At 36.4% G+C, this 52,835-nt stretch overlaps 1 protein-coding gene across 6 annotated transcripts; it reads left to right on the forward strand.

The window, feature by feature from the left end:
- Positions 1 to 10,227: 10,227 nt before the first annotated feature.
- On the forward strand, positions 10,228 to 20,507 carry LOC113310246 (folylpolyglutamate synthase-like). Of its 6 annotated transcripts, none has more exons than XM_026558852.1 (17): positions 10,235 to 10,501; positions 11,958 to 12,134; positions 12,991 to 13,202; positions 14,273 to 14,338; positions 15,042 to 15,151; positions 15,819 to 15,879; positions 16,646 to 16,729; positions 17,211 to 17,267; positions 17,407 to 17,467; positions 17,751 to 17,797; positions 17,950 to 18,027; positions 18,200 to 18,358; positions 18,519 to 18,803; positions 18,911 to 18,989; positions 19,149 to 19,301; positions 19,868 to 20,073; positions 20,209 to 20,507. In XM_026558852.1, the coding sequence occupies exons 2-17, from the start codon at positions 11,984 to 11,986 to the stop codon at positions 20,266 to 20,268; spliced, it is 1,869 nt and encodes a 622-aa protein (XP_026414637.1). In that variant the 5' UTR covers positions 10,235 to 10,501; positions 11,958 to 11,983; the 3' UTR covers positions 20,269 to 20,507. The 6 variants fall into 6 exon arrangements, 5 of the variants coding, with proteins under 5 accessions (XP_026414637.1, XP_026414635.1, XP_026414639.1 ...); XM_026558850.1 differs by having other exon boundaries at positions 10,236 to 10,501; positions 11,969 to 12,134; XM_026558851.1 differs by lacking the exon at positions 10,235 to 10,501 and adding an exon at positions 10,976 to 11,576 and having other exon boundaries at positions 11,969 to 12,134.
- The last annotated feature ends 32,328 nt before the right edge of the window (positions 20,508 to 52,835 follow it).

Below are 52,835 nucleotides of genomic sequence, written 5' to 3' on the forward strand. Positions count from 1 at the left end.
TGAGAGGTTTCGGAAATTTTGTACAAGCATTTATTGGAATTAGGAAAACCGAATTTTGCTATTCATTACATATTTTGAGAATATTTTCGGTTTTGGAAATTCCTTGGTGTCCAAACATACTTGGTCTATAAATACCTAAGTTTGCATTTCTAGCAAACTATCCTAAGAGCCAGGCAAACTTCAATTCTTGTTGATTCTTGTGGAGCCGTCTATTCAGAGAGGAAAGTATCCTAATTAGGTGAAATCTCTTACGAACGCTCCTTTAAAGACTTCTGTGGGATCAAGAAGCTCTACGAGTACCGTTAGTGGGAAACTAAATAATTGCAATGTTGTTAGTTTTCGATTGATTTGAGTGACTAACGGTTGTTGAAACTTTGATTGCACCTAGTTTGTTTATTCTTGAGAATCTTCTCTTCTGATATAAGATTCACTCAAACTAGATCGAAGTATTGACATGATCTTTAGAACTGTTTGTAGATCTAAAGACATCTTGTGATAATCCATTGTTAACAGACTCCGTTCTGTGTGTGATTGATCACAAGAGATTCAAGTGGTGTTGTGCAGGTGTTTATTGAAGATTAAAGAAGATTTGAAGACGATGAAGATTTCTTATTAGTTCTCATATCTTTGGGTGTGCACAAACCTTAATCGGCTGGGATCCAACTAGAATCAGATTTATTCGATTGATTAGTTGCGTTAGATCGACATTCTCAATATATCTCTTTGAGATTTATTTTGATTGAGTGTGAATCTAAACTTAACTGCTTTTGTAGTTATTTGATAGATTGATCTAACCAGGCAAAGGAGTTTATTAGATTAAACGGCCTTTGCATATGACTTGAGATATCTTTATCTTGAAAGAATCAATAGAGTTGTTACCAAATAGATTTGTTGTTCCTTTACTGTTTGGAATACGATCCAAAGGAATCGTACTAGTGCGTGACCTTCGAAGTCGGAAGCGCATGGATACCGAGGAAACTAAGTGAACTAGGGGTAGTTGCTTGGTCTCAACTGTACAAGGTTGGTTTAGATTTTGTATAGCGGCTTAATTCTGAGAGTTTTCAGTTATAGACTAAGTCCCGGGGTTTTTCTGCACTTACAGTTTTCCTCATTAACAAAATCTTGTTGTGAGATTTACTTTTGTTTTCCGCAATTATATTTGTTTATATAATTTAAAGTAAATTGCACTTTACGTTAACTCCGATATACTTGATAGTGATCCTATAGAGTTTGGTTAAGTCCGAATCTATTATCAAGTATCACACTTTAGTCGTATTGTCTCGATCTTGTATCCATAGACAATCACACAAAGTGTGAATACCGATTTGTTGTATTGTCTCGACTCTGTCCATAGACGATCACTTTCGGTAAGAGGGCTTATAGGTTGTAAACTAAAAGATTGTGGTGTATTCGGGTACCCTCGTCTTTTCCGTTTTTATTATTATTATCATTACTACTTTTTAATTTTGTTTTAGAGATCAGAGTCTGTCTCCTCCCTTTTCAAAAAAAAACTAACTTAACCAACATGTATTTCTCTTAGTTGGAGAGATCAACTTTTCAAGGGAACCACATTCTATTTTTGGAAGTGTTTTCTTGAAACCAGAGAATTTTTGATTTCTCCCAAGAAATTATTTCTTGACGGAGAAAAGGAATATGCTCAATGACTTTTACTTCTTATGGATCTGATCATCCAAAGAGTTTCGATCATAAAGACATGTGATAAGAAATAACAAGACTTGTAAACCTTACTTTTTAACCTTCTTGAACTTAGGTTTTCAAATGGTCTCTAGCTAGATAGTTTTTGACTCAAAAAAGAGGATATTTTTGAGCTTTTAATAAGGAATCATATAAACCAAAATGCTCTTAAGATCAACTCTCATGAGATTAGCGAAGATTCCTGAAAAGGAATATATATATATAAACAAGTAAATACCTTATTGAGGCTAAAACACAACTTATAACTTCCATTGAATAGTGATATTAAGATCTTGAGACTTCCTTAGAAGATTTCATAGTACTTTTCAGCCAGGGAGTCTTGAAGACTCAACTGTGTCCGAGATCGACTCCAAGACTCAACAGAGAAAAAAAAAAAGAAAATTCTTCAAGATTTGCGGTAATAGGTAGAACAAATATTCAAAATGTAGCTGCATAGAATCTGAGAACGACACCCAAAGAGATCTAAAAGCTATAAAACCTTAGAATATCAAGGATACAACAAATAAAGATAAACACAAATATTTAACGTGGTTCTTCAACGAGAAAGACCTACATCTATTGGAATAACTCTTATATTATGATGTAGATTACAACTCTTACCCTTTCACTCAAATCTCAAGCTTTACTCACTCTTATGTCCTTGTGATACTCTCTCCGAAAGGCATGCTCTCATTAAGACTCACACAAAGCGTTTCCATCTTTTTATATTTGCTGGGGTATTTATATACAAAATGGTTTAAAGAACATGTTCCAATATTTCTCAAACTATTATACCTCGTTGCTCATATTTATCGTTTGGACAACTCATTTTTGATGACTCCTTATTCACCTAGGATCTCTTGATGGTGAGCGATATGGTCTTCGTGTTATCCGAGGTTCTGACATTCCGTCCTTTCTTCCACATCTGTGTTTCATTTTGCATATAACTTCATTAAACACTCTAACTATGTTTTGAATTTGACTATCAGATTACTTTGGTTAGTTTCCACATGTCCGGATGAGGTTTCCATGGTTGATTGGTTCAGATACAATCAAATTTTATATTATATTTTGTGTTTCTCACCTTATATTCATTTATTGAGATGCATCCACGTGGTGGTCAAATGATATTTTGTATCCACACCTCAGAACACCCCAAACATCGGATAATAAAAAATACAAACTGATGCAGAAACATGAATCAAATATCATACCATATTTATGGGGCTTAAACACAATCAATCTTTTCATCCAGGCATTGAGACAAATGGTTAATTTTGAAAAATCAGGAGTCTTTTTCAGTGAGAAAGTCCATCCAAACATCAGAGAATAATGTCAAAACTCCTGAAGATAAAACACATCAACCTAGAAGACTCCTACCTGGGGGCTTCCCTGTTCATAGACAAAGCTAAGATGAAAACCTTTGAATTCATTCTTGAGAAAACTGAGCATAAATCCAAGGGATGGAAAAGTAAAGTTCTTCCACAAACTACTAAAATGATCTTGATTAAAGTTGTTCTGACTATTACCTCACCATTCCATATGAGATGTTTCAATCTACCTAAAACAATTTTTAGCAAGATATATGCTATACAAAAAGACTTCCGGTGGGGCATTGAACCAAATGCTAAGGTATATTATCTCAAGGCATGGCCAAACCTGTGTAGACCCATGTTTAAAGGTGGACTAGGATTTAGAGATGCGCATAAATTCAGTCTAGCTATGGTAACTGATATAACTTGGAGATTGTTAAAAGAACCCAATTCTCTTTGGGCAAAAACCCTTAGTCCTGAGTACTTCAAAAACAAATCCCCTCTTATAGCTAAACCCCGGATAAATGTTCCTGGATCTGGAAGTGCTTTTGTAAAAGACTACAACTGGTAGAACAAAACAATATATGGGAGGTAGGAGATGTCAATAGTATAAATATATGAGAGGATAATTGGATGCCAGATCTAGCAAACACCTTGACAAATTTTAAAAACTCAACTAATAATTCTCTATCTTCGGTAGCAGATCTGATAGATCCTCCTAGTAAGAAATTGAACAAAACACTGATTTTATACTCTTTCCCCAACAACATAGCTAATTTTTTTTGTAGGATCAATCTTTTTCTTTTTTTTATATATAGATCTAAAAATCTTCAAAAGGATAATTTGAGGTGGAAACTAATTAAAACATGAGACTTTACATTTAAATCTATGTATAACAAACTGAATGAGAATGGAATAGGCTCATTTAGCCTAAGTTTAGATGACAATTTCTGAAAATCTTTGTGGAACTTAGAAGTATCCCCAAGAATCGAACTTTTTTCTTATGGAAATGCTTGCAGAATGCTCTGTCTACCGATTCGAAACTGAAAGGCATAATTAGGGACATTAACCCAAACCGCACCTTTTGTGGTGAACATGAGGAACCTATTAAACATCTTTTATTGCATTGTCCTTTGCCAAAACAGTTTGGGAACTAGGACCAAATCCTGTACAAGTAAACTTCCCAGCCTCAACCAAAGTAGACATTTCTAAGGATTGGTTCTTGGCCCCAAATTCAGTAATATCCTTAGAATTAGTTGCTACGAAAATGTGGTTTATTTGGAAAACGAGATGTAAAAGCTGTGCAGGAAAAAACCCAGTCTCCATTACAACTAGCAAAAGAAATCCGACGACATGTAGACTTTTGGACAAGAAAAAAAAATCTACCAATAACAAGACTAGAAAGAAGAATCAAGATTCGAATCCCTGGTCACCTCCTAATATAAATACTCTAAAAATCAATGTAGATGCATCATGGATATTTGACTCTCTGCCTTCAAGTTTTGCTTTAATCTTAAGAGGTGATACATGTTCTTTCAAATGAGGAAGAGCAGGACCATCATCATGTTCAAATCCACAAGAACCAGAAGCAATAAGACTGTTGCAGGCAGCAATATGGGCAGACACTTTAGCTAAAGAAGCAAAGTAGTTGTATCAATTCTTTAGGTTTTTATTTTGTTCCAAGAACTAAAAACCAAGTAGCAGACACTTTAGCTAAAGAAGCAAAACATTTTCTTAGAATTGTTGATTGGAATGTCAGCCCACATTCTTTTATTAAGCTAAAACTCGTAGTAGAGAAATCAAATATCATGGGCAGGAATACAAACACCCGATATTAGATGACTCTACTCTAGATTTAATTTGGGCTACGACCTCTCTTTAGTCTTTTAATGAAATCTTGTTTACAAGAAAAAAATAAAAATGGTTTTGCAGTGTGCCTTAAACAACGGGTTTATTCATAAAGCATGTTATAGGGGCTCCAAACATTTGGTTTTGAGGGCTCCTATGAATTCTAATGTCCTAAATGTTGATGAGGGGGGACTTATATTTTATAACAAAAACTCAAAAATACCCTTTAACAACTTACCTAATTACCTAATCTAATTCTAGTTAAAATAAAACACTAAATATAAACAAAAAAACACGTCGGTTGGTATTCTTCCTCTTTTCTTCTTCTCCTCTTCTACCAATTTTTTGTTCTTCAATTAGGTTGATCCACAAAATAGAATAAATGATTATCTTAGCTAATAATGATTTCAATTGGGTAAGAATTGAAAAACTCACCCTTCTTTTTTGTCTTTGATTGCATGAATAAGTTAGATTTGATTAAACTCGGGTTTTAAAAATTAGTTACAGAGTTTAATACGGTTGGGAAACCAAACCACAATGATTTTTTACGGTTGGGAAAACATAAACTCCCAACTGTATTTATGGTTTACAGTTAGGAAATCCTACGGTTGGGAGAACATGAACTCCCACCCGTAAGTTTAATTTTCAGCAAAAAAAAAATCTTTCTTTTTTTATCTTTGATTTTCTATCACTAACTATAAATCAAATTATTAGTCTAATCAAATCACTAACTTTAGTTTAGTTAATCAATCATGTATTAATTAATTGACGGTATTCTATCCAGTAGCAAAATTAGTAAGATAAGAGGTTTTATTGATTGCTATCTGATTACTCGATTTTGGTCCTCTCATGAGCCCTTAAAACCAAAATTTTAAAACCCCTGTAATAATAGGCTTCTTATTCAATAAAGCGGGAAGCTTAAGAACCTCGTTTTTGTTTCCTTACCAAAAAAAAAAAAAACGTGCACTGTCGATCTTGTCTTTCAAGTTTTCTTACCACCTAAAAGGAAACGAAGACTAAAAGCAAAGCCAACTAGATACAAGAAATGTTTTTCAAGTTTTCTTACCCCGTGCAGTCGATCACTCTCAACCATTAAACAATTTGCTGGATGCGATCAAAAACTAATTGCTGGATGCGATCAAAAACATGTTTTGCATAAAAAAATAAGCTTGAGATAGAAATCAAGAGGGGAAAAGTCATAAACGCGTAGCAGATAGAGCCCAGAGAGTTTGGAAGTTTGTATGCTGGAGCCATATGGCATTTACTAATTAATTAACAAAATGAATTTTTAAAAGTTAATCAAGTACAAGTCGTTAATAATGCGTTTTAATACTGATAATGTGGAATAACGTTTGCTTTGTTGGATAAACTTCAACATTAAGCCTAAGATAATCTCTAACAAGTTGGTTAGGATAAGATTAGGAAATTGATGTAATCCTAAGGGAATTAGAAGTCATCTAATTCTAAGAAAAGGAAAGACATGTAATAAGGTAATAGGAATAGGAAAAGGAATTCATAGTTCTATATATATATGAACACCAAAGTTGTGGTTGATCATATGAGCAAGATTAGAGCTTGTGTTTAGTTTTGAGAGATTTTCTAAACATCAATAAAGAGAGTTGTCTTTATATAAGCTAAGTTTCATCTTGCAGTTGCCATCAATTGGTATCAGAGCTGGTTTCTGAGCCATGGAAAACGAAACCACCATTGTGGGTGTAAAACAGTTCACGCCACCATCAATACAAGTTCCAATCCTCAACGCCACAAACTACACAGTATGGGCCATGAGAATGAAGGTACTGATGAAAATCTACAAAGTTTGGGAAACAATTGATCCTGGTACATTGGACCCAGACAAAAACAATGTTGCCATTGAATTACTCTTTCAAGCAATACCAGAATGTCTTGTTCTACAAGTTGGTGAACAGGAAACTTCAAAGAAAATTTGGGATGCAATAAAGGCACGTAATCTCGGAGCTGATCGAGTTAAAGAAGCCCTTCTGCAAACCTTAATGTCTGAATTTGAAAGAGTGAAGATGAAAGACACTGATACTATTGATAGCTTTGCAGGAAAGCTATCAGAGATAACCTCAAAAGCTGCGTCACTTGGACAATCCATTGATGAAGATAAACTGGTAAAGAAGTTTCTCAATAGTTTACCAAGATCCAAGTATATTCATATCATAGCTTCTCTCGAACAAGTCTTAGATTTAAAGAAGACTAGCTATGAAGATATAATTGGAAGATTGAAAGCATATGAAGAGGGAATCCTTGATGAAGAAAACAATAGAGAAACTCAAGGAAAACTCTTGTACACAAACTCTTACCAACAAAACTTTGCGACAAGAGGAAGAGGTCGTGGAAGAGGTGGTAGAGTAAACAGAGGCCGGGGAAGGGGAGGAAGGTTTAACTCACAAGATAGAACAACAAGTCAGAATGATCAAAACCAAGGGAAAGAAAAGAAGGATAAATCAAACATTATTTGTTACAGATGTGATAAACCAGGACACTTCTCCTCTGTATGCCCTGAAAGAATACAAAAGATGGAAGAAGCAAACAAGAATGAAACAAGGGAAGCAGATACAACTCTTTTCATGCACGAAGTTGTATTCTTAAACGAAGGGAAACTAATACCAAAGAACTACGAATCAAAGGATGGAGAAGAAGGAATCTGGTATTTAGATAATGGAGCCAGCAATCACATGACTGGTAAGAGACACATAAACTTTAGAACTTTAAAGGAAATGTCTCAGAACAAGATGGTTCGAGGGCTACCACAACAAAACGGAGCGGTGGAGAGGAGAAACATGACTCTAATGGAGATGACAAAAAGTTCTTTAAAGGCTATGCAGGTACCTAATTATCTATGGGGAGAAGCTGTACGACACTCCACATACCTAATAAACAGGATACCTACGAAAGCTCTGAAAGACATGACTCCATATGAAAGTTTGCGAAAGAGAAAACCAAACATAGATCATTTAAGAGTGTTTGGTTGCAAAGCATACACAAAAGTTGATTCTGCAACTCTTAAGAAACTGGATGATCGATCTCAGACTCTTGCGAATCTAGGAATTGAGCCTGGATCCAAAGCTTACAGATTATTCAATCCAACAAGGAAAAGAGTGATAGTGAGTCGAGATGTGGTATTCGATGAAAAAGCAAACTGGAACTGGAAAGAAACTAATGATGGACCAAGTAGGGATCCAGGAATGTTTCACATGAGATGGGGTCAAGTAATTGATGAAGGCGAAGGACCCATAATCATCAATACCAATGGAAACAATGATGTTAATCAAGAAGAAGAAGAGAATAATGAAACCACTGAGAATAACGAAGAAGTAGTAGAAGAAGAAGAGATCGATAAAATAACTCAACCCATTCCACTGCGAAAATCAACAAGACAGATACAAAAGCCACAGTATCTGGAGGATTATGTTCTTCAAGCTGCAGAAGAATGTGAGATTATGCGACTTTCTGTTAATGAAGAACCAAGGAATTTTCAGGAAGCAAAGGTCTCGACTAAATGGACACAAGCATGTAGAGAAGAAATTATTTCAATCAACAGAAACAAGACTTGGTTTCTAGTTGATAAGCCAGATGGGATTCAGATTAAACAAGAAGCTTATGCAAGGAGAATTCTGAAAGAAGCAGGACTTGAAACTTGTAATCCAACTAAGATACCAATGGAGTTTGGACTTAAAGTTTCAAAGGCACAAGAAGAAGCAGAGATTGATTCAACGAGTTATAGAAGAAATGTTGGATGCCTAAGATACTTATTACACACAAGACCAGATTTGGCTTTCTCTGTGGGAGTAGCAAGCCGTTATATGCAGAGTCCACACAAGTCACATGGTGATGTAATAAAGCAGATATTGAGATATCTAAGAGGAACAATCAGCTGTGGATTGAAGTATGGTCGAGGAGGATCAAAAGGAATTGTTGGGTATAGCGACAACAATCATAATATTGACCAAGATGATGGAAAATGTACAACTGGTCATATATTTTATCTAGGTGAAGCACCTATTACATGGTGTTCACAAAAGCAAGACACTGTAGCCCTCTCATCCTGTGAAGCTGAGTTTATGGCCGCAACAGAAGCAGCTAAACAATCAATATGGCTTCAAGAACTGTTGGGTGAAATCAAAGGAAGAGAACCTGAAAAAGTTCTCATCAAGATTGATAATAAGTCTGCAATTGCACTCACTAAAAATCCAGTGTTTCATGGGAAGACGAAACACATTCACAAAAGGTATCATTTCATACGAGAATGTATCGAGAAGGAGATCATCAACGTTGAACACATACCAGGAACTGAGCAGAAAGCAGATATATTGACAAAGGCATTAGCTCGGATAAAGTTTGAAGAAATGAGACAACTGATTGGAGTACAAGATATGTCACGGGTAAGGTTGAAGCTTAACGGGGAGAACGTTGGATAAACTTCAACATTAAGCCTAAGATAATCTCTAACAAGTTGGTTAGGATAAGATTAGGAAATTGATGTAATCCTAAGGGAATTAAAAGTCATCTAGTTCTAAGAAAAGGAAAGACATGTAATAAGGTAATATGACTAGGAAAAGGAATTCATATTTCTATATATATATGAACACCAAAGTTGTAGTTGATCATATGAGCAAGATTAGAGCTTGTGTTTAGTTTTGAGAGATTTTTTAAACATCAATAAAGGGAGTTGTCTTTATATAAGCTAAGTTTCATCTTGCAGTTGCCATCATGATTTCCGTAGTGCAAGTTGCGAGGCTCGGGCAGGCCGGCGTAAAACCTATGTTCGACTCTTAGGAGATATTCTCTAGTCGACCTGGTACTGGTACTTGCTACTGGAAAAGACTTTGGATTTGGATTTGAATGAGGAATAATGTGTCCACTAAACAAATCCAGATCCAACCAGGAATGCAATTCCTAATATACCTACCTCCATCACTACGGGCCTCCCACACACATTACAAAGCAGCACACCAGTACATATATACTCCTTCCGTTTTAAAAACATAGGAAGGAAATATACTAGGCTGTAAATATTAGTAGTCGGAAAATGTATAATCCTTCCGTTTCAAATTACACATGAAACAAGCTTATCTTCCTAAAACGGGGGAGGTAACGCAAATATTCTAAGCTGCACGGTTAATAAGGAATGACATCTTCAGTTAATGGAACGAGGAGTAGCTTAGAAATGGGGTGACCAAACTTTAATCCCGTTATTATTATAAAAAACGGGATATATTTGTCCCCGTTTTATTCGAGTAGATTTATTAATATTATCATCACGTGCTTCGCACGACTAGGAAGATAAACAAAATATATCCACAGACTCCACAGTCCACACAGACACACTCTCTCTCACACACACACACCAGACTCTCTCTCACACACACACCAGAAGAGTTGAGTTGGCGCGCACGTTAGCTTTTGCTTTACATAGATGCCTAGATCGGTATTCTCCTATATTTTTTTTCGGATTTTCAAGGTTCTCTCAGTTGGCGCACAAAGTCCCCACAAACCACACAGAAAGAGATACTAAAACAGAAAACACCCTTGCCCCTTGAGAGGACGAAAATGGTGGCGGGTCAGCTTTAAGAGGTGGTGCTGGTGGCGGTGGTGTGGAGAGCAATCGCTTTTAAGAGGTGAAAAATCACTATTAAAACAAACCCACTCTCTTATTTCAACTTGAGTGTTTTCGAGTTACTTTCTGCTTTACTACTTCTTTTATGTTTTGTTTGTTTAGCTAAATATTCAATTGTTAAGCATTGGGTATTGCTTGTTTTGCTTTCAGATTAATTCATAAATTTTTGGTATTGGTTGGATACATGAATTGGATTGTGGTACATGATAATGGAACTTTTGTTGAAGCAACTTAATTTGCACATGAACTCTAATCTCCAGAATTTTTGGAGCATTAAGTTGTTTTTTTTTTTGTTGTTGTTGTTTATTGGAATCCATCTCGTACACTTGAGAGAAATTTATTTAGGATCTGGATTCGCAAGTTTGCATAAATGCGACTAAGCTCATATTGGTCAGGTGCTACAGTATCTGCTGAGTATGTCCCCGAATCTGGATAAAGTTAAATGCTTTAAGTAGAGATTTACCATTAAACTTGAAGAAGAAACAAAGATGTACGTGATGTGTTTAACTAAATGTGTTAATGAAATAACATACCATCGTAACCTTTTCATTATAAAGACCTATTAGTTAAACACTTGAACTAAATCCTGGCTTTGGTTTCAGATCTTTCATAAATACTGCAGATTTCATGTTACGATGGATGAGTTTGAGTGATACCTATTCATCATATGCCCATTTAGAGAACTCCGGCATACACGTACAATATCTCTCTCTGATCTGTCGAGATGATCTGTTGTTTCTAAAACTTCCAGTTCTAGTGCAGAAACTCAACGGTGTAGTGAAATAGACTAGACAAACCATGTCAATTCCGAAATCGCTTTTTCTTGTTTTTGATTTATTTTTGTTTCAGAACCATTGAATATTCAAGAGATTCTGTGCTCAGCACTCCTGACAGGAATTGTATTCGGGATTATCATCCTTTGATTTATATCCTGTGGGTTTCCAATCTACCCGGATCTATAAAAGAAAAAAAATGGTTATTATGCTCAGCACTCCTCACAGGAATGAAGAGGTTCTGTATTGCCATTTTGAAGATGAAAATGCATCCACACAGCATCTACTAGAGATCTATATCTAGTAAGTCTTAGGCGTATACCACTTTGTTACATTGCCAAGAAACACATACTTTTCGAAGAAACATGAAGAACCGTAGATTGGCTGCAATTCGTATGAAAGAGTATGATATACGATATGATTATACCCAAGCAGGCAATTCAGAAGTTTATCTGTAGGATGGGCTGTCTGGCCTGTCAGTTTTCTCCACATTTGAAGAAATCATGGAACTGTGGAAACCCTTTTGCTTTTGCATGTAAAAGTCTATGTTCTTAAAATCTGAAAACATCATTTGTTCATTATTGTCTGAGTAGGTCTTTACTGCATGCTTGCTGTTTTTCTTCTTCTTTTTTCTCTCAAGAATTGTTAGTACTTGTTTAACCATGTTCTAAATTGAATAAAAAGTAATTTTGCAGGCTTGATTTTTCCTAATGCTTGTCAATGCAAATACTTCTTTGAGGCATGTGAGCGGTGCTATTCCTTCGTTCTTTAAGAAAAACCGACACCAGTTCTGCTTCCAAAAGTATCAGAAAGTTTCTTGTTTGCCTGCTCACCTGGACTTGCATGAGCACGTTGAGCGGAGTAATTTCACACTCTTTATTTTAGTTATTAATATGCCAGATTCTATCTACTTGATGAGTAAATGAAACTTGATTATGGTTTCTATCATAGTTGTATATCTACTGTAATATTCGGAAATAAACATTAGCAATCAGGACTCATGTATTTCGAGCACAACTGATAGCAGTACAGCATAATTGATTTACTATGAAAAGGGGGGATATGGTATGATCTAAAGAGTAAAGATCATATGTTGGAGGAATTACCTTTGCGCCCTCCCTACTTTCTATTTAGGGGCACATTTTCTTACATTTTCAAGGACCTTGAAGCTTTTGTGGCCCAAAATATTGCCTGATTAATAGGACTTCTGCATTGGGAATTAAGAACTTTTGACCTAGAGGCTGTATCTCCATTGAAACCTTTGCCAGAACTATTTTTCAGGTTTTTTATTTTAAGTATAAGGGTAGAGTTGGAGACATTGCATTATCGGCAAAATGTGTTCTTTCTCATTAGAGGTTTGGAATTTATATATGTCTACGGCGAATAAAAACTTAGTGAAGATAAAACATAGAAGAAGAAAAAGCTGATATGAGGAGTTGGGGCTCAAAGGAATTTGGTAGATACCTATCTTATGATATAGTGGTGTCTCCACGAATTTCACACGTATTAATGTATTATAACTGATCCTTCTAAGATTCATCATTCTGGATCTTACTGATGCATCTAGCTAGCTTTAATCATTCAGTTTCATATTTGATGCCTTGGGTCTTAAATACAATTATACAGAATAATTCAAAATTTAGAACTTCTGATTGTAATTCCGTCCATTGCAGACCAGTTGTCTCTTCTTGAACTTCTTTGTGGCGTAATATTGCAGGTTTGGGATTGAAAAGGTCGCCACTTCGTTTGATCGAGGAAATGGGAAGTGGTGGGGTTCTTCGAGCAAACTCAAATGAGTTACCTCTTTCTTCTTCATATGAGTCTGCTATGGAAGCACTTTCCTCTCTCATTACTCGTCAGAAACGCGGAGAGAAATCAAACATTAATGGTAAATATGAAAAAATGGAGAGGATGCAAATGTATTTAAAGGTAATTGCTGTTTCAAGTATTCCATTTCCTGAATTTGCTTATAGATATATATTTTACCGTTGGGTTGGAATCTGCTTACACATGGAATGGGAATGCTTAGACCTACATTGACCCCCTTACATAGACCTACATTCTAAAACCACGAGGCTTTGATTACAGTAGCCCAATCATTTTCAGCTTGCAAGTTGAAGCTTTCTGGGTCCTGCATTTCACCTTTAAGTTAAATTAATTTTTGGTAGTATTGAAGGCCTCAAAATTGCCTGTGTTTGGTTGATATACTTAGGGCGAGACAACTATTCTTGAAATAGTTCTTCCAGCAAGAAGTCTCCAAGACTCTATGATTTTTCTCCACATAGATAAAGGAAAACAGTTAACTATTTCTCATGGATATCAGAAGAAAAGCTTGGTAGAATCTTTTAAAAGAATCAGTTTTTAGTATTTAACTACAAAATTACCTTTCAAAAATCATACACAAAACAATAGTCTGGGAAAATAGAGAAACTGTAAATATAGCCAAACTTATATTTGACCCCTCTTCTGTTTCCTACAAGATCCTAGTTTATAGCTAAATTGTTGGGGAGGATATTCTTAACTCAAAAGAAGCTATGAAATAAAAAGACAATTTTACCCTCTCCAAGCTACAAAAGTTGTGCACTTCTGCTGTTAGCTAGCCAATGTTAAATTTTGATAGAAATAGATGTGTATAGTTGAATTATCCGCCCTTGCTCAAGTGTGTTATTCCGTACAGTAGTATTTTCTCTCAGTTACTTGAAAGGTTAAACATTTGAATGCCCATTTCCATCTTAATTCATTTTTATAGTACTGTACCACTGCTTGTTTGAACAATTCGTTAGTATCAATCAGGTCTGAACATATGCATCTTCTATGCCTCTGAGATAACATCCCCTTGTTTTTGTTACATACATTGGTGCTTAGTATAGGTGTACTTTTATCCTGCAGATGCATAACCCACACATTTCAATTTTTGATTCTTATGATCCATTAGCTTGTTATATTGCTAATTTAATTAGAGAAAACATGCTTGCAAAGTGACACTCTTGTGCCTACAGATATTGGGTTTGGAGGATCAGATAGCTGGTCTCAAAATTATCCATGTTGCTGGAACAAAAGGAAAGGTATTTTCAATGTACTGAAGCTTTTTTTTTTTTTTTTTAAATATCGGAACGCTAAGAAAGTTCCAGTCCCAGTGAAAAACTGAAAACTATCAAACATTTTGCATTTCAGTTCTATCTCTCACTCGTTATGTCTGTAACTGATGAAACGTTTGATTATCATTTTCATTATCCTTAGCAAAATCAGGCCAGCACCTCCAACATAAAACCCGTGTATCAAAATTTTAAGCAATAATGATGCCTCAAAAGACTGCATTAGTAAGAAACATTACCACCTGAAGTCTTTATCGAGAATGGTACAAAATTATCATATTCTTGATTCCAAAACATAAGAAAATAATGAATTTATAAGGGTAGGAGAACCATTAGCATGCTGGATTGGTGAGTTTGGTGTAGCGGTTTAGGTTTAAGGAGTTGGATTAAGTGACGGACGAAAGTGGAAAAACATAGAGTACAAAGATTTTTTAGATATAGGAGATTGTAGTATAAACTAGGAAAAGTTGCATGTTGGTTATATTCACCAGAAATGGCAATTGTTTTAGCTAATTTTCTCTGGCATGCATGCAATACTATCTATCCAACAACAACCTTGTCTAATTTCCTTATATTCTACATCCATGTTAATATTCTATTCATTAATGAACTCAGTTCTACATCAGGATAAAAGTTTTTGCGTCCTCTTGAGCTTATGGATATCATTTTTCAGGGTTCAACTTGCTCATTCTGCGAAGCCATTTTACGGGAAAGTGGTTTTCGAACTGGACTTTTCACCTCTCCTCACTTAATTGATGTGAGAGAAAGATTTCGTGTAGATGGGTAATTTTCTAAGGGTGTTAGAAATATATACTTAACTTGAAACTGTCATCTTTCATGGGCTCATGCTTATTGCTGAATTTAACTGCTCACTGCAGCCTGCGGTCTCCATTGATGAACACAGTAGTGCCACTTTTATTGCTCAGCATGCGCACATTTTTCACTTTGCCCGTCTCTTACTTTTCATGCACTCACTAATATGAATTGAATCACAAAAATTTATATGCTGTGTATCCCCTAAGGGTAAACCAGTCAAGCAGTAAGACATGGTTGTATTCTGTTGAATAATACAGGAAATTAATATTTATTTCGCACTATTTAGCGCTTAAGTCAGTAACCTCTATATAAAAATTCTATGCTCCTTGCTATTGTGATCTGCACACTAAAAAAAATAATAATTTGGTCAAAGTTTATAATGTCGTCACTTGGCAGATGTGTGATGTGTTTCAAAGTTTTTTCTCATAGTCTTTTATATAGAATGTATGAACTGATAATTAGTTCACAAAAATAAATGGTATTTCGACTTCCTCTATGTTGTATGACAAAATTGCAGAACGACTCTTGCATGGAAAGATATAGATGATTATTGTGAATGTTAGTCTATATTTTCTTAGTTGTTTACGTAATTAGTGTATGCCAAATTACCAATTACTACGAATTGTTTTTGTAGGTTGGATATTTCAGAAGAAAATTTCCTACAATACTTTTGGGACTGTTGGCACCAATTGAAGGTATTACATTTTAATTGCTGCGATCTGTCAGTTCAAAATTTCTCAGAGGTGTTTTACAAACTGGAACCATATCTAAAATTTATATTTTAATTGTTATGGTCTGTCGGTTCAAAATTTCTCAGAGGTGTCTCGCAAACGGGAACCAACCCTGAAATTTAATTATCTGGTAATAGCAACCAATTTCATCATAAAGTGGTTCAGGTAATCATATGATATTGGTATGTGAGGCTCCTTGTCCTTCAGGCTTTTAAAACAATTCTAATCCAAAGAGGCAACATGAATTGTTGTATTGAAGTGGAGAATGAAGCACCAAATGCTTGACCTAAATTGTTTAGATACAGGAACATGGTTTCACACTTTCACTATTTTCTTCGAATCAGTTTATAAATTTTGTATCTCAATAGCAAATGAAAACACAAGTTGAATAGGGCAGGAGGAAATATAAATGACTAGTGCTTGCACTTGCTGAGCGGTGATAACTAAATATTTAGGCAAGTCAGCGAAAACTGGTTCTTGGTAGCATGAATATGTTGCAGCAGAATTCTTATTTCTGATCAAAGTGCCATTTAACTAAGTGCTATTATTTTAGAACTCCTGATTTGTGACCCATATTGTGTAGAACTGACATGCATACACACAACAATGATGATGTATGTTATATTTACATATGACTTGAAAAAATCCGTCTCTCTGTCTTTCTCTCTCTGATGTGTCCAATGAAATAGTTTGGCGGCCAATGGCTTACTCTTAAATTTCATTTTTACAGGAAAATCTTTCAGAGGACTTGCCGATGCCCCCGCTTTTCCAATTCCTAACTGTATTAGCTTTTAAGATATTTGTATCTGAAAAGGTTAGTTTGCTTTATTTTCCCTATTGTACAATTATATTGCCCAGGAGTCTTTCTCATATTTGTTACTATGAAAGATTTTGCTTAAAATTTCCTTCCCTTATCCTTACATCAGGAGTGACATTCAACATTGGGATATGCCTCGCATTCATCTTGATGGGTGTTGCACCTGTCTTTTGGCTCTTTACGTTTTTGAAATCTGCTTTACGTAATGGACATATTAAATCCGAAGTTCAAATCCACTTGTCATAATACCAATAATTTGGCTTGCCTGCAAGTTCAAATGAAGTTAGTTTGCCAACTTGAAACATCGATCTGTGATCCTATCTTAGGGTTTCATAGTGAACTATAAACTATCAACCATTCTACTTGGCAATGTGTAGACTAAATGGTTCTTTGATCAATTTTGAATTTTCTCTTATTCTTTTATCTTTGATCATTACTATTACTGGGGAATCAATAACGTAAGGTTGATTGCCTGTAGGTTGACGTTGCAATCATTGAAGTTGGTCTTGGGGGAAGGAAGGATTCAACGAATGTGGTAACTATCTCTTCCAATTTACTCTATTTTACATTTCTTCTTTATATATTTACAATTTATGGGCTTCCTCTTTTTTTTTTTCCTGTGGATGTTCCCTGATAAGTGCAATCCTTGCTATTGTTATGTTAATCATGAACAGATAAAAGAACCCGTTGTCTGTGGTATTTCTTCGCTAGGGATGGATCATATTGAGTCACTGGGTATGACACTTTCTGTTCAAAATAAATGCTCGTTCCTATGTCATTTAATTTGTTGATTGGGCTAGAACTCTTATGGCTTTCCAAAAGCAATACTGGAATAACTTTTCCAAGTTATTTTCCGTCAACAATGATACCAGTAGCCATCAGGCTTAGTACGGGTTTGAACTTTTCGTTCTGTTTCTTAAACATCACATAAGGTTTGATCACTAAAGTTTAATGCTGGAAAGAACTTCAAGAATGTCATGCATACATTGCTAACGACTAATAATGGCAATTTATGTAGGAGATACGCTTGGGAAAATTGCGTCACATAAGGCAGGAATTTTTAAGGTAGGCACTTCTTTAGTTTAACAACCTAAGCCAATTTTCTTATAATGGCGGATCCTTTATTACACTGTACAAGTATACTTCGTGGATCCCCTTATTAGGAGGACTTATTTTCTGATGATTTTCTAATTCGGTTGAGTCTTCATGCTCTGAAGCCTGAAACACCCGCATTCACCGTAGATCAACTTCCCGAAGCCATGGATGTTCTTCGGGAGAAAGCTTCTGAATTGATGGTAAGCTATATTTGATTCCATGGATATGTTTTTCTTTCTTGTACTTGATTAAATAAAAACTATAAGGGAATTCTACCATTGTTTAACTTCATTGACTTAGGTCAGCTGTTCACATTTTTCCGCAGGATTGGTTGTAGGAATTATCTTGCTGATTATATCTAACTAACTGCAGGTCCCTTTGGAAGTAGTTCCACCTCTGGAGCCACAAACTTTGGGAGGACTGAAGCTCAGCTTATCTGGTGATCACCAGTACGCAAATGCCGCTCTTGCTGTTGCTCTTTGTAAATGCTGGCTTCTGAAAACAGTGAATGCGAAAGACGTGTTAACAAATGTTAGTTAACTTTTATCCACCTTGGGGCAGTTATTGCTCATCTTTATTTGTCATCTGGTCTCTCTGGCACTAGCTTAATTTTCATGTGCTGAGGTGGACTGAAATATCAGAAATTGGAGAATTTAAATGGTTGCTGAAATAATTGATGTTCTGGTCTCAGGAAAAAGTAGAGGCAAAGTTACCGGAGCCTTTTCTTAGAGGTCTTGCAACTGCACGCCTCGGTGGACGGGCACAGACTGTCTATGACAGTTCATCCGCTTCCAACTCGTCAGAAATGAAAGAAAATGCTATGGGGGACCTGATCTTCTACTTGGATGGAGCTCACAGTCCAGAGAGTATGGAGGTCTGTGCAAAATGGTTCTCCAATGCTGTAATAGAGAATAGAAATTCTTCAATTAAGCATGACGTAGAAAATCTCGAGAGTTCCAGCAAAATCTCGAAGCAGGTAATATTCTAGCTTAGAGGACTCAACTCTGAAACATTTCTATACTGGAGAGAATGTTTGCTAAACTCCTGCAGCTTTTATTTGATTTCATATTCTCTCTCTCACAGGTCCTTCTATTCAACTGCATGGAGGTGAGAGACCCTCAGGTTCTTCTTCCTAGGCTCATCACCACTTGTGCATCTTCAGGTACTGCTAAGAATTTACATGTTATATTCTTTTCGAACTCCATCAGTAAATATATGATCATGTAGGAATGTACATAGTAAATTTTTCACGGTTTTAATGTTTGATCATTGAGCGCACTAACGCGAGTAGGGATGCTTGTACTTGTACATACTTGATCAGGTGTTCATTTCTCAAAAGCCCTTTTTGTTCCAAGTATGTCAGCGTATAATAAGGTCACCTCGGCCTCAAGTATATCATCAGATATCTATTCCAAGGACTTAAAATGGCAGTACATGTTGCAGAGAATGTGGGAGAGGATTCTCCATGGGAATGGTAAAAATTCTTTCTTATTCCGTACTCTTGTTTCTTATTGTGTACTTTCTGATTTCTATCGTCTGTCAATCTTTAACCATTAATGTTCTTGAAGATTTTTCTGTTATATGGTAGGTTTTCCCCCACCTTAAGAGTAATTCTTGTTTAGTACTAAAATTCCTTTGTTTAGGCTACCCTTTCTGAGCACTACAATGTGAAATATCAAGAAACTGATGGCTCGGTGGCTAGTGTGTAGTATGTACGACATCCCCTAGTTCTGGATGATTTTACTATCTAATGATAGGAACTAAAAGGAGTATAACGTTATCCGAACAATGTTATCCAAAACAGAAGTGCATTAAAGCCATTTGTTCAACCATTCACAAGTGGAACTGAAACCTGAATTGGAATTGAAACCAAAAACCAAAACCCAGTATCAGAAACAAGACTAGTTCTATAGCCTTGGTTCCTTTTTATGTTTCCGCCTTTCCGCTCATATCTAATTTAGTGTGATTGCTCTATAATTTAGTCATGTAACATATATTTGTCCAAAAATTTAGTCACATATCATTACTTGTCCATTTCAGAAGCCGTAAATGATGACAACTCAAAGCTTGAAAACTTAGAGACACTGTTGCCACCTACAACTTTCCTTTGTGGAAGTCCAACTGCAACTACTAGTAAATGCAATGGGGAAAAACAATTCACAAGCAGTTGTGTCATGCCATCATTGCCTTCGACAATAAAATGGCTAAGGGATTGTGTCAGGGAGAACCCTTCCCTCAGAGTTCAGGTAACTCTTCTCTAAATTCTCTCCATTTTAAGTTAATTGTACATGGGAACTACCATGTTCTAGCTCTGACTGAGATATATTGTATATGATCATGAATACATACAATTTATGTATCAACTTCTCCTTAATCTACAGGTTTTGGTGACTGGATCTCTGCACCTAGTTGGAGACGTTTTGAAGCTCTTGAAGAGATGATTTGCCCTGAACACGCAACACTAACAGTATAGTAAGACATTCATTCTTTCAGCATGCATCAGACGTTGTTTATTTTCCCTGAGTTGCTTGTAGAATAGCATTTGTTGTATCATTTGAAACCGAAAACGAATTGTTGCGTGGGTTGTTGTAACATATTGTGTTCATACTGTCATTTCAATCTCATTAAATCTTGAGAAGCAGTTGAGAAATGCAATAAAGTTGATTCCAAGTCCAGAATACATGCCATTTAGTATATACTAGTAGTAATTTCAGAAGTTTTTAAGTTTGAACATTTGAACATGCATATATACAACACAGCAGTTTTCAACCAAAAAAATCAAAAAAGTACTCCCAGAAGACTAACAGGAGCAGGTCAGGGGAAATGGAGAAGGAAATGCTGCAGATACAGAAGCGCATCATCCATGCTTGTATATCTCCAGCTACCAACACTTAAAAACCCCATTTTCACCTTGTCCATTTTCTTCCTCCTTGAATCTACACTACTGAAAGATAGACCTAATTCAGCAAGAAGGCCATTCTTGTTATCACAGTTGCTTGAAATGACAGAAGAAGAATAAGAGCACCAACAACAACCAGGTGAAGCCGGAAGTGCTTGAGAAAACCATCGTTCTCCACCACCAGCACCACAACCAATAGACATACCTTTTCCTTTACAATCCATTGCCATGAAAACTCCAGTCCATCCCTTCATCACTATACTCCATGTGACTCTCATGGTATCTCCACACGTGTCATCTGTTAGCTCCAAATTAACATCGCTATCAAAACGAAACACACCATGTTTATAAACGAGATCTTCTCCTTGTCTGGCTATATTGAGAACGTGCGAATTTCCCTTGAAAACATCAACAGCAAAAATCAGATTCTGCATTGAAATTCTAGGTTTGGAAGGGTTTCGAAAACCTCGAATCTTGGATGACACATAACCTAACGCATACAGACGTCGAAAGGGGATGGTGGTGGTGGTGGTGGGGAGAGAGTTGTGCTGGTGCTGTTGTTGGAAGAGAAACGAGAGAGAAGGATAATGAGTGAAGCATATAGGTTTCCAAATTTGGTCTAAAGACATGGTATTGTACCATGATTTACACACGCAGGAACATAATGCCAGTGTTTCAGGGTTCATATATTGACATACAAGAACAACTACTTCCCATGGTGGGGGAGGAGGAACTGCTGGACTCTGGGACATTGCTAATTACTCTAACCTGTTTCATCTGATGATTCTAATCTCTCTTTAGTTGTCTTTTGTTCCCACTTTGATGCTTTGTTAATACAATGCCACCTGACGGAGAAACTGTTTATTTTAGTGCTGATTAATGTGGTAGGACACTAGCACGTGTCTTAACAAACAACAGGTGTAAACCTAAATCGCAGGAAGAAGACAGTAACTTCGGTGGAGAGAGAAAAAGTTTGAACAGTAAAATAAAAGAAGAACCAAGGGAAAATTGATGAAATAAATCGTAGAAAAAAAAAAGCTTTTGAATGCCTAGTTTAATTGGGGGCCATAACTTCTAATTTGGGGTGATGGAATTTTGTTTGCCCCCCAAATTTTTCAGGATATAAAAATCGGAAGATGAATATACTATTTTACCCTTAATTAATATTTTTTTTTCAAGTAACGACTCTCATTAACGACCCTTCACCGACATTAACGACAGTTTAGGGTTGTCATATACATCATGATCAAAACAATAACGAATCTAAATTGTCATACACTAACGATTTTTTTAGAGATTAACGACAGTGTATAACGACATTTATAAAACATTAACGACTGTTTAAGTCGTCAAATGCGTAACCAAAACAGTAACGACCCTTCCAAAGGGTCGTCAGGGAATTGATCATTTTTATGACGACCCAAAATTGTCGTACATTTCCGCCATTAATGAATCTTCGACAGTTTAGAGTCGTCATTTAAACAGTCTAAACATTAACGACTGTTGAGGGTCGTCAATGAAATTTTTTAATACCCTGACAATTTTTCATAACCTGGAAAAGTTGCAGGTTTGAGTCGTCATTTTTGGTGTCAATACATTGACGACTTTCTAGAGTCGTTGGGGTATACATCCCTCGACATTGACGACTCTTTCTCTGTGTTATGACATACATCCAATCCATGGGAGAATTTAAGATAATCTTACCATCAACACAATTATCTTTGTTGCTTGAACCTTCCCCAACATCATTTCCCCTACTTGAATTACTCACTTCTAAAAACCCTAAATTTTCCTCTAAAACCTCCTCTTCTTCTTCTCAACTCAAAAAAAAATAAATATCGATTCTAAAATCTGAGTTTAATCTAACATAATCTAACCACACTAATTAACTTAACTTAATTAAATTTTAATACTAATCATTCAGGGGCAGTTTAGCCATTTAAAAATATATTGGTTAAGGGGTGACTCAATTTGAGTCTTAATGACCTTTTTTGTCCTCTAATGGGAGGCCCCTAATTGTTTTTTGGGGCCCAATTAAATTAGGTTTTGAAAGAGGTAGAAAAATATTGACAAAAGAATAGTTTCTTCTCGTAATGCTGCTTTGAAAAACTCTGAATTGCATGAACTAGAGCCACAAAACGAAATAGCCAAACAACACTCTAGAGATAATATAATTGTTTTATGAAAAAAAAATATTAAGTATTTTCATAAAATCACTCTTAACAGAAGGAAAACAAATAATATTGATTAATAATGTATTACTGATTCTCATGGGCATGGTGTTAAGGATAAAAATGAAATTGTTGTTGTGTTACAAGATTATTTTGCTAAGTTATTTGCGGCTCCTGATGCTTTACATTGTAATGCTATTGTGCATATGAAGCCTGTTATAATTCATGGTGATAATCAATCTTTGTTTAGAATGCCTGATAATGATGAAATCTTTGCCATTGTTAAGAAATTGAAGCCCAATAAATTTCCGGGACCGGATGGCTTTCCGGTAAGCTTTTATAAACATAACTGGGATACTATTGGTCCTCAAGTTGTCTACTGTCCAAAATATTTTCAATCGAAGGATGTTATTACCTGACCCTTAACAAAACTCATCTTTTCCTGATTCCAAAAACAAAACCCTAAAAGATCCTAGTGAGTTCTGGCCTATTGGTTTTTGTAATACTTCTTAGAAGATCATTGCCAAATTACTCGAAAATAGAATGAAAAGCTTATCGGATAAGGTGATTTCACCATATCAGTCAGCTTTTTTTTATCTTATAGACAAATTTTACACAATATTATTGTTGCTCATTAGATAATGCATTCTATGGAGAAAAAGAAAGAAAAAGTTGGGTGGTTGGGTGTTAAAATTCGGTGCGGCTACGATGTGGTGAAGTATGTGGCCCATCTTTATATGATGACAGTAGATTTTTTTCCTCCAAAACAGTTTTATTACCTAATTTTTTTGTCTTAATTTCCTACTTTTTCTGAAAAAGGTAACGCACTTACGGGGATTTAGAGGGGACGGGTTTTTAATTTGAGTACGTGTCAAAATATTAAGAGGGAACACATCTTAATCGGAGCAGTTAAAATTGACACGTCAAAGGCTTTTGACAGGGTTAGTTGGGATTAGACAAAACTTTATTGGAATTTGGGTTTAGTCGTGATTGGAGTGATTTGATTTTCCAATGTGTTTCCACTACTTTAATAGTTGTGTTGTTGTATGGAAATCCTGACCAGTTCATTAAGCCTACAAGGGGTTTGAGACAAGGAGATCATTTATCTCCTTGTGTCATTATACTTTGTATGGAGGTCTTCTCGAGATTGCTTTTGGCAAATGAAGCCTCTAAGCATATACACGGTATTAAAATGACCAGGAATAATGAACCAAATTCTCATCTTCTTTTCGCCGATGATTGCTTGCTTTTCGCTAAAGCTGACTTAGGTGAATGTCGAAACCTTTTAGGTATTATTGATCAGTTCGGTAAGACCTCGGGCCAACTAATAAACTTCAAAAAATCTGGCCTGCTTTTTAGTGAAAAGATTCACCTGAAACACCGAAGAATGATGACAAGATTGCTCAAAATTAAGAAAATTAATCTAAAAGATATTCTTATTTGGGGGCTCCTCTCTTTGTTGATAGGTCTAAATTGAAAACTTTTGATGCCTTAATGGAGAAAATGGAGAAAATAATTCAAGGGTGGAGGAGTAAAATTCTTGCTCAAAAATTAGTAGGGTGGTTTTGAACAAACATGTCTTATCTAGTATACCTACTTTTCAAATAGGGTGTTTTCTAATCCCTAAGAAAATAAATAAGAAATGGATGATATGCAAAGGGACTTTTGGTGGGGTAAAGATTCTAACTCTAAAGGTGTATATATTAAATCGTATGCCTTTCTTTGTAAACCATTGCACAAGGAGGGCAAGGATTTAGAGACACTGAAAAGGCCAATCTTGTGATGCTCGCTAAGGTGGCTTGGAGATTATTAGATGAACTCAAAGCTAAGTGACAAAAGATCTTAAATCCAAGTATTTCCCTAAGTGTTATGCTTTCAATGAAAAGCCAACCAAAATTGGTTCTTGGATTCAAACTTGTGTTAGAAAATGTCTTATTCTTGTCAGACAAAACTCTATTTAGGAGGTTGGAGATGGATGTTTTATTGATATTAGAAAGAACCGGTGGATCCCTGGCTTCAGGTAACTATTATTGAGCTTTGTCCTACTTTTGATTATGAGCTCATTTTGATCTCAGATTTGATTGATGATTTTTCTTTATCTTGGAATATTAGTTTGATTAATAACACTTTCCCACCACTAGATTTCTTTTTTTTAATATTAGGCTCATTTGTTCACAACAAGGGTTTTTATATAAGGACAAACTAAGATGAAAACTTGAAAAGAATGGAAATTTCTCTGTTAAAAGCATGTATGCAAAACGGTTAGAACCTAGGAATGTTGTTGCAAACAATGTTGGTACGAAGAAGTTTTGGAAGAAAATTTGGAACCTTGACATTTCTCAAAGGATTAAGTTTTTCCTTTGGAAATGCTTAAACAATACCCTGTCAACTAGGCAAACTTTGTCGTCGAGATTGAGGGGGAGGGGATATGATTCCTCTTGTCTGTTTTGTGGAACTGTTGTGGAATCTTTGACTTATTTATTTTTTGAATGTTCTTATTCTAAATCTGTTTGGGCACTTCCACCAGGGCCAAATGTTGCGAATGTAAACAATAGTGATTCATTTTAGATCATTACAAGGAATGCTCTAAGGATAATGGTAGTTTGTCTTTAGAAATAGCAACGACAAAAGCTTGGTTCATATTGAAAGAGAGATGTGATAGGGCGTTCTCCAATAAAACTAGTTCTAATATAAGTTTTTCAATTCAAATTCAGCGGCATATTCAGTTTTGGACTCCTATTACGACCTTAGTTAGTGCGAGAGAATCTATGATTATTCCAAGAGTTTTGTTGCCTTTACTTAATAGAGAATAGGTGAGACCCTTAGGAGAAATTACTAAGATAAATTTGGATGGGGCTTGGATATTTATTGATACAAAGGCTGGGTATGGGTTGGTTATCCGAAATGTTGTAGGGTTTCAAGGAGCAAGAGGAGGAAATGGTCGAGATGAATCGGCTGAAGAGGCATAATCAATAGTTCTTTTTAAGTTGCAAAATGGGCGCGAGAGAAGGCCTTAACAAACTTCTATTTAGAAGGGGACTGCAAAAATGTGATGGATTACTTGAATGGGAAGAACTTTACTGCCTCTTGGCAGGTTCAAAGACTATTAGATGAGGTAAAAAGGTTGATGGTTGTTCAATCATAGGACGGGTAATACCTCTGCTGATTTGCTTGCAAAAAAGGCTGGATTATCTGGAACATCTCAACAAACATGGATTTGTGTTCTAACTGTTATTTGACAATCTCTTTTACTCGAACAGTCTAATGTAACTACAAGGGAATCTGTTGTTGTAGCTTACAATTTCACTGCTGAAAATGTCTGTAACACAAACACTTCGAGTTAAGTTTGAATGAATTTTTTTATTTCCAAAAAAAAATCGGAGAATTTGTTTTTATTTTATGGAAACATTAATTATATTAAATCAAAAATCTAATACAACAAGTTATCAATTTCTTTTTAGTAAACACGTTATATAACAAGATATCAATTTCTTTTTTTAGTAAACACGTTATATTAAATAAAAGATTTTTGGACTTGTTGCTGAAGATTTACTGAAGTGTTTTGGAGGATTTGAATCCTCGCCATCTTTGTCATGGAGTTCAATGTTGTGTCATGTTTTCTATTGACAAACTTTACATTTTTCTTGTGAAAGATTATCCCAAACCAAAGCAGTTTTGTAAAGCTACTCTCTAGGGAGCCTTTGTTTTTCTATTATTAGTAATATTCACTAGTTGTTTGCAATCCAATGCTATGTAGACACTTGAGAGAATATTATTTTTTAGCCAGTTGCTTGCGATCAACAGAGAATGCGCTTTTACATATAAAGCCGAGTAGGCCCAGCCAGATCCAGTCTCAATATCCATAAAAGATTCTTGGTATATTGAATATAGAAGGAAAGCATATCTTATCGAACAATCTGTCTCCTTGAATAAATCATCTATAAACATAATCCAATATGTATCTCATCTTGACCACGATGCCTTAATTGTTTTTGAGGCAATAGACTTTGTGGTATGGGGATTGCAATTGATGGAGAGGCTTGCATATGATCTTTAATTTTGCCTAACAATATAAGCTAGAAATAACCTTTCAAAGATTACCGAACATCTTGGTATCGGGAAAAACTAGAAATAATCCTTGTCGTAATGGTATTGTGTGTTTCCGTTTTATTGAAATATGATGTTACCAATTTATTTTGAATTCATATGAATGTTTGCTCCATCTACATGTTTTAGGCATTAAGTACTCAGAAGGGAGGCCAAAAATACTTTAAAATTATGTATTTGTAGTATACATAACTAAACCTCTAACATGTGCAAATTCTTTTTACACATAAATGATGTTCAAAATTTCCAAAACAAAAACACATTGGGTTTTTACAAATAAAAAATATTTTTACAGGTTGATGACGATGGTTAATTTGTCAAAAATAACAATATCAATTGTACATTTTTTTAACTGCAAAAAATATAAATAATGACTTTAATTATTTTTTCATATTTTTTTATTAATCTTAATTATGAGGTGAAAAGACGAGGGTACCCAAATATGCCACAATCTTTTATTTATCAACTTATAAGTCCTTTACCATGTGTGATCGTCTATGGATTGAGTCGAGACAATACAACAACTTTGGTACACACTTCATGTGATCGTCTATGAATACGAGATCGGGATAATACGACAACAAGATCACTTGTGTGATTGACTATGAATTCAAGATCGAGACGATATGACAACAAAGTGATCACTTGATGATAGGTTCAGTAATAACTGAAACTCTATAGGTTCAATATCAAGTCTTACGGAATTAACGTACAATTGCAATTTACTTTAAATTATGTAAACCAAATATAATTGCGGAATAGTAAAGCAAATGGCACAGCAAGATTTTGTTAACAAGGAAACCGCAAATGCAGAAAAACCCCGGGACCTTGTCCAGTTTTGAATACTCTTAGAATTAAAGCGCTAGACAAAATGTAATACCAACTTCTTATAGTTGAGTCCAAGTAGACTATCCCTAGCTACTTAGTTTCCTCGGTATCCCTGTGCCTTCGATTTCTAGAGTCACGCACGTGAATCACCAATCCTTTAGATCGTATTCCAAATAGTAAAGGATAAATCTGTTTGGTAACCATTCTATTCAATCTTGGTAATAAGATATTATAAGTCGTTGACAAAGGCTCTTCTGTTTAATATAATAAACTCATTTGTATGGTTAGATCAATCTATCTTTTGATTACCGAAATAATCAAACTACAGATTTGCAATTAATCAATATAGATCTCAAAGACAAACTATAAGGTGATGCCAATCTCACGCAACTAATCAATCAAGTCTATCAAAGATAAATCAGTTCTAGTTGGATCCCATCCGATCAAGGTTTGTGCCCACAATTCACAAGATACAAAAACTAATAAGAAAAACTCGTCATCTTCAAATCTTCGTTTGTCTTCAAATCTTCGTTTGTCTTCAATAAACTGCACAACACCACTTGAAACCTCTTGTGAAAAATCATGCACATAACGGAGTCTGTTAAAAATGCATTATCACAAGATGTCTTTAGATCCTAAAATGGTTTTAAAGATCCCGTCAATACTTTGATCAAGTTTGAGTGAATCTTATATCAGAAGAGAAGATTCTCGAGAATAAACAAACTAGGTGCAATCAAAGTTTCAACAACCGTAGTCAATCAAATCAATAATCGAAAACTACAATAAAAATGCAATTATCTAGTTTCCCACCAACGATACTCGTAGAGTTTCTTGATCCCACATAAGTCTTTAAACGAGCGGCCATAAGAGATTTCACCTAATTAAGATACTTTCCTCTCCAGATAGACGGCTCCACCAGAAACAACAATAAAGCAGTTTTCCTGGCTCTTAGGATAGTTTGCAAGAAATACAAACTCAAGTATTTTTACACCGAAAAAAAGTATTTATACACCAAGGTTGTTTAGACAACAAGGAAATTCCAAAACCGAAAATATTCTCAAGATATTCACATTAAAGTACCTAATTTCGGTTTTTCTGTTTCCACATAAATGGCAAACCATATTTCCGAATACTCTCATAGAAAACTTCTATTATTAGTCTAGCACATTAATTAATAATATTTTCCATAGGATATGCTTCAATTGCTGGTAGTTAAAATATATATGATGAAAATCATAATTAAATGCTTTTCACTTTTTCGGACAAGGATCTACTTGAGTATCAAGGAATATCTCTGAGCAACATGTAGTTGCATCCAAGTAGATCTAAAGGCTATAAAACTACTAACATTTAAGATTCAAAGATAAACAAGATGTAAAAACATGAAAAGTAAAGATTGACACAAGCATATAATGTGGTTCGGTCATGAAGACCTACGTCCACGGGAAAGAAGATGTATTCTTAATTGATTAAGGCCTTTAAATAGCTACAAATATCACTTAGATTTCTCACTCTCTCTTTATCTAAATCTCTCTCAGGAATTCTATGTAGAAAGACCATCTAAAATTACATGTCCATCTCCTTCTACATGGACTGGTATTAATTTATAGGCAAATTAGACTCGTGAAGGCCTGGTATTTCCCAGATGGTGGAGCTATTGTGCATCTTCTCATTACTTCGGACGAGCTCTATACTATCCCTCATGATGGCCTGCTTGGTTCTCCTTCTGAGTCATCTCGTCTGTACGTCATCGTGTTGCTCTTCCTTGGGGAACCTCGTGCTGCATCATCCTTGGGTTATAGTATAAATCGCCCGAGCCTTCTGATACAATGTAGATTCGTCCATGCCTCTTCTAATCCTTCATTAAATGCAGTCCTTCTTTTTAGACTTGAACGTCTAAGTCGATTAGACCACTCCTTACACGCGTCATTCATGTAACGTTGTAGCAGGCGTCTCGATTCATACGAAATCACCTTTTTAGAATATGATTCAATGCTCTTATCTCCTCAACTTATCATGATACCATCCCTTGAGATGTTGACACGTGGCCATCGGGTAATTTACCCTCACATTTTGCTCATTTTCTTTACAACTTGCCAAGGGCATGATGGGAAGAAAACTTCGTAACCGTCCGGTATCTATTGCCGCGTGTGAGGTTTTTGCTACGTCTGCACTTTTAGTGTGTTTTTACCTATTGGAATTGAGGCGTCGGTTGGTTGTCCCCAGGTTTCTTGGGATAAAGAATGTCTTTCTCTTTCTTTTATGGTCGTCTTCCGGGATTTCCGTCATTTTATTTTTTGCGCCTTGACTTTCTTGGGTTTGGAAATGTTGGTTGGTTTTCCGAGGATCTTTATTCCTATAAAAGTTCTCTTAGGGTGGATAATTAGTTTCATTCTTTTCTTCCCTTCTGTAAAGTTCAGAGCCTTCTTCATAAAAGTTTTTTGATGCCTGGTGAATGTTTTCCTCCTCGTCCTCCGTGGCGGCGAGGTGTTTATTCATGTTTTCTTGAACATGATGGTATTCCCTCTCATTTATTTGATTCATCGGTTCTTCTTGATCTATTTTCTAGATCATCACCGATGTTTTCTCGGAAATACCTGTCTGTTCGCATATCGTCTTTAGCCCGTTGATGGTTTCGGGAAATTGATTTGTTTGCTAGTGGATTGGTCTTTTTGCTGGAAGATTTGCATCTGCCATTATATCTCTTTACACAGTTTAGTTTGGAAATACTTCATATTGTGTGGTTTTACATACTGTTTAGATTGGAAAAACCATACACTGTATATTTCTGCACGCTTTTTAGCTTAGAAATACTTTCTGCTGCTGCGTGGATTGCCTTTCAACAGATGATAAAAGTTCTTGTGTTTTTAGCTGGTGCTAGATGATCCGTGTCTTTCGAAGGTCCATGATCTGTGTAAACTATTATTCTTTCTTACAAATGGTGAATGCAGATCGCCCGATCTGCTGAGGTATAAAATATTGTCTTAATATTTTAAGGTATATATACCTTTCCCCTGTTTTATATCTTAGCGTCTGATGGTGGTGCTGATCCAAGATTGGGATCGTAGATGCCCCAGTCGGGTGATATAGTTGCTCCTGATGCTGCCGAGGGTGAGGATCAGACGGATACCGAGCGGGATGCTCCTGGCGAGGCACAATTGTCATGCTCCTTTGTTTTATTTTTACATTTGAGAACTTGTTTGGCTCTTTTGGTTAATGCGCCCTCGTGTTGTATCCGAGGTGAATAATATTTGTAATTAAAGTATTTATTGAAATGGATGATAGTTTTTTCTTGCTCCACATAACATGTTATTTTGATGGCTCTGAGGAATTTTTATGCATACTGTTGGTCCAACCATGGGTGACAAAGCCAAGAAGTGATCAGTTCCTTAATCGGATAGGGCATCTCTTGCGGTGTTGGACTTCGAGTATAGTACATTTCCCTTCTCGTGTTAATCTTATGCCTTCATGGGCTTGATTCTTTAATAGTGTCCAGTTTAGGTTACACTTTCCCCTCGGTTAAGTGATCAGTTATTTGAGTCACTTGCTTATTAACCGTTACTTGGAGGGAAATATCTCGGTCAAGTGATTCTTGCCTTAGCCAAAAGGCGAGTACCTTGATTTTGGATATCTCCTGTTATGGGAGGACATCATCAGATTTCGTGATCGTGATGGCAATACCTTGGGTCTGTCTCTGTCTTAGGTAGCTTAGGATGTCCCCCACTTCATCTTGCTTCATTTGGTTAGATAGCATTGCCTTAGGTTTGTGTCCGTCTCGGGCAGCTTATGTATTTTACCCGCATCATTCGTTGTGGAATAGAAGGTGTGGCTAGCATTGTGCCATAATCTTGATGGGCTTTTGTTATAATTCAAATATGGTATGATTATGCTACATGCAAGTGCAAGAAGAGATAAAGTAAAAAATTAAAACAAAAAGTTGCATGCAAGTAAGTAAAAGAAACAAACAAATGAAAGAAAGAAATAACCAAAACAAATGGAAATAAGTACGCAAAAGGAGTAATTTTATTATTCTCAAAAGAGGGTTTATAAGCCCTTAGTACATTCGAGTAAGGTTCCATAACCTTTTACAAGTAGGGATTTAAACCCTATTTTCATAGTTTGACCTTCTAGCCATTAGGTTGTTTAGGCATTGTATTGCTTGAGGTACTTAATATTCCATGGGCGTTCTAATTCTTCCCCATTGGGTTTGAGAAATATGTATGATCCATCGCCTTCCTTGGCGATGACTGTAAGTGATCCTTCCCAGATTAGAGCAAATATTCCTGACTCGCGCTGGTATGGCGGAATCTCGCGCCAGACTTTATCGCTTGGGATAAATTACCTCGAATGAACACGTTTGTTGTATTCTCGGGCTAACCTTCGATGATAGTTTTCTATTCTTTGAAGGGTTATATCTCGGTTTTCCTCGAGATCGTCTAGCTCAGAGAGTATCATGTCTGAGGTTAGGTTCTTTTCCCAAGCCTCGGTCTTAGTTTTTTGAATCATCGCTTTAGTTGGTATGATCGCTTATGTGCCGTAGGTGAGAGCGAAGGGCGTCATCCCTGTTGCTTCCCTTCGAGTAGTCCGATAGGACCATAAAACATTGTGTAATTGCTCACACCAGCTAGCCCCATGTCCATCTAGCTTCTTTTTGAGCATGTCAGCGATGGTTTTATTGGTGGCCTCTGCCTGGCCATTTCTATCGGGGTAGATGGGAGTGGATTTGTTCTTCCTTATCTTGAAACAGTTAAAGAGGAGATCAATGTTTTTCCCTCGGAGTTGGGCCCCATTGTCTGACACGATGGCGGCTGGGATACTGCAGCGACATATGATGTGTTCAAAGAGAAATTTAAAGACATCGTGGTCTCGGCTGTGCCTGAGGGCTGAGGCCTCTACCCACTTTGTGAAGTAATCCATGGAAACAATTAAGTATTTTCTCTGCGTTGTTCCATCTCGCAGGGGTCCAACGATGTCGACTCCCCACTTGGCGAATGGCGAAGGGCTTAGGACATATTTTAAATCCATTGATGGTGCATGTCTTCTTTTGCCAAATTTTTGGCATTCTAAACATGATTTCTCCATCTGCTTTGAGTCCTCGTTCATGCGAGGCCAGAAGTATCCTTGTAATCTTGCTTTGTGAGCTAGAGATCTACCCCCGCTATGGTTTCCTGCGTAGCCATATTGTATTTCCTTTAATATTTCTTGGCCTTCAGCAAAGGAAATGCATCTAAATAGGGGTCCACTGCATGTATAGCATGACGTCCCTAAGATGGTAATTTCCTGAACGTGATATCACTTTGTGTGCGAGCTTCTGATCGCTTAGGAGATCGTCATTGGTTAGGTACTTCATGATCGAGGTTCTACAATCGTTCTTGGGCAAAGCCTCTTCTTGGCTTGTTGTGCCTACATTAAGGATTTACATATCTCCTTATATAGGTATGGAGGGAAGAATTACCCTCTCGATTCTTACGTTCGTAGCCTCTGGATCTGTTGTCATGGAGGCAAGGAAATCTAAGGCGTCGGCGTGCCTATTGTTGTTCCTGTTTAGGTGGCGGAACGTGATGTTTGGTATCTGCCTGATATAATTAATGTTTGGCGAGTTGAAGGCATCGCTGCAAATATGCATCAGAGGCCTGATATATTCCATCAATCTGTCGAACGATAAGTTGTGAGTCACTCATGAGTTTCACTTCATTGATTCCAAGCGCAATTATCACTCGGAGATCATGTATGACTGCTTCATATTCAGTTATGTTATTAGTAGCGGGGAATTCTAGCCTCAGGCTGTAGACGATCCTGCGGCCTGTCGGAGTCGTAAAGACCATTCTGATGCCAGATCCTTCTATAAAGACTTCCCATCGCCTGGGGTTAACGAAGCAGTTCGGGTGGATCTTCCAGCTCTTCCTCCATTCCCGGGATCTCTTCGATCTCGTATGTATCGTCTAGAGGAAAATCGACCAAGAAATCCGCAACGACTTGGGTTTTTATTGCTGTTTGGGCTTGATATTTCACCCCAACCTGTTTAATTTGGGATCCCCATTTGGAGATTCTTCCTGCTATGTCTGCATGGTCTAGAACAGATTTTATTGGAGCTTTTGTAATGACTGTCACTGTGTGGGCATGAAAGTATGTTCGCAACTTTTACGTCGCGTAAACCAAGGACAATACGATTTTCTCAATTTTGGAGTAGTTCTTCTCTGCAGGTGTCAGAGTCTTACTTATGAAGTAAATAGGTTTTTCCACTTCTTTGTCTATGCGAGTTAGCACTGCACTGATAGAAGTGTTAGTTTCCGATAGGTAGATGTAAAGGTTTTCGCCAGGATCGGGCTTCTGGAGAATTGGCAAAGCGGACAGATGTTCTTTGATTTTTTGGAAAGCTTCCTCACACTCGGTGCTCCATGAGAATTTCTCTCCCTTTTTCAGGGTGTTCAAGAAATCTTTACATTTGTCGGACGATCTGGCGATGAATCTTCCCAAAGCTGCCAATCGACCATTTAGCCTCTGCACGTCTTTAACTGTTGCGGGCGAGGGAATCTCTAGTATGGCTTGCACCTTGGCCGGGTCGATGCCTCATTTGGTAACCCAATATCCAAGAATTTTCCTGAGGTTACCCCAAAAGCACATTTTTCCGGGTTTATTTTCATATTAAACTTCCTCATTTGTTCGAAAATTTCTTTGAGATCGTTTGCATGGTCTTGTGGAAGTTTGCTATTGGCGAGCATGTCATCCACGTATACTACTAGGGTTTTGTGTATCCAACTGTCAAACATTTTTTCTACCATTCTCTGATAGGTCGCGACAACGTTTTTTAGTCCGAATGGCATCTTAGTGTAGCAATATAGACCTCGAGGAATGAAGAAGGAAGTATGCTCTTGGTCCTCCTCGGCGAGTGGGATTTGATTATAACCCGAATATCCATCCATTAGGGATAGTAGTCCATACTCAAATGTTGCTTCTACGAGTTGATCAATATTGGGGAGTGGAAAGTTTTCCTATGGACAGGCTTTATTGAGATCGCTAAAATCAATGCAAATATGCACTCCTCAATGTTTCTTTGGTACTATCACATGTTAGATACCAATATCAGATATTGCACTTCTCGGATGACTCCTGATACCTCCATTTTCTTTAGTTCTTTCTGAATTTCCTCGTGATACTCAGGTGCCACCTTTCGCATCTTTTGCTTCATAGGCTTGTGCTTCGGGTCAATCTTCAAGTGGTGACAACAGATTTCTGGATCTATCCCAGGCATATCTTCCATACGCCATGCAAAGACATCGGAATATTATTTTAGCACTCGTCCTAGTTTTTCTTCCTCCTCTTTGCAATGCCAAGTAATATGGATGACATCTTCGCAATCCTCCCTGCACAAGCGGCACATAGAAGGCATCTCCCTACCTGTCTTCTTCATGATGTTATCATCAGTAGCGCAACATTGGTTATTAAATAACTTCCAGTACTGAACACTTAAGGTAGGATGCACAACACTTCTCGAGAATAGAGCTGCAGTTGGCGAAACTTCTACAGGTGCCCTGATGGCATCCTTAGCCGACTTGACAGAGAACGCGCCCTTGCTGTCCAAGTCCCAAATTTTGTAATCATCTCCACCACCAATAAGAGGCAAGTTATCAACATCAATATTGCATCGTAACATGAATTCCTTAGTATTTGGAGGAATAACCCAAGAGCCATCAACAATAATATCACTAACTTTGGCCTTAAAATCATTAGGACCCTTTTTAGTGATGGCAAGTCTTTGCGCAATTGAAAAATCAGCACACCAATTATCAAAAAATAAGGAAGTATTAGCACCATTACCTATAATTGAGCGCGTATGCCTTTACACAAAATTATGCACCAATCTGATTCCTGGAAAAACCGAAGAACCCAAATTATAATCGATCAAGTTGCCATTTATCTTGAAATACTTCTCCTTCAAGAATATGGCCCAAGTCTTATCCGAGTCACGAATCGAAACCCACAACTTCATAAGCATCGCCCTATTAACATCAATCAATTTATTAAGTCCAAGCCCACCTTCACGCCTAGAACGGCATAAATCATCATAAAGAACCGGAAAGTATTTACGCTTCTCAGCATCTCCAGACCACAAGAAATTTCGAATGGCCCTCTCAACTGATTTGATAGCCTTGCATGGCCATTTATACACAGCCATGGAATGAAGCAAATAACTATAAATCACTGATTTAATCAAAACTAGTCGAGCCTGAAAATACAAGAGCTTACCCTTCCAATCTGTCAGTTTATCCATAATCTTCTCCATTACTTATCGAACATGAATATGACGCACAATACCAGGTTTTAATTGGATTCCCAAATATTTATCTGGGAATAGCGCCCTTTCCATGCCCATAAAGTTTGCAATAGAAACAACACGAGAATGTTTGTCGCCATCATAATAGAACTTGCTTTTGGCATAACTAACGTATTGACCAGAAGCAAGTTGATACATACCAAGCATCTCCTTCAAATGCTGCAAACTGTGAAGATTACCTTTACAGAAAATAAGAATATCATCCGCAAAGAGTAAATGAGTTGGCGCAACACCTTTCTTGCTCACCATATGGTGCATACTTTTCGCTGCAAACAACTTAGAGAGATTGCGGCTCAAGACATCTTCAATAAGAACAAAAATCAAAGGTGAAAGAGGATCACCTTGATGCAGACCTCTAGTGATACTGAAAAAACCTTCAGGGCTACCATTAATCATAATAGAAATCCGAGCAGAGTTAAGAATATTAAGCAGCCACGAACACCATGCATCAGAAAAACCATAATGAGGAAAAACCGCAACAACAAAATCTCAACTAACCGTGTCAAAAGCTTGGGCTATATCCAGTTTGAGGCCAACATTACCATGCTTCCTTTCCACACTAATCTCATTGATCAGTCCCGACGCCAAAGCTATGTTTTCATGAATATTTCTTCCCTTCATAAACGCCACTTGCTCCTCAGAAATCAGTTTATTCAGCACTGTACCAAGTCTGGTAGCCATAATCTTTGTGATGATTTTGAAGAAGAAGTTGCTTAAACCAATTGGCCTATAGTCCGTAATAGCATCAGATTTATTATTTTTTGGGATTAGAACAATAAAACTAGAGTTAATGCCATTAGGAATTTTCCTCATCGCCCAACAGTTTGCAATAGCATTAAAAAGATCTCTAGAAATAATGTTCCAACAGACTCTAAAGAAAGAACCTGTAAATCCATCAGGGCCATGTGCAGAGTCCGCGCCCAGATCAAAAACAGCTTCCTTAAATTCATCCAAAGACGGAATAGCATCCATAAAAGCACTTTGATCAGCTGAGATGCTTTCATGCTCATATTCAAACAACTTTGGATCAATATGCACATCTCCACCATTGAATTTTGCACGGTAGTGATCAACAATGTAATATTTTATTTCATCCTGCAAAAACAAAGTAGAGTTAGTAGAAATCTTCAATTCAGAGATTGTGTTTTGGCTTCTCCTCATACGAATGGTGTTGTGGAAAAATTGAGTATTTTGATCACCATCTTCCAACCAACTAGTTCTCGATTTTTTCTTAAGCATAACTGCCAAGTCAGTTCGCACTTCATCAACAGCTTTCCTAGCATCAGCAACCTTCAAAAATTGCAGCTCACACCTAACATTTTGATCCAGAATATCATTCTCCTTATCAAGATTCAATTCCACTTGTTTTAAGCGAAACTGAACATCCCCAAACACATTTCTATTCCAAATCTTCAATGCATCCTTCAGTCTCTTCAACTTAGACGTGAAAACAAAAGGAGGCGCACCATCCAGCCTGGCACTCCAATTTTCCTTTACAAAACCCAAAAAATATGGGTGAGAAAGCCACATTTTCTGAATTCTAAAAGGAGCCCTATTTGGCCTTGGACTGTCAAAAGAAAAACCAAAAAGAGGGGAATGATCAGAGCAAATTCTTGGCATAGCTTTGCACCTCCAATTAGCATACTTATCATGCCAAGCATCATTAATAACATCCCTATCATGTTTAGAAACGATTTTATGAATGCCACTCCGACAATTAGACCAAGTATATTTCTTCCCAATAACATCTGCTTCCACCAAACCATTATCAGAGATCCAACTCCGAAATTCATTCATATATATTTCTTTGATCTGCCTTCCACCCTTCTTTTCATATAAATGCAAAACACAATTAAAATCACCCAACACCAACCACTGAATAGAAATAAATCCCAACCCCAGTTGACGCCAAAGAGACCTCCTTGCCACCGCATCAGAAGAAGCATGCACAGCCGTGATATAATCACCAGAAAAATCCAAAGTGATAGCGTGTTTTGAAGAAGATAGAACATTCGGCCTTGCCAGAGAATTCCTCCAAAAGACCCAAATGTTACCTCTCTCACCATTCACCTCATTAGTGATAACATCTTCACAAAAATCAAGCAAATTTAAATTCCTAACAAAACGTGTAGTGCAACGAACCTGCGGCTCCGCAATACAAATTACATCCGGATTGTGCAAGCGGTAACACTCACTCAACTTGGCCCTTGCACCATCTTTAGCCAAGCCTTGAGCATTCCAATAAAAGACACGCATTAATTAACTCTGCTCTTCGAAAGGCTTGCCGAACCCTGTCTGGAAGATTTACCGCCTCGTGTTTGAACTTGACTAACATTTGCGACAGTAATAGTCTTCTTTTTAGTAACTTTTGGTTTTTTCTTTTTGTCAACCAATTCCTTCTTCTCACGCTCATCCAGTTCTTTTTTAGCAAGTAACTCCAAATTTCTTGCATCCTCTTCAACTGCCTTGGAAGTATTTGTTGCTACCTTATCCACCACATATGTAACTTCGTCATCAGTTTCAATAACTACCTCATCAATTTCTTCGGTCCCAGTTTCAAATCTATTAGAAAGCGTTAAGTTCTCTAAAAATTTGGTCGGAGTAGATCTTCTTGAAGTTTTAGTGGCATCACTAAAACTAGCATCATCATGATCATCCATAGGAGTCGGACTAGCAGCTGGGGAACAAGCTGCTACCATAGTATCATCAGGTTCATTGTCAATAAAATTAACCAAACTTGGCTGGGTTGCGGCATGTTGCAAATCTAAAACCTTCTTCCTCAAATTCTCTAGCCTTGTTTTAGCCATCTATTGTTGAATTCTGGCAACTTCAGCATCAACCTCATGTTTTCGGGCTGTCTCTTTCATGGCCTCATAAGCCTTATAAGCTTCCATCTCTTGCAACTCCAGATTAGTATCATCCTCCTTGCGCAAATTATCTTGCACAGTTTCCGCAAGTTCTGCACCATCATTGCGCAAAACTGATTCTGCACCACCATTGCGCAAAACAGATTATGCACCATCATTGTGCATCCCAGGATGAGCCCCACCACCATCGTTGGCACCATCTCTGCGTTGCACAGAATGAACATCACCATCATTGTGCTGCACAGAATGGACAGCACCTTCATTGCGAACCCCAGATAATGACGCACCATCATTGTGCGGCACGGAAAATGCCGCACCATCATTGTGCATCTCTGATTCATTACCGTCTTCACCCAATTTTTCACCAGAACTAGCACTATGCTCGGGGAAAATTGTGTGTTTTCCAGTAGCCATCTCAAGAATTGAATTCTTCATTGTTTTTGGATCACCTTCAGGCTTGTTAGTTTGATCTTTCTCCATAATTGGAGGATCTTCTGGCATGTTCTTCTTACCTTTAGGAATTCGTTCTTTTTGCCAGAAATTCTTAAGATCATCCATATCAGCTTCAATTGATTTTTTGATCTCAGGATCAGTTTCTTCATCAGCCTTGTCTTTCAAATCATCATACTTTTTTGTTCTACAATCATATTTTTTATGGCAAATAGATTTGCAATAATCACAAAAACTTGGCCTGTTTAAAATTTCATAATCTTGAACAAAAATTTCTCCATTCTCTTCACCATCAATAAAAATCCTTCCTAAAGGTTGAGAGAAATCTATGTCAATCAAAGCAGCAGCAAAGTAACCATATTCATGACGTAGAGTATGCGGATCAACAGAAACCGGCTTACCAAGCCCTCTTGCCATTCGAAAAATCATCTCTTCATCCCAAAATTCCATTGGCAAAGCCGTGAAACGAACCCAAACTGCATCTCTAGTAATCTTATCCTTCCCAGGATCAAACATAGGCATCCATGGATGAATTTTAAGCTGTTGGAACCCTGTTTCAGATTTAATCCTCCACGGGCCATCATAGCTTACTCGTTTTCGATCATCTTCATTGTCTAGCTTAATAAAAAAATATCCCATCTTCCATGGAATAAATTGAACCGAACCTGATAGCTTCCATTGATTCAATAAATCTTTTTTAACATCCTCGAATTTTAGGGTTTTGAAAAATATCAAACGTCCAACCAAACTAAATCTCCACACAGCCTTAATTCTAACGTGAGTCTCTCGCGGAATTTTAATCAAAACATCATTGTTTGTTGTAGAACAAATTGGAGGGTGAGAGAGCGTTTCAGCATCAATCCTTGATAAAACATGTGTTCTCCTCTTTAATATAGCCGCATAAGAGCCTTCCTTATTTGCGCCTTGATTGCCATCTTCATGCAGGTTCCTAAACGCGTTAGGATTGCCATCTTCGTGTTGCTTCCCAAACTCGGTCGAATTAGGGTTCATAGCATTAGGGTTTGCAACATTATTCCTTGGGATGTAGATGCTCCTTGTTCGAGATTGATTCCATATCCTTTTAGGTTTATTAGCTTGATGATTGCTTAAAACATGCGGATTATTGTCTTGATTTTGCGCCATTGAAGCGCAAAATCATAAGGAGATTAAGAACGCAAAAAAAAGAAAGGGAAGGAGACAAAACCGGAGCTCCTTCTCGTGAAACCCTAGTTTTTGTTTTTAACTTTACTTTACCTAACCTTGTCAGTACGCATACGGGTATGCATATTACATTCCGGTCTTGGATCAACACATATGCAAGTACGCATACTGTGCACAAAATCCAATTATGGTTAAGTGTTCTGAAATCCCATTTCAATCATTGAAACATTCTTAGAAGACGACAATAGCCGTCTCACACAAACTATTAGCTTCAAAGCGATTTTCAAGTGATCGAATGATCAATACGAAACATTCCAAGTCTACATCAAATGATTATTTCATACAAATCATGTAAGATTTTTCCATGTGATTTTCACAGATCATCTTTTGAATTTCGTCAAGAATATAAGATGAACTTGATTAAAGCGAAAGCTTACCAACACATATTTCGAGAAATATGTAAGTGAGTTAAACTCAGCTCGAAATATCAAATGTGTATAATCGAAGTCTATATAGCTATACGACATTTGTCTCAAATATGAGATAAAGTAGATAGACTTTTGATTGATAGATGAGTTCAAGTCTCCGCATACCTTTTGTTGATGAAGTTCCACAATCTCCCCTTAGTAGTTCTTCGTCTTGAATCGATGAACTCCGTGAAGTCTAATGCTCAACTACACTTTCTATCATAATCCGAGACTTAGCTATAAGTAGACTAGAAATCAAGACTTATGGTTTTGATAACTAAACTTGACAAACAAGCTTTAGATAGCAACGCTTGCGAGTTCGACCGATCAATGCTCTAATAATCTCCCCATTTGTCAATTTTAGTGACAAAACTATCAATACATACGGAATACAAAATAAATAAACTTTGTAGCTCTCAATCCAAATGCTTTATTTCCTTGGTTCTTCAACATTACTCGAAATCTTCGTCACCTCCAAGTACTCCAGTGATTCTGAATGTGTTTAACTCAGCATCATAGTTGTTGAAGATCCATAGCTATAACAATGAGAAAACAACAGCTCTCAATCATTGCTATACAGTGTCATAGTATTATTACACATCATCAAAGTCCAACTGTATTACAACTTTGACAACAATACTTCATCTCACATGAATGCCACTCCCCCTAACATAATGATCCGTAAACCATATGTATTTGTAGTGTGAACTACACATTAATTCTTCCCTTTTTTATCAATATAAATTGGCAAAGGTACAAAAATTAGTGGGATCATAATCAAATTCTCATAGAGATACTTCATGACTAAAAGAGAACATATCAACTTTGTTTCGATGATTTCACATAGTCGAAACTTAGTATATTCATCAAGGAGTTTATAAAGATACAAGAAAACTCCTACAATATTCCACAGCCGCACTCCCCACAAAGATTTGGCAATTAAGCACAAGTCCAACTAAGAACTCTCCCCCATAAAATGTCATTCCGTAAAGAACAACAAGAGCGACCTTACTTTCACAAGAAAAGAAGGATTTCTTTGGACATTAACAAATCACATGAAACATGAATTTGTATCCAAAATTCTCAATTAAATTAACCACAAGAGAACCCATGATTAATTTAATGGGAAATTCTCAACATAAGAGAACTTATGGAGCCACACAGTACTTTCACATAGAAGTGGATCAGGAAAAGACCAATACTGCAGAATATTCAAAGATTCATTATATTTTTCATCAATATTTGCATAAAGACATATAATAGACTTAATATTTGCAATCAAAAGTTCATCATATCTTCATAAATATTTGCATAATGACATAATAGGCTTAACTTTTGACATATATGGGGCAATCATAGTTCACGGACACAAACACATATATCCCATAACAAGTTGCAATATATAAAACCATAAAGATCAATAATGCAAAATCATCTTCCAAATAAACTTTAAAACTTAAATAAATAAATCTAAAGACATTGCAAGATGAAGGTTGTTGGCAATAGCTATGTGTACTCACAATAATTGATATTCCAAACCCTAGCTATCCTTCTTAAAACATAAGAATAAATGCTCATAAGAAGTTTTCTAGACAAAATAAAGTGTAACTCCTAAGAAAAACAAAATTGAAGGTCTTCAGACATAATCAGCAACCAGAGATCGAACATAGACTAGTTCATCAGTTGCTTTCTTCAGTTTTTCAGAAATTCAAGATTCTTTGTTGCAATTCCAAGTTGTTCACGTACGACATCAAAATCTTGAAGAAGATTTCCTACCAATCGAGACGACATCTGAACTGGAAGTTTGTTTTCATGATCAACAACATGATATCAAGTTATGAGAACAGGGTTCTCGTGAAACTCAATAACCTTGCCCTTTTCAACTTTGTCTTCCTTTTTGCATCCATCCATTGTGCACACCACGGAAATTCAAGAGAAATTTTAACGTTACAGAACATGTATGTATCGTGAGAAAAGGAAAAACATGATACATATATATGAGTGTTTCATAGGGAAACCCTAGGGTTACTCGTTTACGTTTGGTAAGAGTCGGATGCACGTACGCTCATGGTTGCGACCCAGGTTCAAAACCTAGAGAGCAATGGAGCCTAATTTAGAAGTAGTTTTGATAAAATATCAAAGAAAAATTCTAAACATATTGACAGACAATATTAACTCAAAAGAACATAAGATAATTTTTGATAAACAACAACTCATCCGTCATTAGGAAGAAAACAAGAGTTCAAGGTAAGCAACAAAGAGAGAAATCTCAAGAGTTATTGATCAAATATATTACAATATGTAATAATTAACCGGAGCAGCGCTCAACAGTAAGATGATCATTTTATTTCTAAACCAAAACAGATACAACAAAGACCACTTTCTCAAGACGAAAATATTCTTGAGAATTATGAGCATCCTCACACAGTTTCAAGGAGGATGCTCTTATGAGCAGTCAAGTTGTATTTTGATGAGCATATTGCTCATCAAGGATATTGACATTTTTCCTTTTACTTTTTTGAAGATCTTCAGAAAAACAATAGGGTTAGTCAAAAAAGAATTAACTAGAGGAGTGCAAGAGATACCTGAAACTGCCGCCTTCCTTGCCTTCTTAATGCTGCGTTTGAGTCTATTTATACTTTTCTTGGGCTCCAAGACACGATTATTGATGTGAATGTAATATGGAGTAGACATTTTAGATTCAAGACATACTTCAGTGAGAGGCAAGGAGATTGAACATTTCTTCTTCCTTCGATGACTTTTTCTCTTTGCAGAGTAATTTGAAAAATCAGTTGTCCATATGACATTCTTCCGTTTAAAATTGTAAACAGGTTTTGTGTCATATTTACAATCAAGAATTGGCTCATCACAGCATTTTTCTTGATTGCAGAAAAGACCTTTTACTCCGGCAAAATGAGAAGCAGGTTTGATTACTTCTTTAGACATCCATACAAGAATGTTATGAAGTTTTTCATTCCGCAGTCGAAAACGACATCTCCTTTCAATGTGACCTTTGTTTCCGCAATAATAACAGTTATAGGGAATGTTTTTGACTGTTCTCATATGAGCTGTTTTCGAAGGAGGACAATCTTTGCTTATAGGAACATCAGATGCTGAAGGAAGTTTTTCACTTTTGATGTTAGTGAAATTTTCACTTAGGAACTTGTCATTAACACAGACAAAATTGATCTTACTAGTACTTGGAGCGTCTAATCCTTTATAGCCCAGACCACGTGTATCAATATGTTCTTTACATGCTCCCAGCATAGTGGATAATTTTGTAGAGCTAGCATTGAATCTTGTCAGATTCTCTTCCAGTGATTTGACCTTATCAAGAGCAGGAGCTAGATCATCCTCCAATTGTTTTTTTCTGGCGAGAAGGCTGATTTCTCCGTCGTTAAATTTTTTTTGTTGAGAGTCATATCTTTCTTCAGTTTCTGCAAGTCTTTCTTTCAACACAAAGAGATTTTGACGAATATTATCATATTCAGAATTTTTTGAACGCACATCTTCTTCATGATCTTTAAGAATAGATTGTAAGAGTTTGTAACCACAATCATATCCCTTAAAGAGTTTTCTCAATTTCCTGTTTTCTTGACAGAGAGGTGTCAGATATTCAACCAAGCAAGCTGTTGACTTCTTTTATTTTAGATATGGTCAAAAAGCTTGATATATTGTGAGACTTACTTATCAACATCTTGTCCCTATTCTGAATCACTTTGATCAGAAATATCATCCAATTGTTCATCTAGGCATTTTCCCCAGTTGAACATATTTTTAGTCAATGGAGAAGATATGAGAGATTTCTCAGGAGACTCAAGACTTTGAACCAAATCAGAATGCTTCTGAACTGGTGTTGCGTTGTCAAAGCTAACACTATTGTCCATAGAGTCGGATCGCTATAAACACGGACTTATGAGGTCTTAAACGTGTTTTCCTACTCTGATATTTCACTTAGCAATCTGTATGGACTAACTCCAATATACTTTCAAGAGAACCAACTAGACAGTCAGACTCAATCTTAAGAAAATTATATCAAAGAGTTATATCTCAATTTCTCAATTCAATCTGCAATCAAACAAATAGGAATTTGCGAGCCCGATTGAATATAAGAAATAACTTGGACAGTATAAAAAACCAATATCCAAGTATCAATCAATTTAATCAACAACTGATGAGCACGAAAGTGCGATGAATTTTCACCCATAAATACATTAAGTGGGACTCATTTTATCACTAATGAACTTGTTTGTCGGTATTCTTGTGAAATAAGCTCTTATGGAGAAAGTTGCTCGAAAAGTGGTTTTTGTACCCCGGAGGACACGTGTTATTCGGACTCTCATCGTTCGATAAGGGGCACCTCAATTACTAAGGGGCACCCCAGGTGACCCCAAAATGCATCTGCTATTCGCACCCCAGTTCAGGATAGGGGCACTTCGTCTTCAACAATTCAAAATTCTGTTTTTGGCGGGAAAATGGCAGCAGAATTAGGGTTTCGATTTTGGAGGTCTTATAGTGAGACTAAATGGCTGAAATCAAATGGGTTTGTTCCTAGGGCCTAAACAGACGTGGTGACCTGCTTTGTTTCAGTTATATTTGGCTGGATAATCAACGATTGATGGAAGCAGCAAGAACAGTTTTGGCGGCAAAACTGGTTTTGAACTGCCGGAGTTAGGGTTTTGATTCTAGAGGAGTTTGAGTGAGACTCAATGGCTAAAATTTCACGGAACGACTTGATTAAGTTTATAAGGCATGGTATGATCAATGGTTTGGGTTAGAATTAGCTGGAACGTCAGATGGAATAAATCAGGGAGTTACGTGTTTCAATAAACCCGATATTGTTGTTTTGAATTTGGAAGATTTCTAGTGAGATTAAAACGCTGCAATCAGTTGGATAAGGCCTGTTACGCTCGGAAAGGACTGGTAATCCCATCAGAACCGGTAAAATTGGGCCACATCATCGGAGAGAAGAAAACAGGGTGTACGTGCTGAGAAGATACACTCCATTAATCCCGAGCAGAGTTGGTGAGATTTTCTTTCCGTTTTTATTTGAGAACGAGCTGTCGTGGTCAACAGAAGCGTGTAGGAGTGAATCTGCAACCATGCAGACGCGTGATGGATCTAAAGAAGGAAGATTATTCTCACAACAGACCGTGGAAGATAAACATAATTACTACGGGATTATTCGCATTCACTGGGGAATATCTCGGTGTTGTTGGGTATAAATAAGTTAGCAGAGTCGAAGAGAAGGGATATGGAGAGTTTGGGGCAGAGACTGAGGGTAAAAGAGGAGGTTGCAGAATGAATCATCACCTGCAGGAAGAATAATCCACGAAGAAAATAAGACTGCAAACTGCAGTCGTTATTTCTAGTGTCTTATTTTTCCAACATCCCAACGTCTTAAATTTTGTAACAGTCCATAAGTAGATTCAGCAACAAATATGTTCTGTAATGCCTATACAGCGTTGCAGATTCATTGTTTTATTAATAAAAACACCATTTGAGCTATAAATCATATTTTTTGAGTGTGTTTTTATCATGAGAAGCTAGACCCCAACACTGGGTCGACGGAGGAAGCCGGACTTCATACATGGGTGAATTTGTTTTATTTTCTATTTGACCTTTGCACTTAATTAAAATAGAATTATGATTTAAAAAAATTAGTTATTATTTTATTAGATGGGTCATGCTTGCTTAGATTTATAACTAATGTTTGGAGAATCTACCTTGGCAAGAATAAGAGTCGATGTTGTTTTATTTGTCGAGCGATAATTGTTTGAGAATGAATAATTGAACATATTGATATGAGTTTGGTCGAATCCTAGACCCAGTAACTCTCTATTTTATTCCTGTAAAATTAATCTTAACAAGTCTTGGAGTTCGAATCCTATTTACTAAAAGTACAACGACAATCAAAAATATTAATCATTTTGGCGCCGCACTTTCGAAAATATTAATCATTTTGAATCCAAAGGTTGGATTCACAATTGGTTGAACTTACGCAAAACCTGTGATATTTCAATTATATAAACAAATATAATGCGGAAAAGAAATAATACAGAAACCAGAAATTTTGTTAACGAGGAAACCACAAATGCAGAAAAACCTCGGGACCTAGTCCAGATTTGAACACCACACTGTATTTATCCGCTATAGACACTAGCCTACTCCAAGTTAACTTCGGACTGGAATGTAGTTGAGCTCTAACCAATGTCACACTGATCAAGGTACAGTTGCGCTCCTTACGTCTCTGAATCCCAGCAGGACTCTACGCACTTGATCCCCTTAGATGATCTCACCCACAACTAAGAGTTGCTACGACCCAAAGTCGAAGACTTGATAAACCAATCTCCCTCACACAGAAAAGTCTATTGAATATATAAATCTGTCTTCCACAGATGTACCTATGAGTTTTGTTTCGTCTTTTGATAAATCAAGGTGAACAGGAACCAATTGATATACCAGACTTACATTCCTGAAGAACAGCCTAGTAATATCAATCACCTCACAATAATCTTAATCGTATGGTAGCGAAACAAGATATTGTGGAAGCACAAACGATGAGACGAAGATGTTGGTGACTACTTTTTATCTTGCCTATCGGAGATTAAATCTCGAGCAAATCTTAGAGAAGATAGTACTCAATCACGATAGAAAACAGCAAGATCAGAATAAGCAACTACAGAGAAAATAGTTGGGTCTGGCTTCACAATCCCAATGAAGTCTTCAAGTCGTTAACCTACAGGATTTTAGAAAAACCTAAAGTTAAAGGAGAATCGACTCTAGTCGCAACTAGTATCACACGGAAGGTGTGGGGATTAGGTTTCCCAGTTGCTAGAGTTTTCCCTTATACAGTCTTCAAATCAGGATTTGCAATCAATGTTACTTTGGTAACAAAGCATTCAATATTCACCGTTAAATGAAAACCTGATTAGACTCAAGCTAATATCTTTCAACCGTTAGATCGAACTTAGATTGTTACACACAAATGAAAAGTGACTTCATTAGATATGATTAACCGTACCTAAACATGTATACATTTGTTGGCTCAATAATAGTTAACCTAAGTTAGCTATATGAACACTTTCATATAAACCATATTCATCTTAACCATAACTAGTTCAAATGACTCAAATGAAACTAGTTCTAGAGTTGTTCAATTGTTTATATTCTCGTAGAAGTGTACAAGACACAACTGAAGCAAAATCGATTTTGATTCACTCGTATCAATTCATGAAAATTATAGCCACTTTTGCAAAAGATTGCATTTCTTATTATACAAATATATTAGTTCATGAACAACCCGATTTTAGAACATAACCCACTCAAGTATGCAAACGGGTACGCGTACCTAAGTAGCCGGACTTGGATTGTATTCGCCAGTATGCAAACGGGTACGCATACTGTCGTACACTTCCAAATTTTAGTTGATTTCAGTTGATTCCAGTACGCGTACTGGTACATATACTATAGTACTCGGACTTCAACTGACTTCGCCAGTACACGTACTGGTACGCATACTTTAGATCCCGGACTTTACCTGACCTTGTCAGTACGCATACGGGTATGCATATTACATTCCGGTCTTGGATCAGCACATATGCAAGTACGCATACTGTGCACATAATTCAATTATGGTTAAGTGTTCTAAACTCCCATTTCAATCATTGAAACATTCTTAGAAGACGACAATGGCTGTCTCACACAAACTATTAGCTTCATAGTGATTTTAAAGTGATCGAATGATCAATACGAAACATTCAGAGTCTACATCAAATGACTGTCTCACACAAATCATGTAAGATACTACCAGGTGATTTTCACATGATCTTTTGACTTTCGTCAAGAATATAAGATGAACTTCGTTAAAGCGAAAGCTTACCAACACATATTTCAAGAAATATGTAAGAGAGTTAAACTCAGCTCGAAATATCAAATGTGTATAGTCGAAGTCTATATAGCTATACGACTTTTGTCTCAAATAGGAGATAGAGTAGATAGACTTTTGAGTGATATATGAGTTCAAGTCTCAACATACCTTTTGTTGATGAAGTTCCACAAGCTCTCCTTAGTAGTTCTTCGTCTTTAATCGATGAACGCCGTGAAGTCTAATGCTCAACTACACTTTCTATCCTAATCCGAAAACTAGTTATAAGTAGACTAGAAATCAAGACTTATAGTTTTGACAACTAAACTTGAAAAACAAGCTTGAGATAGCAACGCTTGCGAGTTCGAATGAGAAGTGCTCTAACAACAAGAAAACACTAGGTTAGTTAACTATTTTTTCTTAGACTTGAATAACCGAATCCTCCAATTGATAAGTCTAACTAAGATCAGAATTAACTTAGTTTCTCTTATTCGGAATCATATGGACTAAATAAATGATCCCGTAACTTTTGTTAAGCCAAAAATAATAGATACAAACCAAAAGAAATTGACTTGTCATTGTTTTTCTCAACCGGAAGCAATTGAAACAAAATAATTATTGTAAGCTCCGCAATTGCACCGAATTTCGTTAAGCAAAAACACTTGATACCAAACAATAAATAAGATACCAACTCATAAGTCAAATAAATTGACACAGTTTTTCTTAACCGGGAACAACTGAATCATAAAAATCAGTTCACACAACATAATGGAACATATCAATTCACCCGAAATTTTGTTAAGCAAAAGCAAAATATATGCAATAAACTCAAGCTTTTCGTAAACGGGAAAAACGATTAACTAACAATAAAAATCGTTACCTCAATTTCCGTAGACACTTCTCCCCAGAAAGATATATTGTTTAAGCACTAGTTAAATAAGAACTCTCTCGCAGTGTGTTGTCATTCTCTCGCAAGAACAAAAGAACAACAACAAAAGCAACATTTATCAGAGAAAGGTTGCATCGGTTTTAACTAATGCGTGCCAATAGCAAAAGTTTAAACCCAAAACACATATGTTATGCTAAACACAACTTATGTAAACATGAATTGAATATCAACATATTGTGACTTTTCACATATGAATTTCAATGGGAACACATTATTATCCTTTGATAAAGCCTACCAACATGAGCTAGAACTTAATCCCGCTAAATCAAAAAGCCACACAAACCATAAGGGTTACACCAAATAATATCGAATATTTAGGTTAATAAAAACCGAAACTAAATATCAAAGTGTGGTGAAACAGTAACAGAGGCGTTCCAAATCCAAAGAACAATAACAGTAATAAGTGTTGCGGAAAGTGTCACACTTGGGAGCGAGTTACGTCATCGTTGGTTAATGCAAAAGGAAAAACAAACTTCTTAACCCCCATCAAGTTGGAGGTTAAGAGGGGGTGATGCTTGTACCTTCTATAAAGAGTCGTAAAGCCCGTTAGTCAAGCTCATAAAGAAGATTCCACAAGTTTTCACATGCCTTGCTTCCCAAGTTACTTGCATATGAAGTTTATGTCCGAATTAGGGTATAGATACACTATATAAATAAAGAGTCTAAAACCTAAACAGATATACAATTCTACGTTAGATAAGCCTGAGAGAAACCATTGTATTATTACAATCAGTAAAATATCTTTTTTTTACGAGGATTCATCCGTGGATGTCCGAACCACGTTAAATTCGTGTCTCCTCTATTTATCTTTATTAATTAGTTTTCTAACCCTAATTTCGCATCATCACCATCAAGTCAATGGTGTTTTGTGCCTAAAAGTAATTTTTGGTGCAAACAATGTCATTGGTTGGGATGAGAATGGGATGGTCAAATGTAACATTTGTCTCTCAAAATGCTATCAGTCTATCCAAATCTCAAAACACCATGCTCTTTTGTAATATAGATTTTTAAGATGAAAATATTTCACTAAATTTACAAGGACAATACATACAGTTAATAACCAGGAAAGAAACAAAATCCTAAAATCTTCGTTACTGCCAGTTGAACCCTAACTTCATCCTCAATGGTTCATCGTCATCATAGGATCACAATTCTCAGTTCAACTCGTCATAATAGTTGCCTACATATTTTGGATTTCAATATTGCTCGACATATCTCGCTTAACAAAAAGTCGATGTTGATATTTGTTTCCATAATATCTCTAAAATTGAATTCTTCAAAGTTTCAAGCTTTTCAGGTGAATCGTATTCATCAATGTTATATCATCCCACCAAAACCCACCTCTGTTTTCTTCTAAAAAAATTTAAAAAAAATAATTATGGTTATGAGCAACTAGATTGGTTTAGAATTGGGGTTTCAATGTCACCAAATGTATAAAGCTTTCCGACGGGAAAGAAGAAAAATATGGCAACTTTAGCGTTACAGAGATGACTAATTTTTCCGGCTTGCTTGAATAATCCTTGACGTATTTTATAGAATGTTAGATTTCTCTTTTATTTGTCTTGGATCTTTGAAATCTCTTTCTTTCTTCTTCCCATCTTTGATTACTACAACAATTGAACAAACTCATAACCTAAGTTTTTTTCCCGATGTAGATAATTTTTAGTAGAGTGAAGAATAATTTACTTGAATGTGCTTGAGACTACTGCAACAATGTTATAAGAAAATTGAATAGAAATTAGGCTTTCGAAAAATAGTTGTTTACTGCATTTTCTAAAGAAGAGTATTACTATGGAGATCTAGAAACGCGATAGCTTATGTGGTTTTAGATTTGTAAATGTCTAACATGCAGTAATTTTGTGTAGTCATTGGATTTGACTTCTAAGAATGATAAGCACCGAAATTGCACCGAATTTAGTTAAGCAAAAACACTTGGTACCAAACAACAAAAAAGATATCAAATCATAAGTCAATAGAATTGACACATTTTTCTTAAACGGGAACAATTGAATCACAATAATCAATCCATACAACGTAATGGAACATATCAATTGTATCGAATTTTTTTAAAGAAAAAGCAAAATATATATGCAATAAACTCAAGCTTTTCTTAAACAGGAAAAACGATTAACTAACAATAAAAATTGTTACCTTGATTTTCACAGCCACTTCTCCCTAGAAAGATATATCATTTAAGTGCAAGTTCAAATAAGAACTCTCCCCCAGTTTGTTGTCATCCCCTTCCAAGAACAAGATAACAACAAAAAGAGCAACCTTTACCAGAGAAAGGTTGAATCGTTTTTAACTAATGCGTGCCAATATCAAAAGTTTAAACCCAAAACCCACATGTTATGCTAAACACAACTTATGTAAACATAAATTGATATCAACATATTGTGACTTTTCACACATGAATTTTAATCGGAATACCTTATGATCCTTTGATAAAGCCTTTCAACAAGGGCTAGAACTTAATCAAAAAGCCACACAAATCATAAGGGCTTACCATAATATGAGACCAGAACATAAAGTTAATGAAAACCAATGTTTGTCTCATACAATAAGATCACTCATATGTACGTATACCAAATATTTAATTTATAGAACATAAACAAGCATTAGTACATGTGATTTACATATGAGCTACACCATCACAACTTTCTTATGATTTTGATATAGCAATCACGAAGATATGATCCAAAGATAGGATATACTCAAAAGTCACTAACCATAAGGAAGTGAGCCAATATATGAGAATGAAACACAATGGTTTATCTCATAAACTCAAATGAAATACACCACAAATATTCAATCGGATCTAATTAGAATCATCATCATCAAGACAAACCTGTAAAACTTAGTTAGAGGTAGGGAGAGAGTGCAATGGTAGCGGCGGAGTAAAGCAAA

This window comes from Papaver somniferum, chromosome 9 (assembly GCF_003573695.1).
Source record: "Papaver somniferum cultivar HN1 chromosome 9, ASM357369v1, whole genome shotgun sequence".
Taxonomy (NCBI): Eukaryota; Viridiplantae; Streptophyta; class Magnoliopsida; order Ranunculales; family Papaveraceae; genus Papaver; species Papaver somniferum.

Coding starts and splice junctions, on each gene's coding strand:
- LOC113310246 (XM_026558852.1), top strand. CDS start 11,984: ATGCTTGTCAATGCAAATACTTCTTTGAGGCATGTGAGCGGTGCTATT. Junction 13,203..14,272: donor GGATGCAAATGTATTTAAAG/GTAATTGCTGTT, acceptor TTGTGCCTACAG/ATATTGGGTTTGGAGGATCA. Junction 15,880..16,645: donor ACTGTTGGCACCAATTGAAG/GTATTACATTTT, acceptor TCATTTTTACAG/GAAAATCTTTCAGAGGACTT.